The following is a 71,886-nucleotide window of genomic DNA, read 5'->3' as shown; positions in this document are numbered from 1 at the left end:
TTTGGGTATTGTAAAACATACTTTTTGAGTTCTACTTAAAGATTCAACAATTTAGCTAGAAGTCCAGAATCATTTGAATTTTTGAATGTTGAATTAAAGTTATTTAATGGAAAGAATAGGGACTGAGCAAGGAAGCTAAACGTTGTGCTAAGCTATAGCTTGAATTAACATAATGTGTGGTTAGAAGAAAATGGTAGATTAATGACGATATGTTGAACAAAGCAATGCATCATCAAGCATTATTAATATCAGTTACCATCTCATATGATTATAGTAACTTTGGACAATTATATGCACATTAATCAATTCACATTAATGCTCCAAGACAAAATTTAATAAAATAATCCAACAACGGACAATTTATTGCATGAGTGCATATCATATTGTTCCATCCGTCTCTGTTACTGTATGAAAATATTTAGTCACATATATTTTGTAATCTTCTATTTTAGAATAGCATATGTTAGAATCCATTAGTCAAATTAGTTCTTAATTTGTAGCCTACAATTATGTTGTACATGATGTATATTAACCTATGGAATGAATGAGAATAGACACTGCAAATATTCTCTTACATGGTATCAGACTAGGTCTCTCCTAAAACCCTAGCAACCTAAACCCTAGCCGCCGACAATTTTTTTGTCTTCCTTCTCTTCAGCCCTTCCTCCTCCTCTTCTCCATGGCTGACACGTCCAAGTTGCACCATGCGACTACAATCACCAATATCAAATCATGCATTCCTATTGTTCTTGACTATGAAGGAAGCCAATACAACAACTGGGCTACCCTCTTCAAGCTCCATTGCCGAGCAAACTTGATGATCGACCACATACTACCTCCTGCCTCCCCTACCGTGCCACCACCGGCAACGATAGCCGAGAAACTTACTACGAAGGCTCTATGGGAACGGCTAGATGACATTGTTCGTCAATGGATATATGGTACAATATCGAATGATATTCTCAACATGATCATTCATCAAGAGGACACCGCAGCCGAGGCATAGAATCGTCTTGTTTATCTCTTTCAGGACAACAAATCGGTTAGGGCTCTTGCTCTTGATGCAAAATTCACCAACACCAAATTGATGGATTTTCCGAATGTGAAAGCATACTGCACCAGGCTAAAAGTTCTTGCAGACAATCTCGCAAACGTCGGCCACAAAGTTTCCGACGAACGACTTGTGCTTCGTCTTCTGCGAGGATTATCGGAGGAATATAAAACCTTTCGAATGACGGTACAACACCGTACTCCTCTCCCATCTTTTGACGTTGTTCGGTCGATGCTTGAACTTGAGGAAGACAGCCATGGCGAGGACTCCATCCACGACTCCGGGTCGAATGCTGCTCTCGTTTCCCACAATATTAATCCTCATAATTTTTCTAGTAATGGGCAGTCGAACAATTCTGAAAATGGTTTCAATAATCGAGAAAATTCTCACAATCGCGGAAAGAAGAACAACCGCGGTCGCGGCGGCGGAAACCGCAACAGCAACCGCGGTGGTGCAGGAAACGGGCAAAGCAGCGGCGGGGGCAGCCGGCACAACTCCCAGGGCAATCTGCCCGCCGCGTCGCCGAACCAAGGGGCTGCTTCCCAGTCATAGTTTTACCCCCCTTGGGCTGCTTGGGGGCCTCAGTCGTGGGCCACCCCACCGTGCCCCTACCCCACCACTGGCTGGCAGCAGCCTCGCGGGTGGCAGCAGCAGTCACAGCCAGCCCAGTCCCAGCAAGGTATTCTCAGCGCTCGTCCTCCTCAGTCATTCTACTCAGCAGCCCCGTCATTACATGGTGGGTATGCGCCCACGGATATTGATCAAGCTATGCATACAATGTCGTTAAATCCGCCCGATGACAACAATTGGTACATGGACACCGGAGCCACATCTCACATGACCAACTCCCAAGGTACTCTCTCATCTTACTATCAATTGGGCAAAAATAATGGCATTGTTGTTGGTAATGGTAACATGATTCCGATTCGTGGTTATGGTCATACTTCCCTTCAAGTAAATCCCTCCCTAAACCTGAAAAATATTTTACATGCACCTAAACTCATCAAAAACCTTATTTCCGTTCGTAAATTTACTATCGATAATATGGTTTCTGTTGAATTTGATCCTTTTGGCTTTTCTGTGAAGGATTTACGGACGGGGAGCAAACTCATGAGATGTGAGAGTTCGGGTGATCTTTATTCATTCTTCAAAAATTTTCGAGCCATCTCGTCTTCCACACCATCTGCTTTTAGTGTCATCTCTCCTCATATCTGGCACTCCCGTTTAGGTCATCCAGGGGATGTTATTCTTAGTTCTTTACGCAGTAGGAATTTGATTGAATGTAATAAGGCTCGAAACAATGTTTGTCATTCTTGCCCTCTGGGGAAATTAATTAAATTGCCTTTTTATGACTCTCTTTCAACTACTACTATGCCATTTGACATTGTTCAAAGTGATTTATGGACTTCACCTGTTCTTAGCTCTTCTGGTCACATATATTATGTTTTATTTCTTGACAATTACACTAATTTTCTTTGGAATTTTCCCATCAAAACAAAGTCCCAAGTTTATAATTGCTTCTTGTCTTTCCAGATTTTCATTCGCACTCAGTTTGAAAAAGAAATCAAAACTTTTCAATGTGACAACAGGCGTGAATTTGATAATGGTCCTTTTCATAAATTTTGTAAACAAAACGGGATGCTTTTCCGCTTTTCTTGTCCCCACACTTCCCCCCAAAATGGTAAGGCGGAACGGAAAATTAAATCCATCAATAATATTGTTCGTACACTCCTTGCCCATGCATCTATGCCCCTCTCCTATTGGCATCACGCCTTGGCCATGGCAACGTACCTACACAATATTCTCCCTTCTAAACTCTTAGCATATAAGACACCCACTCACATTCTTTATCAAAGGAATCTTTCATACTCTCATCTCTGAGTCTTTGGCTGTCTATGCTTTCCTCTCTTTCCCTCCACACAAATTCATAAGCTGCAATTTAGGTCCACTCCGTGTATTTTCCTAGGATATCCTTCCAATCATCGGGGGTACAAATGCTACGATTTATCGAGCCGAAAATAATCATAGCCCAGCATGTGTGGTTTGATGAAAGTTCCTTTCCATTTTCACAAATAAATACTCCATCTCCTACCTCATATGAGTTTTTGGGTGATGATAATTCCCCATTGAGAATCCATTTGTTGCATGACCAGGCCACTGCTCCGCCAATGCAGCCCCCTCCCTCTCCTGTAACCCACCACCCGAGCTCGCCCACCTCCTTTCCTTCATCGTCGACTGCCCAGCAATGCACCCCCACTGCCCCAGTTGCCCGCCAGCTTCTTCCTCCTCCTGCCACGGCCCAACCGGCAGTCCCTCCACTGCCAGCCCCTCCTTCTCCCTCGCTGCCCCACCACGGCAGCAGCCCCTCCCTGCCAGCCCCCCACCCGTTCATCGCATGACTACACGTAGTCAACATGGGATTTTTAAGCCGAACTTGAAATACCATAATCAAGCCTTAAGTGCCACCAACAATTTCATCTCCCCCATTCCTCGGAATCCCGTTGGTGCCCTTAATGACCCGAATTGGAAAAATGTTATGCAAGATGAATATAATGCTCTTGTTGATAGTTAGACTTGGGAGTTGGTCCCTCGTCCTCCAAATGCTAATATTATTCGGTCTTTATGGATTTTACGGCATAAAAAGAAATCTGATGGTTCTTTTGAGAGGCATAAAGCCCGTCTTGTAGGTGATGGCAGGTCTCAACGGGAAGGTGTTGATTGTGACGAGACTTTCAGTCCGGTGGTCAAGCCGGCAACTATCCGTGTGGTTCTTACTATTGCTTTATCTTACTCGTGGCCCATTCACCAACTTGATGTAAAGAATGCTTTCTTACATGACAATTTGAATGAGACCGTCTATATGTATCAGCCTCTGGGATTCCGGGATACGGCTCGTCCTGATCATGTCTGTCTCTTGCGTAAGTCTCTTTATGGTTTGAAACAGGCACCACGGGCTTGGTATCAGCGTTTTGCTGAATATGTGGCAACCATTGGTTTCTCGCATAGTACATCTGACAACTCTCTCTTCACTTATTGTCGTGGAAAGGATACTGCTTACATTTTGTTATATGTGGATGATATTATTCTAACTGCATCTTCAGACTCTCTCAGACTTGGTATTAAGTCCAAGTTAGCTACGGAATTTGCAATGAAAGACTTGGGTCCATTGAGCTATTTTTTGGGGATTGCTGTCTCCCGGGACAAAAATAGTCTATTTATGTCTCAGAGTTCTTATGCAGAGGATATTCTTGACAGGGCAGGCATGTCACAGTGTAAGCCTTGCCCCACTCCAGTTGACACAAAAGGCAAACTCAGCGCTTCTTCAAGCGCCTCGTATGAGGATCCTACAAAGTATCGTCGTCTAGCAGGTGCTTTGCAATACTTGACATTTACTCGACCAGACATATCATACGCCGTCCAACAGGTTTGCTTGTTTATGCATGATCCCAAAGTCCAGCATATGGAAGCATTAAATAAATGGTACTCACATTGTTCGTGAGAAGGTTAGACGTGGAGAGGTTCGTGTCCTACATGTTCCGTCCCGTTATCAGATTGCCGACATCTTCACCAAAGGTCTTCCGCGCGTACTATTTGATGATTTTCGGGACAGTCTAACCGTTCGTAAACCTACCGCTTCGACTGCGGGAGTGTGTTAGAGTATGTAAATATTTAGTCACATATATTTTGTAGTCTTCTATGTTAGGATAGCATATGTTAGAATCCATTAGTCAAATTAGTTCCTAATTTGTAGCCTACAATTATGTTGTACATGATGTATATTAACCTATGGAATGAATGAGAATAGACACGGCAAATATTTTCTTACAGTCTCAAATTAGAAAAGGATATGACTAAGTTTTGGATTAACTTTGGAATTGAATTTACAGAGGAACTTAGATTAGACTGACCACAACTTCTTGATATTATCAAGAAAAATGGAGGAGCATAATGCATATACACATATGAGTGATAAACCATAATTTTAAACTCGTGAATTATTTCAACTTTGAGTGCAGTAGTGTGTCATTTTGAGATCAGCAATAAGTCATTTCCTGTATATATACATTAAATTTTCACGTTATAATCAATGTGGGGTCTGGGGTTATGTTAAAACGAATTAGGATAAAGATATCTCTGAAATCTTCGTTGTTATCCTGAATAGAGTTTTAAGAATTTTACTCCATGAAATTGATGTTTCTGTTAAGCAATGCATGTTACACTTATTCTCATTCTCTGGCATGAATGATTGGTTCATAGACTTTCTTTTCATTTTGTCTTTTTTATTTGATGAATACATCTTTGAATATTGATCAACTAAAGATATACTGTACTTGTTATTACAATAGTTATTTGACAAAGAAAATTATTTAATCAGACAACAATGTGGTCACGCTTTACGTTTGAATTTCTTCACTCAATGCATATGTCTCATCTGCTTATGTTATTAGAGATGAACTCACTATGACTAAACATCTAACTCGAAAATTTTCTATTAGATACATGACTATATGAATGTAAAGCCTTGTAAAAATTTTACTTGACGTAGTTTCTGTAAATCCCATAAATTGTTAAACCTATTTCGGATTAAGGATGACGAGGTGAGGAAAGTAACAAGATCATGAGAATACTTAAAAAAGATATAGAAATCAAGTTGGAAGTGTCCAAGGAGTTGGAATTCAAGCAAGGGCTTTTTTTCTCAAGCCTCCATTCGACTAAGCTGTCATTATCAATCAAGGTGAGTTTTTCTAGTGTTTGTGAGTTAATTCATCTCATTAACATTCACACTGACAAGATTTCACCTTGGAAATCATAGATTCAAATCGGAATGTGTCATTTTGAAATCAGCAATAAGTCATTTTTTATATATACACATTAAAAAAGATTATCATGACCTCCTGATATTATTTCAACTTTGAGCGGCAGTATGTCATTTTGACATCAACAATAAGTCATTTCCTACATATCCTGAATAGAGAGTTTTAAGGATTGTACTCTATGGAAATTGATGTGTCTGTTAAGCAAAGCAAGTTACACTTCTCATGATCTATAGCATGAGTGGTTCATAACGGATACATCCTTGTATATTGATCAACTAAATATATACTGTATTTGTTTATTGTAATAGTTATAGTATTGACAAGTAATTCTTTTATCATATGACAACGTAATCGTGCTAAATGTTTAAAGTTTTCACTGCTAGAAACAGAGGTTACGTTTTTCCTATTGACATTCAGTGGGAAATTTATGCCATAAAACATGATTTTCTTCATCTCATTCCCACCTAACTAGCTCACTGGAAAATTTATGCTATAAAACATGATTTTCCCCACCATGTTCCCACCGAACCAGCTCACTGAGAAAATGCATGGTGGGAAACACTACTATTTAGATTTTTTCACCGACATTCAGTGAGAAATAGCCACTAAACATTTTTTCAGTGGACAAATCTGTGAAAAAATAGAAATTATTTAATAGTGTTTTCATCCAACACGTGTGTCTCTTTTGCTTATGCCACTTAGTGATGAACTTACTATATTGACTATTCCGTCTAAATCTTAGTCTTTCTATTGTATACTAGTTGCAGGAGATCCGTGCTAAGTCCGGACCCAAACTTAAAATATAAAAATGTTACTTAACTTTTATCAAATAAGTATAATTAGTTTCACATTTTTCTAATATATAACTAGTTTAGTGTAATTGCATGTTAACCATATCTTCTTGATAAGTTCATAATTATTAAAGTTTGTTCGTCATATAATTGCATAGTTTTTACAGAATAACTATTTATGAGGAAGTAAGTTTGGTAGGAAATTTAGCAAATACCAAAAGGACGCAAGTGATTCGATATTCTATAAACTAACATGATAAAGTATGATAACTACTACTTGGGGAAGATCATAAATTAAAAAATATTTTCGTATTTTTATGAATTTGTGAGCCTGCGATTTTATTTATATATAGAAATAGATTTCTTTATATACTTATTAATTTTTCACTCATTATTTTGTGTGTCAAACGCTAGTCAAATGTGATCTAAATAACATTAGCTTTAGATGAAATTCAATAAATAACCTAAATTCGTAAAAAAGAACCGGAGGAATATCTCAATAAGTGGCAAGAAGAGATTCTTAAAAATGGTTGTGCAGCAAACGAACAACAACAACATACCCAGTGAAATCCCACAATGTGGGGTCTGGGGATGGTAAAGTGCACGCAGACCTTACCCCTACCTCACCCAGTTAAATCCCACAATGTGGGGTCGGAGATGGTAAAGTGTACGCAGACCTTACCCCTACCTCGGAAGATAGAGAGGCTGTTTCCGAAAGACCCTCAGCTCAAGAGAAAGCATGGCAAAAAAGGTCAGATAAGGACAAGAAATTCAAAGCAGTATGGAAATAAAATAACGAAAGCGAAAAACCATGATAAAATAGTCTGCAAAAAATTGAGCAGTAGCTACCACAGATAAATAAAATAATCGAAGTACAAGAAACAAAAGATAGTAGCATAAAACAATTAAAAATCCATGTGGAGTGGAATTAAAAAAAATGAAGGAGAGCAAAAAATAGAAAATGAAAATATGGAAGATAAGGTCAATTGGAGAAGTCACATGTAAGCATCTTATTAGTAGAGTTGTGAGGATGTGAGGATGTGAGGACTACAAAGTATGTTTGATTGATTTTAATTATTTAGATAACTTATAATAATTACGGGTACGGTGATATGGTTAAATTCTCATTTTATTCATTGCTCCTTAAGTAGTGTGTCAATTCAAACATGTACAAGTAGCAAATGGACAGAGAACATATAAATTTAACATGGTTTCTTGGTTATACAAAAATTCAGTTATCTAAATGAGGGTAAATTTGAAAAAATAATAATACCATATTGATTATATAAGAAATTATATATATATATATATATATATATATGAAACTAAATATAAAATTTAAAACAACCATATAAGACCAGAGGAATAACTCAATAAGTGGCAAGAAGAGATTCTTAAAAAAGTTGTGCAACAAATCAATTGTAAAAATTCATGTGGAGTGGTATTAAAAAATTGAAGGAGGGCAAAAAAATGAAAAATGAAAATATGCAAGAAAAAGTCAATTGGACGTGTAAGCATCTTATTGGAATTGTGAGGATGTGAGGACTACAAAACTTCACTATCCTCACTTATATATAGTTACTAGTTGCAGGAATCTCGTGCTAAGCCCAGGCCCAAACTCATTATGTAAGAGTAGTAGCTTTAATTTAAAACGTATTATAACTTTTGTCATACTTTTCTGTTGTATAATTAATTTAATGTTGTGGATAAGTCTTTACATTATTAAAACTTCTTACTCACATAATTTCTTATCATTAAAGGTGGTGAAGCGATAATTACTCTTCTATCCTTAACTAGAGGTCTAGGATTCAAGTCTTGGATATAGAATCATCTTTGGTAGGGAGTGCTTTACCCCAAAGTAGAAAACTTCAGGCTCGAATTCAGATTAATCGGGCCCCAGTGCGGGTGTCGGACACCAAATGAGAAACCTAAAAGAATAAAAAATTAAAAGAAACTTTTTTTTGGGAAGCAAGTTTGGTATGGAATTAGCAAATACCAAAGAACACAAGTGATTCAATATTTTATAAACTAACATGATTCTGTTAAAAACATTAACTTGGCGAAGATCATAAATTTGATTTTTTTTTGACATTTTATGAATTCGTGAGCATATAATTTATTTAGTTGTACATAGAAATTAAAATCTTTCGGTATTTATTACTTCCATTCCCTTTTATTTCATTTTTAAGCAGTTTTTATTTGTTTTGAAATAATTTATTTTTTTCAATTAAGAAGGTGTTAATTTTTTCTTTCTAAAGTTACCCTTGCTAATAGATGATTTAAACAACTTTCTACAAAGCATATGCAACTTTCCATGAGTAAACTGAGAAGAGATAAACGTTAATATTGTCATAACATTCTTAATCAATACGCTAAAGTAACTTTCTTAATATGCGTGCAAACAACTTAAAAATCAAATAATAAGAAATGGATTGAGTAATTTTTCACTCAAAATTTCATGTGGCAAAGGGTTTATGCTACTTAAATGTGATGATCTAAACTTAACATAAACGAACTTAGAAAAAATCTAAATTCATTAATCATTAAAATAAAATTCAAGAAACAATTTCTTTGTATATACTCCCTCCGTTGACTTTAACTTGTCACGTTTTGCTTTTCGAGAGTCAATTTGACTAATCTTTGAAGCTTATAAATTGCATTTGATTAATTCAATATTTTAAAATTAAAATTAAGATGTTCAAATTCTATACGAAAAGTATTATAGTAAGTTGTAATTATTCTTATATTAATATGATGAAAAAATGCATCTTAAAATGTTAATCAACGCCATTAATTTGACTCTTGATAAGCGAAACATGACAAGTAAAAATGAGTGAAAGAGAGTACTTTATGATTAAAAACATTACTTCTCGATTAATCAAACAATAGTTTTTAAAGATAATTTAATGTTGACTTATAATGGCTCATCTTTTAACTTCATAAGAAATTGCCCGTTAATGATTTTTACTTCTATGTTTATAATGCATCATATGTATTTCAAAAGAGATTGGTGAAATTATTCGTACAAAATTTCTAAATGACATAACTTATTGTCCGTACAAAATGTATACACAAACAAAGTAAAAGGTACTCCCTCCTTTTCAAATTATTTGTCATTTTTTTTTACACACCACTTAAAAAATATTTATTAGGAGGGGTATTTGACTTACTTTACTCTTATTTATGTCTAAGTTATAATCTCTCTGTATTAAATGTTTACTTCATTTATGTATCATCCCCATTAATAACAAAATTCTACTAATGACAAATGGAAGATATAATTAATTGTGCCTTGGACTTCTAAAAGGAAAATAATTTGAGACAACTTCTTTTAGTAACCACGATAAATAATTTGAGACGGAGGGAGTTAAGGGGCAACCGTAGATTTACAAAAGTTACTCCATACACCAATAAAAAGGGCCCAAGTGGTAGTGGTCTTAATAAATTAACCCAAGGGTAAGAATGGGAATATGTAGGGAAAAACAACTTTAGCAGCAATATGTAGCAACTTCATTGCATCAAAGAGTCAAAACTATGTCCCTGTGAGCACTACAAAAGATCTTCATTCCCCCTTATATATAATAGTAATAATGTGAGTTATAACTACATATATGAAGTTCAAGAATTAATCTGTCAAACTCCAACTCCCTTATTAGTAACCCAATGTTTGTAGTTAAATTATTACTAAATATAGAAAGATGCTATTCATTTTGGAACTGACTAATTAAAAATAAAAGAGTGTCATATAAATTGGTACAAAGGAAATATATTCTTTCTTATTAAGTCAAGATCCTCAGTCATGAAAAAGAAGGCAAATGCACTTAAAGTCTTGAGTCATTATATATATGAAAAAAAGTCAAAAATGTCTCTCTACTTTGGGAAAATGGTTAAAAATATCCTCCAAACTAATTTTGGGTCAAAAATACTCCTCCTGTTATTAAAGTATTCAAATATACCCCTGTCTTAACGGAAATCGGCAACATAACCCAATTTCATTTTAAACCAGCTCCATTTAAAACCAACCCAACTAAATAGAAAATGCATATGGGTTGTCCGCTCCTGTGCCTAGTGGCTCCAGATGTAGGACTCGCGAACAAGTTGATCGCATATGAGTTTTTTATGTAGTTGAGTCGGTTTTAAATGGAGCGGGTTTAAAAATGAAATTGGGATATGTTGCGGATTTCCGTTAAAATATGGGTATATTTTAAAACTTTAATAACGGAAGGGGTATTTTTGACCCAAAAATTAATTCGGAGGATATTTTTAGTCTTTTTTGCAAAGTAGAGGGACATTTTTTATCCTTTTCCGTTATATCTAATACAGTAATATACGGATTGCAAATGCAAGTGTTTCAACTTGGCATTACATTCCAACTTTGAAGGTGTTTCGTATCTTTTCTTCGCTATAATGGAAATGTGTTAGGTATATATAATTTGTTTTAGCTATAAGAATGGTAGTCTCTCTATTGATATCTTTTCTGTATTCTTTATTATTGAAAAGGGTAAAGTTTTAAGAAAAAGACACGCATTACTTTTTTTGGTTCGTCCCATTTGGTGTTCAACACTTGTTTTGGGACCTGACTAATTCAGATTCGTACTAGAAAATCTATTTTGTAAGTAAGTGTTTCCTCTCAAAGATAACTTTATTTTTGGAGTTTAAATTCCAAATGTCTAATTAAGAATTGAGGAGTACTTATCGCTCCATCCCAACTTTTGACGATAAATTAAAGACATGCAATAATACTTGGTGGAAGAAAAAAGGGGAAACTGCTTCCAAAAGAGGAATTAAAGGAAAGAATGATGTGTTACTGCTATTCAATTTTAATACATTTTGAGATCTTTGCCATGGTGGAAACATAACACATCTAGAATCTAATAGCACTTGATTTTGAGACAAACTATATCTACACTATTAGCTGTATTTAGCTATTGTGACTTTGAGAATATCCAATATATATCACAGGAAAAGTAAGAATTAGGGACAGATAACGTTTGTTCCTAAATAATAAAAGGTTGTCATTAGTCTTATTTACGACGGATTAGCGATATATTATTAAAAGATTTTGTTAGCTATGAGTTATTAAGTGATATTAGCGATAAATTTTGTAGCTAATTCCTATTTTTTTCCAGGATATTCATATGTGCCATCCCAATATACTCGTGCCACCTAGTTCTCCCTTTATCATTTATATTAATATTTTCCTTTCATTATGTTATTTTTTTCATTAGATCTACGTAGATTTAAAAAAATAATACTCCCTCAGTCTAAATGCTTTACTTTCTTTTTTGTTTTGTCCCAAAAAGAGTGTCTTTTTCTATATTTAGTAAGTTGACTATTCAAACATCATGTATGACAAGTTCATCAAAGGATATTCTAGTACAACATACACATTTTTAATTAAGGACCACAAAATTCAAAAGTGTCTCTTAATTATTTCTTAACCTCCGTGCCTAGTCAAACTAAGACAATTAAAATGGGACAGAGGAAGTAGTAAATCTTTCGAGAGCCGAAAAGCAATTTGGGGTTTTCACGTCCCTTTTTAACATTTTTATTATTAATAACTATATTTTCACACATATAAATAGGTACATCGATTTGAAGGTCGATATAAGACCAGGGCTGGGCATAAATACTGAAAATTGAAAAATTGGCCCGAACTGAACCGAACTAGTGGTGTCCACCTTCAAAAACCCGAAACCGAAATAGCCGAATCGAAGTTTGATAAAACTGAACCGAAGAACCGAACGCACACCAAAATTTAATACATTACCCAAAAAAATTAAAATAGTCCATGCCCATTAAGTTTAAGCCAAAAAAAAAAACCCAAATATAACAGGCCCGCTTTTGCTTTTGTATCCCTAATTTTTCACTTCAGTTGAGAAAATCAAATATTCTTAACAAATGAAGGTGACTAGGATGTGTCTTTAAGATTAATGTATGTCCTTTATGTGTTTTCTTAATTATTCTTACGGTATATATATAACACCTAGTAATCCTATATCATGGTTATGATTTTCTGTTCTTGTGTATCCTGTTTGTTTGATTTTGATTTCAATTTAACATTTTTATGTTTTATTGCTTTTGAGAATATTATTAGTGTAAATGGAATCGCTTCTAATATTATATCAAAAAAAACCGAATTAAAAAAATCGATACCGAACCGAACCGAACTTCAAAAAACTGAAACCGAAAGAGCCGAACCGAACTAGTTTGGTTCGGCGTTCGGTGTTCGGTGTCCACCTTCAAAAAACTGAAACCGAAAGAGCCGAACCGAACTAGTTTGGTTCGGTGTTCGGTGTCCACCTTCAAAAAACCAAAATCGAAATAGTCGAACCGAAGTTTGATAAAATCAAACCGAAGAACCGAACGCCCACCCCTACATAAGACATATGCTTGAGGAGGGCCCTGTGGGGTCGTGGCAGATAGGAAAGGTTAATAATAACTCCAACATACTGAAGGTTTCCAAAAATCTGGAGGCTATGCATATGATATTGAGGAAACACCGTTGAAATTAACTTTTTTAAGAAAAGAAAGTTCCACATATGGAATACACTTCTTCCGTTGCAATTTATAAGGCAAGCTTTTCTTTTTAGTTTTTTCTAAAAAAAAATGTCACCTTCCTACCGTTAGAAACAATTTAACTTTAAAATTTCCCTTTTTATTCTTAATGGAATGATTAAAAGTCAAAAGTCTAAGGTTTTAAATTTCCCTTTTAAACAATTTTGTTGAGCCGAGAATTTATCGGAAACAATCTCTCTATCCGATAAAGGTAGGAATAAGGTCTGCGTACACCTCATCCTCTCCAGACCTACTTGTGGAATTATTTAAGTTTTATTGTTTTTAATATTGTTGTAAAAGTCTAAGGTCTATTTAACATCACAGATTTTAAAAATCTTTTTTTTTAAAACAACTTTGTACATATATAGTCAAAGATGCCACATAAATTAAAACGGAGTTAGCTATCATGATAACAGGCAACTAATTATTCAAGATGTCATTATAAGCAATCAAGTAGGGGGCATTTCCGTTTGTTCCTTGAGGACAAGTATACACATACCTATCTTTGGGACCCTTTTATCTTCATATCTCCAGTTCTCCACCATAACACATACAAATTTGTGTCCAACCAACCGCAGCCAAAGTTTAGACGAAACAAAAATAAACAATGAACATTCGAGTAAAGTAAAGGCTCAATAATACAAAGAGATGTTACAAGAAATTTACCATCTCCCCTCCAAGATAATTAAGTAAATAAAAGCGTGTTCTCTTTAATAATTTAAGATTTAAATTGAAATATTCATATACTTCAAGATAACATTAGAGCAGGTAGAGGTATAGATTCGAGCTTCACTATCACCCATTATTAATCAATTTTCACATATTTGATCGATGAAAAATAAATAAACTTGCAAGTGATGGTCTTCTTTTCTTGTTCGAACTCAATAGAATTTGACCAATCCTATTTTCTGTTGTTAAAGTGGACAACTGAATCATGAATTCTCTATCTTCATCCTCAATCGGATCTCTGTCGTGATCCAAAATTCTATTTTATCATCAATTAAATCCTTTTTTTCCAAAACAATAATAAAGTACATCTCGTACATGTATGATTTAGATGTCCCGTATTTTCTCAAAAATTGATTCTGATCGATATGAGATAGATGACTTGCTAACCTACTACCTTCCATGTAGTAGGTTAGCAAGACCCTTTTTTATATTTTCATTGTAACCCTAAAAATATACGAAATTTCAAGCTCCTCACGTCAAGTATGTGTTACGATCATGCAGATTTTATTTTATATTTTTGTGAAAATCGAACTTTACAATATAAGATATCAGCTCTACCATCTATGATTTAAAAAAATATATATATAATTCACCTGCTCTACTATTTAGCTAGTAGCTGCACTTTTTAATATTTTAATAAATCTTAGTTCACGCTTTGAATAAAAACTAGTCTCTATGTGTTGCACGAGCATCCCTTGTCGATTATTAATATTTATGTAGAAATTTTAAATGTTTACTTGCATGTGGTGCGATCACCTAATATCTAAATTTAATATAATTAGATATTGTTAGAACCTTAAAATATGAGTTCTCTAGCTTTCTAATTATGGGATCCTATATTACAAAACACTCCTTTTTTTTCTTTTTACTGATAAACTGCTTGAAAAAAAAATACTCCCTCTGTTTCAATTTGTTTGAACTTATTTCCTTTTTAGTCCGTGCCAAAATGAATGACCTCTTTCCTAATTTGAAAACAAATTCACTTTATGAATGATTTACAACCACACAAATTTTCAAAGTTTATTTTGAACCACAAGTTTCAAAAGTCTTCCCTCTTTCTTAAATGTCGTGCCCAGTCAAATGGGTTCATATAAATTGAAATGGAGGGAGTATATATTATGAATCAAATAGTAGTCAAATTAGTGATTAGCTAGCATATTAATTTTTGTTTGTAAATAATGAATTCTTAGAAACTATTGTAGTTATAATTTTATTTAACATGGAATGCATTTACCAAGATAAGCTTACAAATTTATAATTTATCCCTCTTGCATTTCATAATTATTTGTGTTTGACTTTAAAATGTTATCGAATTTGAGTATCTGTCACGGTGTCTTTCAACAATTATAATTCGTGACTCCCTACTAACATTAATGACTATAAATCTACTTTACTCTAAGATATAAATGTTTTTCTTTAGCAAATTTAATTTGTAGTATCTCTTAGGATAAATTGTGTTGTATACATATTCTTTCTCTTGAGCTGGTAAACTTAGCCAGATCAATTTTGCGGTTTGGTCATTACCAATTTATCAGTTTCCTTTACCTCGGCGAGGATTTGGTTGTTGCTTGATGGAGAATTTGTATCTCTTAGAACTTCAAGAGTTATTAGGATACGATATCGGTAAAGTTTGGTTAATATTAGAATTCCATGAAAACGACTTAGAGCATGTTTGGATGGGCTTATGCCTATAAGTTGTTTGGAGCTTTTAAGCTAAAAAAAATAAGTTGGGGTAGTCTAACTTATTTTTTTTTTGCTTATAAGCTGTTTTCAGCTTATAAGCTACTTTAGATAAACTAAATTAAATGGGCCAAATTATTTTTTTGAGCTTATTTTAAGCACAAAATGACTTTAAGCTAGCCAGTCAAACACTCAAAAAAGCTAAAATCAGCTTATAAGCAACTTATAAGCCAATCCAAACGGGCTCTTATTAGGAAAAGCTAGCAATATTATAATTTTATCCAATAATGCATTATTTGTTAAAGGAGTATTTTATGTTTTGAAGGGTATAAAAGTTATTCAATGTTTGAAGGATATTTTTGGTCAACCAACCGTCAAATTCATGCTTTTATAATAACTAATCTCTATAAACGTGCAGTTGCACGTTATTTCCAATCAATTTCAATCATAGTAAAAAATATTAGATAATATCATTTGTAATTATATATATTTATTTTATGAGTAATAAATTTTTTTACTATAGCATAGGATTATATCTACTTAATACTTGTTTGAAATTGATGTTGTAGATATCTATTTTTTTCTTCTTTTTCCTCATATAGAAAACATGTTATGACTAAGATAATTCACTATTAGAGACTAAGTGATCATATATTTGTTCAGTATCATTTACAGATACAAAAGTGTTGAAAATCCATTTTGTTGTGTTGCACGCTATACTATGTAAATTATTATAAAATTGTGAACATGAGAAAATATTTTATTTGTATATGGAAAAGAAATAAATATGTACAAAAGATTACTGCTCGAGAATCATTAAGTCGAATTCTGAATAATCCATCTTATAGAGCGCAGTATCCTCTATTATTTCATTGGGTAGAAATTTGTTAAGATTTACACAGTATAGTTATCCTTTAAAGAAATAAGATCTAATACTATATTCCTAGCTAACGTATGTTTGAGTAACGTTCCTAGTGGTAATAGGATTATGGTGAGAAAATATGGCTTGGTATTGGACTTACAGAGTTATAATTATAATGATAAATTGGTAATCGCATCTAAGAAGACAAAGAAAGAGCGTGTTAATGTCTAATCAAGTGAATATCATCCAAAGAGGACACGCACCTAGGAAGCCAACACCTTTTATATACTCGAAGACCTGTTTTCAAGTAGCAAAATCATTAATGAATTCGAGAATTTGATATGTATAAATTTAAAGGTGTTAAATGCTTTTATACTTTTATGCAACAAAAAAGTGTACTTTAATTTGTTGGGTGTTTAACTAATCTTTTAATAGTCTGACTTGGAGTCCGTTGGCATTAGTTGAGCAGTATTAGAGTTTGATGCAAATTCATATTGGGAAGAGATTTTGAAAATTATGATATTGTCCAACAAATAATTACTTTTAATAATATTTAAGCTTTGGAAGGATATAAAAGTCGTTCAATATTTAAAAGATATTTTGGTCAACTAACATCTATATTCATGTTTTTAAAATAATATAGACAATAATAGATAGACATTCTTCTAGAATTTTGATTTAGTTAGATGAGGTAGAAGAGAAATGAGCCAAAATCTTAGAAGACAAATCCTATCCATATTTGGTGCATTATAATATTTTATTTTTAAAATTTAATGCACGCGTACTTAATAATATCCTATATATAACTTTTTCATATGCCTCATTTTTATTCCTATTTTGTTTCTTTATGAGGGAATAACACCACTGATAGTTTTGTCATAAAAACTGAGATATTCAAGTTATGTTAATTCCCAAATCTCTTCTGCTATGACACCTTCGAAGACATTGTTGCTTAGGTCCAAGAAAGTGAGCATAGAGGCATTGCCAATATTCGATTGATCCACTGAAGTTGTTGCCGTTGAGAATAAAGCTCGTAAGACTCGGAAAGGTACAAGGCTCGCTAGTCCAACAAGATGTGGAGTGATGATGTGGAAAAGGTGATAGTGACACTAGAAAAAATCTATTTATTTAATTAAATTTAAAATTGATCCAAAAATTTTTTGTCTTTCTTTTATGTAAAAATAATTATTAAACTTGTTTTAAATTATTTTTTTCATATAAAATTTATTATAGACAAGTAAAAAAATTATCGTGACATTCTTTTTCTACCGTAGTACATGCTTAATTATTAAATTAAAAATTATGTTTTATATTCACCTAAATTTAGTCCAAAGATTTCAAAAGCGCTTTCGGGGTGAGTCCTGGGGCAGGGAATACCAAAAAGCTCTGGAGCTCAAATGAAAGTCGTAGATTCATAGGCATACGCCCTAAAATTTTAGGGCGTAAGCTTTGGACGCAAAAGTGTAGGTCCAGAACGTAAAAGCGTTCGCCCCGAGTGTTAAATTTAATTTTGTTATTTAAAAAGTATTTTTTCTATAGATCATGTTTATTATTATTGGTGTAATGCTATTAGTACTTTATGCTATCATGTTTTTATGTTGTAGTAATTTTTCCTCAAATATATATATAAAGAAGCAACTCTCATAGAAAATAACACTGTGTAAATAGTTTTTTAGATGATTATGCCTGAAATTGATAGGATAGAGATCCATTATTTTTCATTGCTATTACCTTTTTATCCTTCTCCTTTTCTGAAATATATAAACAAAAATCAGTGCAAATAATGGATTGGGTTAATGAAAGAAGGGCAACGGTTACGAAGTCATCGGCAAAAGAGAGAGATTGCGAAGCTCGACACTAACCATGAGAACACCAAATATGGAAGCCTATGCTGAAAGTGAAACTAAAGAAACCCATGCACAATGCAACTCATTTAGCAAATAGAAAGGAGACAACAACTGAAAGTACTAAAAATGAAAATTTCCTGAGAAATCATCCTATGCTCGCGTCACAAGAAGCAAAGAACGGTCTTAACTATTAACATACAAATGCTTGACTCCTCTTGATTCTAGTCCAGTGAAGCCCGTGCTAAGTCAGGGCCCAAGATCAAATAGAAAAGTACTACACAATAATTTTAGTTAAAAAAGTTATTTATGTCACATTCTTTCTAGGAAAAATTCTTTTAAGATGGCCGTTTCTTAATCGTGTATTGTTTATTATTTAAGTTTTTTATTGCATAGTTGGATAATTTACTAAAAGAATTGTTTATAAGGGAGCAAGTTTACCGGGGAATAAGCAGATATAAAAAGGTTGAGATAACTTAAATTCAACCTTTTTAAACCTTTATAAAAAAGGCTGAGAATTTTATGAATTTATGAGCATATAATTTCTAGTTAGAGATAGAAATATATTCATAAATTTGCCACTCATAATTTATGTGATAACAATTTGTGTTAGAAAATATGGTGATTAAACCCGAGGTTTAGATGAAATTCAAAATAACCTTAATTCAGTAAAATAAAATTCAAGAATTAATTTAGTTTTTCATTGATATTTTATTCAAAAGCTTTTCCGTACCCAACCAAGAAATTTTAAAGCTTATTTGATTTCTCAACAAACTAAGTTATTGATGCAAGCCCATTTGCCTTAAGGCCATTCACAAGGAGCTATGCCCGGCAGCTACAACACTTGCAAGGTCTATTTAAGAAGCGGGAGGCTCTTGAGTATACTTTTGATGAGCATCTTGGATCCCAAGTCCATTTGTTGATGAAGATTGCTTGGGGAGAAGAAGAGGAAATGGAAAGTCATCACAATGGCTAAAAGAGGAAGAGTTGGCTATTCTTGCAAAGGAGATTTCAAGATTTTGAAGAAAGAAGAATAGCCAAACAAGGCCCTTGTTTCATTAAGGGTGTTTATGTCATTTTGCTATCTTTTATTTTGTAGCATTGTATAAATGGTGATTGAGTTGGAATTGGAGATTGAAAGCTATTGGGCTTTGTTCTTCTAGTGAAGGAGGGTAGGAATCCGAAATTTGGAGGTATTTGACTAAGGATTTAAGGATCTACCATTTTTGGTATTTGGAGTTTTAAAGAACTCAAGAACTTGAAAGGTGGGTCTTGTGATTTGTTTGAAATTGAAGGCTAATTTCTAGTAGGCCTGTTCTCCATATCAAAGAGAGCCTACATCCGAAATTTGAGTGAATTTGGAGTTGAATTGAAGGTAGATAAAATTTTGAATTGTTTTTGTGTTCTTGAGATTGTTCATATCTTCAAAGGAAGAAGATACCTAAGAAGGGGGTTTGATCTTCAAAATTTTAGTTAAAGGGTCAAAAAGTGTTTGTGGGCCCAAGTAAGCATTCAAAAAAAAATCAGAAATACTTAAGTCTTTTTTTCTGATTTTTGAAAAAAAAAATTCACTGCACGTGCATGCGCTGCGTGTGCGGCGCACGGCCATCGCACGAGTCCAAAAAAAAAAAATCGAAAATTTCGATTCTCTGTAGAACGTGTGTTGCACAGATTTAGAGAGGGGTATTTTGTGCGATCCTTGGGCGACGCATGGCCATCGCACGACTCTGAAAACTCCGATTTTTTTTCTAAGTGTCAGATTCAGAGAGGGGTGTTTTGTGCGACGGGTGTGCGACACATAGCTAACGCACGACCTGCAGAAGATTGTCTAAGTGCTCGAAAACGGTTTGATCGCTTCTTAACTTCCCTTCTTTGATTCTTACAACTAGTTAACAACTAGTAATCATCTTATTACTTGCTAACTAGTTCTTGCGTCCGCATTCCTTCGTGCCAATTCTTTCAAGCCTTTTCTCATTTAAGTATCGTTGAAACTTTTTTGATTTAGTGCGTTTGTTTTTAGTTGAGTCGTCCGTTCTTCTTGAGTATACAAGAATCTATTCTGACCAAAAGTAGCATTTGAATCCTTTGAGACTAACCGACTAGAACAAGCTTACAACCTTGAGCCGAAGCAATTTGTGAGGCAATCCACAAGGTACGTTTGAGTGATTGTGAGTTGTTTTATACTAACCTAACGCGTTTGCTTGTTTTGTTGAGTGTCATTCATAGGTACTATGTCGTCGGAGGATGGGACATCCGTTCCCACCGGGAAACTTACTCTCATGGATCTCATGAGAGAGTTACAAAGCATAAAAGGCGCAAAGGGAAACTTAGGAAGCCGGGTGGAGGCCTTGGAAAGTGATAGTCGAGAGGTGTCCTACTCACCTCGGGTGATGTACCAAGGAGGTTCAAGTAGGGTTAATCAAATTCCTTCACATACGATCACGCCCAGAACATTTCACCAAATGTACAACTCTACTCCCCAAACCACACCTCAAAATGTACCCATCGACAACCCCATTGTTACCCACCCAAATAACATTCCGATAGGTCCACGAAATGAACCATTACCACAAGAACCGCACCACCAACCAAATGAGCCACATCCAAATGACCCTAACCTTCCACCTCACCAACAATACAACCGGGATGATCGTTTAAATTATGAGGATGAGATAGATGAGGCGATGCATGAGCGGTATAGGAACTAAGGGATGGGCCAACGGGGCCAAGCACAAGGTGGAAACTAAGGTAAAGGCGGAAGACATGGCTATCAACCTCACATGGGTAGGCAATGAGGGTACCAAGGTCGTGAAGGGTACCAAGGGCGAGAGCGCCAAGGTTATGATTTTGATGGTGATTATGAGGAACATCATGGCCATGGGGGAGGACGAGACACGAGTCTCCATTCTATTAAGATGACTCTTCTCCCTTTCAAGAGAGCTTGTGATCCCGATGCCTTTCTTGAATGGGTTAAGCAATGTGATAGGATATTCGAAACAAATGACAAATCCGAAGTGAAAAAGACTACCTATGCCATTGCTCAATTTGAGGGTTATGCTTCAACATGGTGGGAGATTCAATCGAGGGCTCGTAGAATTGTCAATTTTCCAATGCCACCCACTTGGGGTAATATTAAAGAAAGCATGCGGAGTAAGTATGTTGTCATACCCCATTTTTACCGGGATTAAAGTTAGAGTACGACATATTGGTGATTCCTGTTTTTTGGTTTATTTGTTTTAAGGAGTCGCCACCTAATTTATTTATGGTGAATTAGGACACCTAAAGTTTATTAAAGTTATGTTTAAAGTTAACTCTGTTTAAGGTCTGCGAAACTTAAGATTCTAGGTAAGGGTTCAATTAGTCTAAAGGGAAGGTATTAGGCACCCTTTAAGACCCATTAACAATGGTTAACCGACCGGACTTAAAATTAATTAGGCTAAATGTAAATATAGTATTATAGGAAAAAGGAAAGTAATTTTGTAAGTATGGCTAAAGTTATAGATAAATATGTAAGAATGCTATTTAAAATAGAACTTGTAAAATAATAATAATTTGTATAAAAGAGTACTTTTAATGCTATTTTGAAATACGACTTTATAAATGTTGTTAAGATTTTAAACGAAAGTATAATAATGTTGTTTTGAAATAATACTTGTAGAAAACATAATAATTTGTATAATAGAAGATTCTAAATGTTAAATGAACCTTAAAGATATTGCTAAAGCCTAAAATGAAAATATAGTAATATTATCCCAAAAATAAGATTCATAAAAAATAGAGTGGTTTGCTTATGACTAATAGCCTTTTAAAAAAATGATTTGTCAAATGTGACCTTTAGATAAAAATGATGTTATATGAATATTATGGTGTAGAAATGCCTAGACTTATATTCTTAAATAAGATGAAAAGTCTATAAATTTCTTTCTATTCTTTATCACTCTTTATTTAACCAATTTCGGCTAAAAATATGTATAATTGGATAAATCTTGAAAATGTTTATAAAATATAATTGGATTCCTATTTAATGACGTTTTGAAGTTCATCAGATAGTAAGGATGAAAAAATGATTCCTTTAACCGAAATATATAGCCATGCTGTTTTTTTGAAAATCAATTATTCCAATAACATAGACATTGTAGATATTATGAATAATTTAACAAAAAGAGAATGAAATCTTAAGGAATTAACTATTGGTAATCTTTAAATTAGCTACCCGTTATTCCCAAAACTATCTATGCTAATTCTCTTATAATTCATCTAAGCTAAATAGAAACAAGAGTAAGATGAAGTGTTAGTCAAAACAATACAAGTTAGGTCCAATAACAAATTAAAATAGAGGCGCAAAAGGCTCAGCCTGCTTTGGGCTGCTGTGATCTATTTTTGTTATTGGGCTCTGGCCCAGAAAGTGAATCTTTCTTATTTTTTGTTTGTTGTGGGCAGCCTGGACAGGAAAGGAGAAGATCCCGTTGGGCTATGGCCCAACACCGAATGCGGGAGATGACGAGCCCAAGGGATCCATATGCGATGTTCATGCATAAAAATGAAAAGAAAATGATTAGGATATGGTCAACAAATAAGATTAAATAGGTAAAATATAAGTTCGAGAAAAATAGCAAATCAGTAGGCCATATATAATGTGTATATCCAAGCGCATCTCATGCGTATATAAATTCAAACACCATGTGCCATATGTAAACAGGGCAACAACCAAACATAGGTGAATCGAATCGTATGATATTTATTGTGCATTAGACGTGGGAGGGTTCAGACGTATGCAACGACGGATATATACGCAGCATCCAGAGTATATCTAGTGTAACAGAAGGATATACACTGATATACGACCCCTATATACACCAAGTGTATACTAAGGTTCATATCTTCATGTATACTTCGAGGTACGCCATACAACAAACAGAAAATCCGACAGGAAGCATGCAAAGATAAGCCAATGTGAACACTCTAAGGGTAAGTATAAGATAGACAGTCGGCATAATGTGGATTACATAAACAGGATTTGGCAGTTTCCTTTTAGCCTTTTATAACACCCCAAGAAAGAGAAAGAGCACTTAACAAACACAAGAGAGCAGATCCAGATGCATCAAAGAATGAATATTTCGAGATGTAAATCAACATTCTGAGCACTTGATCAATCAATACTGAACCTTACAAACCTACACCAATCTAAGCATATGATTTCAGGATTCTATGCAGATAATCCTTTGCTATTGGCTGCCAGAAAGATATACATACCCGACACACTCGTTAAGTATACAGTACAGGGATCATGCATTTTTATGTATAAATTGCAAGGTGACATGCAGCACACTCATATAAGTTACAGACTTTAAGCACACAGAATCAGAAGAAGGACTGAATTATGCCATGACCAAAATGACAGATTAAGCAGGGCTGTTCATATTAAGAGTGTATATAATCAAACAAAATTACACAGACTCCTAGTTTAGGGATAGTTATATCAAAACTCACATAGTCTAAATCAATACTCAAAAACAGTCATTCTGAGTCAATCGCAGCTAAACAGATTTCCACCTAAGTACAATAGCAGAATAACCAATTTGACCTCCAGTACATGTTAGGGCCAAATCATATCTAAATATGTCGATGCCTAACACAAATCCCTAACAGAACATTCCATATACATAACTAAACAAGAAATGCAAACTACAAACCCAAAGCAGATTACCTTCATGATAGGGTATATTCTTGAAGAGATAGAGTAAAAGAGGGATAGTGCTGGCCTGTTCCAATCATATCCATAATATACTTAAGATATACACACCATGGTGCGTATATCAGATGTATATCGAACGTGTATGTTTTTCTTATCTTAATAATCCACTATATATCATGTGTATATTCGGTTTTAATTGTGTTCTAGATCTTGACAAATTCGATCTTAAGCGTCTGAACCGCAATAGCATCTTTCAGATTCATTTTAGCAATTAATACCCTATCCTAACAGCACCCAAACATCAAAGAAATAATACAACGACCCAGAAAACTACATAACTACTAAATAGCAGAATCAGCTAAAATTTAACTAAAAGCAGAAAATTAAAGACTAGAAGTGATAAATGTATCGAGGTTCACCTGTTTTGTGCGCAATGAACTGAGGCGTCGAAGTCGTCGAATCTACACTCTCGTTATGAATAGACCCGAACACGAGCGAACCTCAACTCGTCTATGCTTGGAATCGAAATTTAGTAGCAGGGGGAGAAAAGGAGCAAAAATGTGGTTTGCTATTTTGAATCGCTAGCCCAAAGTGTTAAGGTTTAAGAATATTAATGTTTTCAGAGGAATCTAAGTGGCTAAAAAAAAAACAGAATTCCCAGCCCAGGAATTCTTAAAATCGTGTTCAATCCCTTTTTTTTTATTTGATTTCCGGGTTCTTCTCGATTTGTTGTGTTTCCTTTTTCTCTGAAAACCTGAGTCCAATCCCCCAACGACAACTGAATATCCCTCCAAATATCCCTCAATTCCCCCCCCCCCCCCCCCTCTAAAAATAAATCATCTCCCCTCCTTTATAGGGTTGTGGTCAAGGTTTTAAGAAAGGAAGAGAAAGAGGAGCGTGGGAGAAATAGGCGTGGGGGACAAGATGGACAGAGGCGTGAGAGGCGCGATGTCGGGTGAAGTGGGGAGAACGTGAGGAGCAGTGATGGTGGAGATGGCAGAACGAAGTGTGGGGGGACAGGGGTAAGTGGAGCAGGTGTGGTGGAAGTGGCAGGTGGCGGAGAAGGTGGGGAACAGAGGAGTATGGAGGTGGTGTGAGGGAGAGAGAGAGAAGGAGAAAGGGAGCGGAGGAAATGAGGGAAAAGAAAGAGGGATTAGGGATTTAAGATTTGGGCCGGACCGGATCCATTTCGTTTGGGCTGGTCCGTTAGGATAGAAAATGGGCTGGTCCGTTTGGGTATTTTAGTTGGGTTGAAGATATGGGTTGGGTATTAAAATGTGGGTTGTTTAATTGGGTAGGGAAATAATATTGCATTGGTATTTTGGGCCATTAATTTGGCTGAAAATTGTTGATCCTTCCTCCGCTATTTAATTATTTTGGGCTTCCAAATTAATAACTGGTATAATATATGTTATGTAAAGACGATAAATAATTAATATGTAAAAAATAAATATTTTGCAAAGTGTTGTCTTGTAATAAATTTAACGAGTCCAAACCCGAAAAAATGAAATGATGACGAATCATCTGAAATTTGTAGGAAAGTGATACTTGTAATGTCAAAAATAAAAGTAATGATATTAGTAGTAGTGGAAATAAAGTATTTGGCTCGTCAATAAATTTAGACGCCCGAGTGAATAAAATTAAATAAAAGAGGGACAAAATTGGGTGTCAACATATGTCATCGAGCGTTACAAGCAAGAACAACTCAAGAAGGTGTACACCTTGAGACAAGATAAAAGAAGTGTGGAAGAATACTTCCATGAATTCCAACTTGTCAAGATGGGGATTTATTTTCAAGAAGAAGTGGTACATGAAATGACTCGGTTCCGGGCCGAGTTGAATAGTGACATCACCTCCCAAATGAGACTTCATAACTATAGGAACATTCAAGAAACGCTTGAAGCGGCTATTGAAGTCGAAAATGGTCTCAAAGATGACAAAACCAACAAATCCAGGGGCTATGTGAGTTCATGGAATACTAACAAAGAAGAAGGAACTTATTCCTCAAATTGGCAAAAGAGTAAGGGCATCATGCAAGAAACCAAGAACCCCTTTGAAAAGGACACTCAAATTGAGAAGCAGTTTGATAAACAACCTCCAAGGTTCGACCCAAAGAAAGGAGGTACGAATATTCCTATCCAATGTTTTAAATGTCATGGCTTTGGTCATAGAGCAAGTAAGTGCCCTAATCGAAGAGCCTTTATTTTGAGAGACACTTGTAGTGATGACAAGGCAGGATGCGAGGAAAGATATGATGAGGGTAATCATGAGAATGATGAACTTGGGAGTAATGAAGAACAAGATGATGGTGATATCACCGTCCCACTTTACTTGGCAAGGAAGATGTTAACATATGTGACCGCGCCTCAAGAAGGGGAGCTTCTCATACCATATTGTGTAGACACTTTTGTAGGTTCCCAAAGAGAAGACTTGCTAAAGGAGTCCTCACGTAAATAACTTCCATACTTGGAGGAAAGAAGTGAGTCCATGGAAGAAGACATTTGTCTTGAACATCAAGGTAAGATTGCTATCCCTAATACTTCAAGTGTTCATGATGCTATTAATGAAAGTGATCATACACTAGTTGATCCTTTTGATCACCGAATTGAATCTTCTCACAAGATTAATTTGTGTCCATCTAGTGTTGACACTTGTGAGGAGAATGGTAATATGGTTGACACCTTGAATGTGAATAGTGGCTTGTTTTTGTGTAATATTGATAATTCGTCTTCTTGCATTATTAACCAAAGTGAATGTAGTTGTCTTGATCCCTTTTCTTATAAAGGCATGAACTCTAGTTGTACAAGTAATTTTGAGTTGAGTTTGAAGAATGCAAATGCAATGTCATGTGTTGGCAAGAGTAGAAAGGGTAGTTTGCTTGAAAGGAAAGATAGCATGACAAAAATTCATTCTTTGTTCTATTTCATGAATGCCATTAAGAACATAGGTTTGGATGAAGGTTGTGCTAACTATCCCCTTGTTGATGTGGACCTTTCTCTCTTGAAAAAAGATGAACCTTTGGTTGAGGAAGAATTTGATTTGCTCGATTATTTGCGAAACCCAACTAAATATTACTCTTACAATGTTGGTATTGATAGTGAGTCCTTGTATGATTCTCCTCCCATTTATGATGATGATATTCATGTTTGGATTTATTCAAGTGATCCATTTCCCGATGAGAATGCTAGTGAGGAAAGTTATCTTCATGCTAAGAGTATAGTATCATCTTTGAGTAGCCCTATGTCAATCGATAAGCTTGACTTTGATGTTGTGAGTCATCTCAATGATAGCTATGTTGATGGTATTGCTTTAGTAGATACTTTTCTTGCTAAATTGTTTTCATGTGAAGTCTCTTATGATGATCAAAAGGCATATGTGTCCAATGGAGATTTTACAATTGAGTTTGAGCTAAGAGACACTTTCCTCTACTACTTGTTTGCTTATGATGATTGTCATTGTGGGATGATCCTTGCGGATCTCGTTAGTACTAATGAATTTTGTAGTGGAGGCATGTTGTCTTCTTGTTGGATGTGTGTAGGTAAGCCCTTAAATTTGAGGACAAATTCTCTTCAAGATGGGGAGAATGATGCAAGCCCATTTGCCTCAAGGCCATTCACAAGGAGCTATGCTCGGGAGCTACAACACTTGCAAGGTCTATTTAGGAAGCGGGAGGCTCTTGAGTATACTTTTGATGAGCATCTTGGATCCCAAGTCCATTTGTTGATGAAGATTGCTTGGGGAGAAGTAGAGGAAATGGAAAGTCATCACAATGGCTAAAAGAGGAAGAGTTGGCTATTCTTGCAAAGGAGATTTCAAGATTTTGAAGAAAGAAGAATAGCCAAACAAGGCACTTGTTTCATTAAGGGTGTTTATGTCATTTTGCTATCTTTTATTTTCTAGCATAGTATAAATAATTATCTTCTTCTTCATGGAAGACTTAGATTATTTTGATGAGATATTGAAAACTTGTAAAACTCTAGAATTGAGTATTTGAGAGCTTACTAAGCTTTTGGTTGTTTGAATGGTTGAGAAGGTGGTTAATTGGGAAATCAATCCCTTTTGGTCTCCTTAAGAGTTTGGTGTTTTTGGATAATCTAATTGAAGGTCCTAATCTTTTATGGTTAGGGTTGTCTTTTAGTCTTATTCAATTGTGTCAATTTATCCTATCTTTATTTCTTGTCTATTTCTTGTTTATTCCTTGTTATTTCTTATCTTTCCTTTTATTTTTGTATCAGTTGTAAACAATGAAACTGCATTTAGTTCGTCGGAAAAAAGAAGCTAATTAATATTGCGAACAATATCACTTGGTTCAACAATAATAATATAGTACACCATCCGTTCATTTTTATTTGTCTTGTATTGACTTGACACACCCCTTAAAAGTACTTGTATTTACATATGCGTGAAAATAACGACCATGTTTTATGAGCTATTACTACTATTTTTTGGAGAAAAGAGAGTGAGTTTGGTTCAACATCAAATTATACATGTTACATTTATTCTTTTGTTGAGAAATTAGCGAACTTACCTATATAAAAAAAAATTATACTTTAAACTAGTGTTAATAGATGCTAAATCTAACTAAATCATACAAAACATACTAAAATATGAAAAGTTTAGCTGCTTTTCTTAATTTACATTTTCCTTTTCCTTTCAAAATGAATGTGAGGAAACAATATTGCTTTTTCCTTTTTCTTACTGTAAGTGGAACCTTTTTTAAAAAAATTATGTTATTATAACATTATAATTATGCTATCAATCCCAAATAAATTAGTATCGGCTAAATTTAAACAATTAAATCATATCCCAGCGCAACAATGTAGCTAATAATTTTGTCCTTTCCCCTTTTATTTTTTTGAAGGATCAATTTTGAAATTTAATTTCTATTGTATAATTGTGTTAAAGAAATCATACCTAAATTTACCAAATGAGTTCTTAAAAGTTATTATCATCGTTTTAGATTATTCTTGTGCATAGTTGTTTATGTTAGATGACATCATTAGCATTCACAACTTTTTAAGCATTTTAATGAGGCTCAAAATTTGTCATATTTACTAAATTGTATGTGACCATTTAAGAAAAAAATGAAAAAGTAGGGCTAAAAATAAGACATAAAAAGGAGTTATAGTACATACTTTACCTACAAAAAGTTGCTCTTACGGGCTATGTAAAAAGGGTTTGGAAGAATTTTTATTTACTGGAATGACACTTTGGTTGCGAGGTAAGAAATAGCAAATGTAAGGGCATATGTGGAAAAAATAAGTCCTTTTGATTGGTAAACTTCACAACCAGATAGTTAGAACGTGACTAAGGACGACAAAATCTTTCCTTTAACAATTATAAATAATAGTAATAATAATGCAATTTATAATTATACGAAGTTCAAGAATTAATCAGCCAAACTCCAATTCCCTTATTAGAGCCCGTTTGGATTAGCTTATAAGTTGCTTATAAGCTGTTTTCAGCTTTTTTAAGTGTTTGACTGACCAGCTTAAAGTCATTTTGTGCTTAAAATAAATTCAAAAAAATAATTGAGCCCGTTTAATTTAGCTTATCTAAAGCAGCTTATAAGCTGAAAATAGCTTATAAGCCAAAAAAAATAAGTTGGGTTATTTTTTTGGCTTATAAGCTGTTTAAAATAAGCCTATCCAAACAGGCTCGTGGTAACCCAATGCCCCTTAACTTTAGCTTTCATATTACAATTGAATTCATCTTTATATAGCTTGTCCATGTGTATAAAGCCATCATATCATTTCGTGCGTCTAGTTCTTATCACCTCTTCTCACACATTCTTTTTATGTCACGTCGATACGAGCTTAATGATGAAAAAAAAAAAAAACGTCGTGATCTTATAGTTCTTAGTGGAATGAGGAAAAATTTGAGTGTCCAAGTCCAAGTTAACGGCTGGAACAGATTTTTTTTTTATGGAAATAATAATAGAAAAGCTGTTCTGAAAGAAGACAAAAAAACATATAACAACTTTTTATTTCCAGAAATTGGTTTTAGAAGGGAGAAAAAACAAAACTCAAAGCGCATAATATGTGGATTTTCCACTACTAGAAAAAGAGGTTTTTTCCACCGACATTTAATGAGAAATTTATGTTATAAAACGTGATTTTTCACCTCATTTCCACCGAAGAATCTCATTGGGAAAATGCATGATGGGAAATAAATTCTCATCGAAATACTGGGAAACTTCATATTTTTTCCATGTGAAATTTTTACTATTTATGTTCTTTTCACCGACATTCAATGGGAAATAGCCCCTATAATTTTTTCAGTGGAAAAATAGTAATTTTTGGTAGCATTCAATATCCAACTTTTAATTCCAAGAGACTTTCCTAAACTAGAATAGTAAATTTGGAGCAATGGAGAGTATTCGAATCCATGACAAACAATTATAGTATTAAAAGAATTAAAAGGCATCACATCATGTCTATAAGAATTAAAAACTTAAAGCTAAGTGGCCAACTATTGTTCTTAGAAATCTATCTATACTATATTAAAAACACGAAAATCCTTAGAAATGTTGATTGAAATTTTTGTCCTTCATTAAAAGACTCTCTAATAGACAAAATCGTCATTCACTATTTTTTCCCAAATTATTATTTAACTATCTTTATAATATTTCACCTTTTTATTTTTTGGAAAAGTAAAAAAAAAAAAACCTTTATTTTTGAAGTCCTTTTTTACTTTGGCAACACTGCCTTAAATATTTTAAACCTTCTTGAAATTAAAAGTGAATAGGAGTACTCTTCAACTTGCCATATTTATAAATAAGTCGTTTTTGTCCATAAAACATTTACGTATCTTTCTATTAGTCACATTCCTTAAATTTAGCGTCTTAGCCAAAATTTCCTTGCTCAAGTTAATTTCAATAAGAATACACATTCTTTCTTATGGAATTGTTATACAATAGTACTCTTCAAGCCTTCCATTTAGCCAAAGCCACCAATGACCTATATTCTCTAAACGAATCAGTCGTACTAGAATTGTTTGCTGTGCATGCTCATAATTCAAAGTTCTATCATATCCTAATTCATCTAGAGTTACTTCAACAACGTATATAGGAGAATGAAGAACGAAACAAACAACGATTAGCGCTAACATCATCACGTTCTTCACTCGGGATTCGAAGAGGTGAACAAAAAATCACTGCGTAAGCTCTAATTAAATTCACTTAGCTTTTCTTATCTTTTAGATTTGGTTATCGAAAAAATCATAATAATTAGGACTTCGACATTTTAAAATTTTAAGTTTTCGTTATTTGAACTGAAATCTTGATAGTTAGAGAGGAGTTTGTTTTGCATTAAGTTATTGCGTCTATATAGTATTTTTTTTTTTTTTTTGGTCATTAAATGAATTTGCATCTGTTTAAGGTTATAATTCGTTCTTCTTGTATATAATATTCTAAATTTAGCACAAAGTTTGTTTATTTGGTTTCAAGAATCACTTAAGGATTAGGATTCCTTCAACAAGTTAATTACGTTCCTTCTCTTTATTTAGGTTAAGACCGTTCTCCACCAAAACTAGCTTCCTTTGACCTTTTAATTTCGTTAGTTGCCTTCTCCTAATTTAGGTTTAGACCATTCTCTACCAAAAATCCCTTAGGGGGGAAATTAGGTTTATGTTTAGAATCCTTTTATCAAATAATGTTACTTAAGTTTTCTATTATAGTTCGATTCTTTTGAGAGACTGTTTTTCTGTAAATATATTGTTGTCTTTGTATTATTGTGATATTTGATTGCTTTCATAAGATGAAGTGAGTAAGAAAAATTTGTCTTATCCGGCAAAGCTCTTATATTTGTTTTTGTTCCATATTCTTTAACATGAAATCTTTATAGTGTCTATGTTTGCAAAAATAAATTTGCTTGTGATTTGAGATAAGTTTTCTAAAATTTTAGTCAGTTTTTGAAGTTAACAATTTGTTTTATCTGGCAAAGCTCTTATATTTGCTTCTTCCTTCCATATCCTTTAGCATGAAATCTTTATAGTGTCTATGATTGCAGAAATAAATTTGCTTGTGATTTGAGGTGAGTTTTCAAAATTTTATTGATTTCTGAAGTTAACAAATCTGTTTTATCCGGCAAAGCTCCTATATTTGCTTCTTCCTTCCATATCCTTTAACATGAAATCTTTACAGTGTCTATGAATGTAGAAATAAATTTGCTTGTGATTTGAGGTAAGTATTCTAAAATTTTAGTCGGTTTTTGAAGTTATTCAATAATAAATTATTTTGTATTCTTGATAGATAATTGCTAATTTAGAAGTTTCAGTTATGATTTTTATTTTTATAATGTCTCATATACGATTAATAATTTTAAATTGACTTATTTACAATTTTGTACATATTATTTTGATCGTTGCATTCCGTCACCGTAAATTGGTTAGACATTCTAATTCATTACTATTGATGATCTTATTTATTTAAGATTATTTTTGCCTATGTGTTATAATTATTAATTGCTATGTGGTATGCCAGGTTAAGTTGCTCATATTTCGTACGGAAAGAAAATCTATTACCTCTTTTTATGTATTATGTATATTACATGATTAAAAAAATGTGTTATTAACCATAGATATTTGCAGTTGGCACTTTTTCGTACGGTTGAAATTTTGATAGTTTCATCCATTCAAGTAAATAATTCTCCTCATCGCATAAAAATAACTATTGTAAAATTATTTTGGTACTATTTCACATTCTTCATCATAAATATTTCAAGAAGTATTAGTTTTAAAGTATGGTACTTACTTTTTCGATCCCATTTGCTATTTAGAATTTTACTAAATATTATTTTGTGTGCGTATTATATCAATTTTATACATCATCAATTACAAGAAGCAAAAGATCATCTTCAATAAAGGTAGCATCTCTTTTCTAGGCTTTTATATTCTTGGTTTATTTTTCCTGATTCTAGGATTTTTTTGGGTCTTATCACTATCATTTGTGTTGGGTTTCTTCTAAAGCAATTTTGTCTGTTTATTGTGTTGGACCTAAACATTTTGGGAATACTCATTACTTTGGATTGCCCAAAACTTAGAGATAAATTTATTCATTTTGTGCTTCAATTCTTTTAATATTCTATCTCGAGAATGCATTGAATGATATGTTGAGGACACGATTCTTTTTCCTTGGAATAAATATAAAATAAGAGTTTAGTTTGTCAAGATTCCAATTTTTTTATGTAGAAAAAAAAAAGTTAAGCTAATTAAATTTTCAAGAAGAAATGATGGGCCAATATGCCTAAAGCATGTTTATCCCCAAAATTTGTTCTTTATCTCCAAAAATGAAGGAATTCGTTCGAACTAATGTTTAATGTGTTTGTGATTTGCGATGATAATAAATAAAACATATTCAATATTGCATTGTATATGTTATAACATAATTTTTACACGGACCACTATATGTTACACCTTCATAAGTGTAAAACAATATAAGGGAAAGTAACATATGCTAAGAACGTCGTTATAAAGAGACATTATGTGAGATACAACAACATACTATATTTGTCTCTCGTATACTAAAGTATCTATAGTTACAAATAATATATAACTAACTTAGTTAAATCACGCTGTTTAAATGTTATGTAAATATTGAATTCAATTAATATGACGAGTAACAGAGGGCATTTTCATCATTTAGACAATTGCATTTATTTTATAGAAAGATGTATTGTTCTAATATAAATTATTTATTGATTCATGCGATACGCTTTTTTTTTTATGTAATTATGTAATCTATCTATACTATATTAAAAGCACGAAGAGCCTTAGAAATGTTGATTGAACTTTTTGCCCTACATTAAAAGACTCTACAATAAACAAAATTGTCATTTACTATTTTCTTACTATTAGGAGTTTGAAATTAAATAAAACTCTCTTATTAAATATCTCCTAATTTGAACTGCTTAGGAAATTAAAAATTCTAATATTTAGGAATTCTAGATCTAGATTGAGTAAGATTTTACTCTTATACTATTTATTAGGATTCTACTCTTATATTTATTAGGACTTTAAAGTCTAAAAAAATTTGGTTAATGCACACATTGTTAGTTGCTATTGCCCAATCAATGATGCAGGCTGTCACCAAGAATATACCTTCCTGCAATTAAGAAAGTTATTATATATACTTATAAGCTACAATTACTTACATTTGGGAAGGAACAAAATAAGATATTTTTGTTATATTGTACGCATTAGCCTTTTAATAAGCTTTAAAAGTTTAAGCGAGTTTCAATCCAGGATGATGTGTATATATAACTAAATAAGATGTTATGTTTTATAGATTAATTCAACTACCTAATAGACGCTTGAGAACATACTCAAATGCTTTATTGTGTATTCAAGTGTTTAAGTAGAACAATTCCCTAGTTAGTTTTAATCTACCATAAAGAACTTTCAACTACCAGTAATTAAAGTTATTGTTAGTGAAGTATAAAAGTATTACCCCGATAACCGTAAGTATCTAAATAAAATTTTCTGGCAATTTTAAAAGGGCGTCAATGTATATTAAATATAAAATTTAATATATTTAAATAAAAAGGATTTGATGTGATCTAGCACCTCCGGCCTCAGGAGACGGCAGACTCTTGACTACATTTGTATATAATATAAACAATTTGAGTCCACTCGAATAAGCCATTGTTCTTTGAGCTAATCATTTAAACAACTTCACCCCTATAAAATTATGCCCTACGCTTAATTTGAGAAGGAGACAGTGGCTGCGTGTTACTTTCTTGATCTCTATAAAAAAAAAAAAAAAACAATTATGTCTTCTTGTACTACTACAACTACCTTTCCAACCAAAGTACCACATATCCATTCTAGGCAACATGATGTTTTCCCCAAAAACCAAGTACTAGGAACTCTTTCCTTCTCTTCCAAGAAAAATTCCCACTTGGGTTTCACTGCTCAAACTAGTAGTCAAACTAATTTTCTGTCTGCAATGGATGAAAATTGTAAATTGGAAGTTAGTTCAACTGATATACCAGATGGGTATTCTAAAGAATTGGAAATTGCTGTAAGGGCTGTACATATGGCTTGCTTGCTCTGCCAGAGAGTTCAAGAAAATTTATTATCTGAAAGCTCTAAGCATGTCCATTCTAAGGAAGACGACTCTCCTGTCACTATTGCAGGTAAAATTCTGTTTTGGTCGTTTTATCTTGTGTTGTTATGTTTTTTTCACTTGTGGGGATGTTTCTTGAAATGGGTGTTTGGAAATTCTAGGACTGTGCTTGGGAAAAGGGTAAAGATTGTGTCTTTTTGACTAATCATTTTGGATACTGTTGATTTGGATTCTTGATACATAGTGGAAAATGAATTTTAAGTGTGATATGGGGATGTTTCTTGAAATGGGTGTTTGGAAATTCTAGGACTGTGCTTGGGAAAAGGGTAAAGATTGTGTATTTTTGACTAATCATTTTGGATACTGTTGATTTGGATTCTTGATACATAGTGGAAAATGAATTTTAAGTGTGATAATAGTTCAATTTCGAAGGGGGTAACTTTCTGTCGGGACTTTTTTGGCAATGGCTAAAAGGTACATCCTTTTTGGGTAAAGTGCTTAAAGAGGATAATATTATATCCTTTATCCAAAAAGATTATCATCATTTCCTTTTTAGTCTGTCCTAAAAAGATTATCAGCATTTTATATTTAGAAATAATTTAACTTTATGAGTTAATTTACAGTCACACAAATATCTAAGGCTTGTTTTGGACCACACATTTCAAAAGTCCTCCTTTATTTGTTAAACTTTGTGCCAAGTCAAAGGAGGACAATATTTATGGAACGGAGTGAGTAGTACTTATGGTTAATTTAAAATAGGAAGAAAAACTTGTCAATACCGAACATAGGGGAAGGTAGATATTCTTGTGTCAAATTTGTGGTAAAATTATGTAAACGGAATGACTATTACTTTGGCATGGTTATACTTTGATGGTTTGTTAAATGAAAACTATTGCTACTCATATTTCATGGTAAAAATGGACTTTTCAGTATCATGCTTTTTCAATTAATGGACAGAGACATATCCATAATCCATTAGTGACTCTTTATAGCTCAGTTCACGATCATACTTGAATTGCTATTGGATTGTATTTGTTATTATTTGGAGCTCTAGCCAACCCATGTTTAGTCCTGTGAAATGAAACATAATTCTTTGGTTTTTTGTACTGCTATAGAAGTTGTCTGGAAGTTAAAAAGAGGCGAAGCCTTTTGTTCGCCTAACCAATTCAATCTAATCTTCATGCATATTATTAGAACTTGCAATGTATCAAGATAAAATAGTGCCTTCGGTTAGGTCCTCTGTGTCAATCTATCTTTTTCAATTGGTTTTAATAAAGCATTAAACAGTCATCAAGCAAAATATAATAACTTCGCGTCACAAGTTCATTGATTTTTGCTCTATGGTGACTGGTGAGTGGCTGATTCGTCCAAATTTGTATGTTGACAAGTAACAGTAGAGCCAAAAAGGGCCAAGAAAAAAATGTGCGCCATACTCATAGATGATCATTTAGTCAGTAAATCCATGAATAAATGCCTGTGATCGATTTTCTCCAAGGTTGCTTTACCAAGTTTCAAGGAAAGCAGCATAAATCATAAAGTCACGAGACAATATTGAGGTAACCGCGATTTTCTCCAAGGTTGGTATTCCTCATGAAGGGAACAGTTTGATAATCTTAGCTGCATATTGAGTTCCATCTATTTTTCCACTCAATAAATCCATTAAATGCAACCTTCTGTCTCCCCAAAAAGTAATAAATTGTTTTAAGAAAAAATTTAAGAGAGTAATAAACTCAAGTATGAATATTATTAGTAATTATCTTCTTATGATTAATATTAGGAAACTTTGCTGCTGATGATAGACAGAACATTATTCCATCAAAGTTAAAATTAAGGGAAAAGGGTCAAAAATACCCCTCTACTTTCATAAATTGGCTACTTTTACCCTCCATTACAAGTTGGGGCCAAATCTACCCCTCCCGTTACAACTTAGAGCCAATTATACCCCTACCGTTAGCAAAGTTTCAAAAATACCCCTCATTTTTAACATATTCCCACATAAACAAACCTAGTCATTGGAATTGGGTGACATGGACGCCACATGGCATTTAACTTATTTTATGTGGTGCCCACGTGGCAAACTTTTTAAAAATAATTTGGAAAATTGATTTTTCAAAAAACAAATCTGGGAAAAATGGCTTTTATTAAAAATCTGATTTTTTTTTAATTAAAAATCTGGAAAATGATTTTTTTTTTTAAATCAGTTAGTTCAGATTTTTTAAAAATTAATCCAGATTAAAAAAAAAAATTTAGGACACTTTTTTAATAACCAAAAAATACTTTAAAGTTTTCCAGATTAAAAAAATCATTTTCCATATTTTTTAATTAAAAAATCCAATTTTCGAGAATATATTTTAAAAAAACAGGTTTTATAAAATAAAAAAGTTTCAGATTTTTAATAACAGCCATTTTTCCAGATTTGTTTTAAAAAAATCAATTTTGTAGATTGTTTTTAAAATAATTACCACGTAGGCACCACATAGAATAAGTTAAATGCCGTGTGGCGTCCATGTCACCAAATTCCAATGACTAGGCTTGCTTACGTGGGAATATGTTAGAAATGAGGGGTATTTTTGAAACTTTAAACTTTGCTAACGGTAGGAGTATATTTGGCCCCAACTTGAAACGGAGAGTAAAAGTAGCCAATTTATAAAAGTAAAGGGGTATTTTTGACCCTTTTCCCTAAAATTAATGGCAATGCAAGATCTTTGACTAACAAGGGTTAAACTATCTTGAATTATTGATAGGAGAGTTTTAGAATGAGAATTATTAAGAATATCCTAGACTCAAACAGCAAATAATTTAATGTTTGAGCATCAGCTACTTTGTTTCTAAGATATCTGTCTCCTTCTGCAACCTATGTTCGATGGAATCATTTATGGTACGACTCTAATAACAGTGGGTATACAGAAGTATTCAGTATTAGTACGTCCACTTTATGTCAATTTTTTATTGTAGTTTGAAAACTTTGCACGAAGTATCTCTACCCATGTCACACCCATTCAACTTGGTATGTCAAAAGAAATTAAGGATCCATGTAACATAAGCTGCAGTTGTGGTCCATGGCATGCTCTGGTTTGTGCCATAAGTTATTTGACACTTCAGGGGGTGCATTAATGTTTCCTTGATTGAAACTGCAATATCTTCTTTTTGTTCTCAAAATGCTAAGATCAGCTATCTTGATATTGTTAGACTGGAGTGTTCAAGCAATTGTCAGCTGGGTACTGTCCGAGGCTTATGGCAGTGAGAATGTCTGTATTGTTGCTGAAGAAGATGTGGAAGCGCTTTCAAAGGCTGGCGCAGTTGGCCTGTTAGAAGCAGTAGTAAAAACTGTGAACGAATGTCTAGCCGATGCACCCCGTTTCGGACTAAAAGGTCCAGCTACTGATCTTGATGCTAAAGCTGTTCTTGAGGCCATAAGTCGGTGCAGCTTGGCAGGTGCCAGAGGTAGCAAGTTTTGGGTACTGGATCCTGTTGATGGCACATTGGGTTTTGTGCATGGAGATCAATATGCCATTGCTTTGGCATTGATAGAAGATGGAGAACCTGTGCTTGGGGTTCTTGGGTGTCCAAATTACCCTATGAAGAAGGAATGGCTTAGTTATCAAAATGGTTATAGGAGAATCTTATCTAGGTTGACCGCCCCTACATCTGAATCTTCAGATAAAGGTTCTGTACTTTATGCAAGGAAAGGTGGCGGCAGGGCTTGGATGCAACCGTTACTGTGTGGAGAAAATAACTTTGTGTGGCCAAACTCTGCAAGGGAAATCAGAGTATCCTCCATCGATAACCCAGCACTAGCTACCTTTTGTGAACCAGTTGAGAAGGCAAATTCAAGCCATTCATTCACAGCAGGACTAGCTCATAGTGTTGGACTTAGGTAAATATCTCTCCCAGTTCCCTCTAGTATCCAAAACTAATCTCCGTCTCATACACAACGCATGAAACTTTCAAGATGCTATATTTACTATTGCTTTCTGGTTCTCTGTGTTTTTAGAGTCTATGCTCTGTTACTCTTTGCCCATACTGAATATTCCTTTGCATATTCAAATAATATGTTGTGCATTAAGATGTCTTTTAAAGCTAGGCTGACAGCATATCAACTGCAGGAACCAGCCATTACGTGTATATAGCATGGTAAAGTATGCAGCCGTAGCTCGAGGAGATGCTGAGATATTCATGAAATTTGCGAGGGCTGGTTACAAGGAGAAAATATGGGATCATGCAGCTGGTGTTCTTATCATTGAAGAAGCCGGTGGAGTGGTGACCGATGCAGGAGGGCGTCCATTGGACTTCTCAAAAGGCGAATACTTAGAGGGACTTGATCGAGGTATAATTGCTTGCGCTGGAGCCAAACTACACGAAAAGATCATTCAGGCTGTAGATGCTAGCTGGAACTCCTCTAGCCTTTAAACCTATTGTATGTTACTCAATGTTCAGCCTAAATGTGGTCAAATGGTGTGCATAAGGCCATATGTTGCAAATATAAATAAATGATACTAGCATTATACTGCAACTGTGGGCACTGACTACTGAACCATGAACTGATTCTGTACAGTAAAACCAACTTTAGGCAGATTGATTTCTCGGAAGGAAAACCCCAATTGGAGGACATTATGCTAAACTTTTGAACAATGTGAATGGATCTCTTATTTGATATGGAACAAAAAGCAAGAATAAGAAAGGGAGCAGGGCGGTTGGGGGAGTCAAAATTGAATAAAAGGTCTACATCAGCGTGTGGGAATTTAATTCATTAAAAGAATGCATTAATTGAACTCTGAAAATATCACCTTAGTAGACATAGGGAGAATTGGTAGCATCTGAAAAAGCGAGTGAAATTCAATATGGTGGGCATTGTAGGTCCTTTTCTTTTAATGTCTCTGCCTGCTGCTTTTCTTGTCACCACTTTCTTTAGCTTCTTACTCTCTCTACTTGTCTGCAACCAAGTCTCATGCCCACTTCTAGTCTATGACCTCTCTACATCATACCAGTGTTGGCTTATACTTAATCGCAAACATCACAACTTTATGTGTTTGTGGTAGATTTTCTTGTAGTGTGGAAACCTAGTATCCTTGTAGATTTGGGAAATCCGTTGTTATTGTAGGTATGGGAATCCGTTTCTTGTAAGATTAAGATATATATAAAAGAGTTATAATTGGATATTTTTTATATTGTACATTCCCTCTCATCCATAGTGAAAAATTTCTTTGCTTTTGCCCCGAGGACTAGCTTGACCAAACCTTGTTAAATCCCTATGATATTTTTCTTTTCTATTTGCTTTGTGTTTGATTGTGTGCTAGTTAATCTACGATCTTCGCGATAATGTATCAGAGCAGTGCTTAGGGTTTTCTACACATAATCCAGGGTTGAGATGATTTCTTCATCTTCAATGAAGTACAAAGAAATTCTATAGACATCTAGTTTGAGTCTATGGAAGATTATGATGAGATTGTCCCTAGGGTTACAAGGGTTATGGAAGAAAATTGATGGGGATTTGACCAGAAGGAGAGGGCTTTGAGTACGATCTTCATGAGGGTACAAATAGCATTTTCGCGAGATTGCTGCAGAAAATTTTGCAACAAAGACATGGAAGAAGCTAGATGATGTGTATTCTAGAAAATCACTGACAAACTGCCTCATTTTATTAGAAAAACACGTATTGAGCACGCAGTTAGACACACTTGAGGAAATGTTTGGCGTGTAAAAAAATCCGTCAAAGGAGGGTTGTGTGAAAGGTATTTAACTACCAATTCAAAGGCAAAGTATGTATTAAGCCTATGTCATTTGTAGGATTCAATTCTCATTCAAATTCAAGCTGTACATAAAGGTAGCAAGCAGTAAAACAACAAAGAATAAAGCCAAAGGATAGATGGGAAAAGGATTTTGATTTCTTCTGTTGACTTGTGTGTATAGATGCATTATTTTTGGGGGCTCATACTATAAAGCCTATATTATTGTTGTGTGGTACCAATGGTTTTGGCGCATTAATTTCCTGACCAAATTGTTGTTTCTTCCAAACAAAGGTCCTCCCTTGGTGTATTTTTTTTTTTCCTTTCAGTTTGCCTAAAAAAGTAAAAACCAAAAAATAGAACTGCACTAGTTATAATGGTTTTGAAGTGGGAATTTAATAATAAATACATCAATCCACTAAGTAACTATTTAGTTTTCTAAGTTTTCTTAGGTGTTGGATTGTCTTAATTATTAAGCTTTTCTTTTTATATTAAAGTGTGTGAAACCAAATAAAAGAAAACAAAATAATCCCTTATAGGTTCAAATCTCTTTTGATATACGTTTTATGTCTGTTAAAGTATTGTTGCTAGGAAGTTTGCTTTGTTAAGAACTGCCTTTTAATTGGTCTAATTTTAGATAAAGAGTAAAAGCTTAACCATATTTATAACACAAATCAATGAGGATAAATTTCAGAGATGATCATTTAACAATCACTTTTTTTCATAAAAGTCACTTAACTATCGTATCTAATTCAAAAGTCACTTAACTTGAGTATACTAACACAAAAGTCACTAAACCACTTTCTGGTGTCACTAAACCACTTCACGGTGAATAACTCAATTTTTACTCTCTTTTTTTCTAAAAAAATCTAATAAATAAAAAATTAATTAAAAAGGTTCAACCGACCCAAAAAAATCTATTGCGTCCATCCCAATTTATGTGGCACCTTTCAGATTTCGAGATTCAAACAAGTGTTTCTTTGACCGTAATTTTTTCATATATATTTTAAATATTTTGAATTTTCTATTATCGTGACTTATTGTATTTTTTACGTGGTTTCCAAACATATAAATTTTATTTCAAAAAACTTAAAGATTACATGCCCAAATTCACGATCAAAATTAAACTGTTTTGACTCTCAGAATTCGAACCTTGTCAAGTAAATTGGGACAGAGGAGTAATAATTAATTTTGGGTTGGGTCGGTTGAACCTTTTTATTAATTTATTATTTATTTATTTTTTTTTTAAAAAAAAAAGTAAAAGATGAGCTATTCACCGTAAAGTGGTTTAGTGAGACCGGAAAGTGGTTCAATGACTTTTGTGCCAGTATACTCATAGTTAAGTAATTTTTGTATTAGAAACGATAGTTAAGTGACTTTTGTGGAAAAAAAATGATAGTTAAATGACAATCTGTGAAATTTACCCCAATGTATGACTAGTATTTTTACATCAGATTAAGTTTGAAGTACTGAAGTTTCATTCAAAGGACAATTTCATGTGGTTTCCCTGGCCAGTATAAATTCAAGGGAGTTCCAATTTTTGTATATACAGTACTCTAACGTGTTCCCAAATTCTAAATTTAAAAGGAGATTAAAATTTTACCACCAAAAAATGTTTAACTACTCTTTGAACAGAACAGTTCATATAACAGTTTTTTTTTTTGGTGAAAATAAAAGTTATAATAGAGAATTACAGCGGATATTTTTCTAAATCAATCTTTATTTTGATTCACTTACCCATCGCTAGTATAGTCTTCCATATTTATCAGGATTTATTAGACTATTGAAGAGCTTTCTCATTGAGGCATGCATCAGCCATCTCGATCTTCCATGACCAACGTAACATGCCTAATTTAAGTCCACTCTATTCTTCACTTCTCATTCCTGACGTCTAGCATGGTCCTACATTCATGTTCCCCTCATACCAAATCTTATATTTTTTTTGGGTTTAACTATTTGATAGCTGAAACAGTTCGATTAATTTAGATTCGGGTTGAGTAAATTCACTATGAGGAAAAACTTTTTCTATTTTTAAAATTCAAATTCGAGATCTTAAATTAAATATTGAGAAATCTCGTTGTATATACTCCATCCGTTCACTTTGGACTTTACACATCCTTAATTTAAGAAATAATAATTGATATGTGTACACCAGAATACCCAAATTATTTGACGTTTGGTCTTAGGTCTTGGAAAATGATTTAGGGAATAATTAATATGCTAAGTGTAAAACATGAATATATATATATATATATATATATATATATATATATATATATATATATATGTTTCTCTTGATATTTAAAAAGTGACAAGTAAAAGTGAAATGTATTTTTAATAACGCGGACAAGTAAAAGTTAACGGGGGGTGTAGTACATACAAGATTTAAATTTTCTACTATATATAAGATCAATTCTTATTTATATAACTTCATTAATGAAAATTTAGCCTCTCACAATGTATATGTTGACACTTCATAACACACATTAACAACACATTAAAACGGTGGGACTAGATATCCATAATATAATCTTGTGCACAGTATAGTGCAATAAATTGCACCCACCCTACTCTTATTATATAAAGTCTTCATGCAAGTATTCCCAACTGCCATCCACTTATAACTATCTTCTTTCTCACTCCCTTTCTTCAATGCTTTTCCACCTTCCTTTCCCATAAATACTCTCATTCTTCTCCTCTCTCCTCTCCTAAGCCAAAAAAAATGAAGAAAATCTCCATAACTACCCTCACTCTCTTAGCTGTCTTGCTCATCATCACAGTCACTTCCACCTTTGCTACCAGACACATCAACCCAAAAAACCACGGTGTCGAGAAAACGAAAAAAGCAGGCAGTGGCGGAGCCAGGAATAATGGAAACGACAACGGTGAGGGACCGTTTGGTGGCATTTTTGGGCCTGGAGGAGTGTTTAACATTCCTGGGCTTGGTGGAGCATATGGTAGTGGATTTGGAGGCCCAAAAGGTGGATATGCAAAAGGTGGGGTCACAAGATCTAGTGTTGTGTGCAAAGAAAAAGGCCCATGTTTAGGGAAGAAGCTTAGGTGTCCAGCAAAGTGTTTTAGATCATTTTCTAGTGCTGGAAAAGGGTATGGTTATGGTGGTGGATCTGGTGGATGTACTATGGATTGCAAGAAGAAATGTGTTGCTTATTGTTAAAAGAAAATGTTACAATAAAATGGGCATGACCCTTAGCTAGTAAAGTGCTAAGAGTATTACTACTACTTTTTATTATACTAATATTTGATGACAGGCTCCTTTTTTAGCTTGTGTGTTTGTTTTTATTTTGTGATGACACATGTCATGTGGAAGACTTTGTTATGCAGCTAAGTTCTGCAGTTATAATAGTAATACTAGAATTAATGATGAGAACTTAATGTTTGGGATTGGGATGTTACGTTAATTTATCCTTCATCTTAGCCTTGGAATTATGATTCATGAGAAAATTCTTGAAAAGTATTAGTGAAATGACTTCTTGTTTTTCTAAAACGTAACATTAAATATTTTAAAATAAACACAGTTTGCTAAAACGATTAATATTTGGGACCACATGTGCTGTTTGAAGGACATATATTACTCACAAGTCTCAAGATATCAGAGGGGGTTAAATTTAGTTTAATGCATTTTCGAATGTCATGTCGTACTTGTATGTCTAAATTCTTAAGTGTGATAAATTGGTAGATTTGGCTCAATTAAGATGTTTCTACTCCTAAATACTGCTTCTCGCCCTATTAATGTGTAATTAGTTGGCTACATTTAATCATATTGACTAATAACATGAAGAGGGGGTGGGGATATGATGATTAGATTAATGCTTCATTAATATATGGCAGCTCCCTCATTAATTGTAACTTATCTTATATCTATAGACTAAGAAAAAGAAAGAAAGATTGTGAAGCAGTTCACTACAGATTGGTCTTTATCAAATGAGCGTTTTGTTTTTTTATAAAAACTTGTTTTCTAGTCAAACGGATGAACTTGCACACGAGTCGACCATTTCACTAAGTATCTAATATCTCTCACCAATACAAATATCGAGTAATTCTTAAATGAATGAGAAAAAATCAACTAACAATTTGTCAAAATTTAAACTCGGTTCTCTCATAATTTGATGCAATCACCCTACGTCAACCACAATAGTACATATATGTAGTTAGACAAAATTTTCGCCTCTTTGTCTTCCACTGCTTTTTCAATTGCGAAACGTGCTTCTCTATTATAATTAAAGTCACTACAAAGACAAACTTAGCCAATTCTCTGCAAGAAGTACTTTCAAATCAATTTGTCACAAGAAGTATGTTCAATAATGTCTTCCTCAGGATCTAGAGAAAATGCATCTTTGGTACATCAATTAGCAGGTATGAGAGGATTAATGTCACACTTAAAAAAAATTCTTGATATAAGATGAAACACAACAAGAAATGAGTATACCAAAACAGTAATTTAATACAAGGGATTCTATCTTATGTCTAACAGCACTTGGGTCAGAGTAGTCATAAATAAAAGAAACGATGGTCAAAAACACACATGATCTATCACTTTTTCGCAAATTTCACACCCCAACTATCAGTTATACCATTTTCCTACCTTAGCTATCACCATCTATATATTAAAACACACTTAGTTGATAGTTCAGGTAAAAAAGAGAACAACTGATAGTTGGCCTAGCCAGCTTCGAGGTGTGTTTTATCGCTCATGTATAAAATTCTGAGTGATTGCTCATTTAAATAAGCTCTTTCTGCCTTAGCTGGCTATATTCTGTGTCAAAATGAATTTCTGTGACATTCTGTCATTTGGTATAGTTGGACCTTTTGTTATATTGCAGCCTATAAGAAAATGCTTTTTGGATTAGTGTGGCGAATGAGACTGGACATTTGGTTCCGCTGACAAGGATCACTATGTATGCAATGCTTGAAGATGATCGATTTTTCATGTATCGGCATCTCATCAATAGAGCACTGTATCCAGAGAAGGATGATGGACTTTTTTTTCAATGTTATCCAGCTTAAGCTATTACTTTCCAATTAGTCTGTCAATTTGTGTTATGAGGTAGACAATCTTGAACAAGCATCACTTAGTTTTACCTAAAAATAGTAGAGAAGTGCTTATCAGCAATGTAGTTCACATTTCAACCAGATGGCCATAAGCCTTATTACAACAACAACAAGATACCCAGTGTAATCCCACAAGTGGGGTCTAGGGAGGATAGAATGTACGCAAACCTTACCCCTACCTTTGTGGGGTAGAGAGGCAGGCCATAAGCCTTATTACACAGCAGAATTAAATGAGAAATTTTAGCACTAGTACAAACAAACACAGTAGGAAGAAAAGAGAACACAGAAGCTCACTGAGATTGAGCATTAGTGATTCTTTGTTTGAAAAATCGAACAAATGATACCACCGTCTCATGAGGGGGAACAGTTTCGTTTACTAGGGGAAGTTCAAGTAGAGTGTTCACCCATGAGTGTATCAGGGGAGTCTTTTCTGGATCCAAAAGCTTCACTCCAAACACTTCCTCTTGTGCTTTATATGCGCCAAATGCTACGAGGATTAAGATGTCTAGGAGCCCTATGTTCCCACCTTCAATGCCCCCTGGAAACATATCCTTCATTCCATCTTCAAGCACGCCTAGTTTCTCATAAAATTCCTCACATGCTTTTTCTTGTTCTTCCGCTGTGAATATCTTCACCGTGCACTCCATCACCTGAAATGCATACGCGGATAGTCTGAATTATTGTATTACATGAAACTTAAAATGGATTTTTGTGATGTTACCTGTTGAATATAAGCAGACCAGAATCGGACTTTAGATCTTTCATAAGGATCTTCTGGCAAGAGTCGAGGTCCATTCTTCCATGTTTCATCAATGTATTCAAGAATGACAAGCGACTCAATTACTGGTTTCCCATTGTGAACAAGAACAGGAACTTTCTTATGAACTGGGTTGTGTTTGAGGAGCAATGGACTTTTGTTATTCAGATCTTCTTCTACATACTCAAAAAGTATGCCTTTTACTTTGAGAGCCAGTTCTACTCTCTTCACATAAGGGCTAAACAACTGTCCATGTAGAGTTACCTTGTTTTCTTCTCCCATTTTTCCACTATGATATTCTTTGTGAGTTAATATGCATGGTTTTGCTTATGTATATATTTAAACATGCTTTCATCAGCCTTCCATTTGTTCAACGTTGAAAAAGGCTAATATATTTTTAAGATTCTTGCAATGTGTATATAAAATTGTGTGTTTTTTGACTTGGCATGTGGGTTCAATCAAACGGCAGGAGAAAAAGAGTAAATAAAGCTATAACTACCAAAATAACATGCAATACTCCCAGTTTGTCTCCCTAACAAACTCCAAAGTTTAAGTTAACGAATCATACGAGGTCTAGACAAAATTTATTATTAAGTCAATCCATTACAAGATTAGCTTCAAAGTTCAGTACCAAACCATGGGTCCTCCTTTCTTTCCCAAAAATCATAGCGAAACAGATCATTTACAATCTGGTTTTTATCATATCAACGTTGTGGGTAGAGAGTTTCTTTCCTCATAAACGCGCTGCCAGGTTTACATTCTTCCATGTTATAAAACTTGTTTTCTAGTCACACGAATGAGTGTAGGCAGACTCAATTATTTCACTAAATACCTGATTTCTTTCCTCAATAAGGATATCGAATAATTCTGTTCATCAAACCTTAAATAAATGAGAAGCAATTAATTTAGCTATTTTTGGCTTTGTTAGAATTTGAACTCCACTCTCATAATTTGACGCAATCACCTTATGCAAATGATAATATAGCTAGTTAAGAAAGAAAAAAAAAATCCCCTTTTTTCACAATGTTTCATTGTTTCCACTGCTTTTTCAATTGAGAAATGTGCTTCAGTTATAATTACAATTCAAGTAACTAAAAAGGACAAACTATATCAATGCTCTGCAATAAGTAACCCAAATCAAGTCATCACCAGTATGTGTTTCATTTATATTTTCAATCGCACATGAAAAAATGCTCGATTTAAGATGAAACATTACAAGAAATGAGTACACAAAAAAGGCAATTTAAACATGTAAAGATTGTGTCTTCAATAATACAAGGCATTCTATCTTTTTCTAACAGCACTTTGGTCAAAGTAGTTATAAATAAAACATACATCATAAGAGAATGATCACTACAAACATATGAAACAAACATATCTGCCTAACTGAAGTAACCAAAACATCTGAAAACAATACTATCAGCCACAACTGAAATAGCCAACTTCTGTATCCAATATCCTCCTCATAGGCAAAGGGGACGCAAACGACATCCTTCTCCAAAACCATTCTTCATTATATTGCAGCTCTCATGGCCCCTCTAGTAGCTTCTTGCTTCATCTGTGCAGCTTTACCACTTCCTCGGAAATACATGTATACTTGCTGCATTATGACAGTAAAGTAAAACAAAAGGTTAGACTCCGGGTTCGAGTAAAAAGAAATTCTGGAACGTGCAGAAATAGAAAATGAGTCGGACCTGGATAACCCAAATGCTCAGCAATGACTCGAGACAAAATAGCCCAAAACCAATGAAGTAGAAAATCTGGGCAACAGATACATGTTAATAGCAGAACTTTCATAGCTTAGAGTTAAAACTTCATTAGAAAGAAGTTTTGAATAGGTTCTGTTCTTCCATATTTCTTCTTCAAACTAATGAAAAGGTCAGTCCATCTTACAAAAAGGCGTAAGAAGTATGATAGAGATACTATGGGATTGTGCCTAATATAGTCATAACTCACCCCAACAAGTACATTTTTGCCGATGAGATCTACCGCAGGCAGGATGCCACTGTTTCAACAAATAACAAAACATCAGATCGTTCTAACAGTTAGCTACTATGCAGATGAAACCCACACAAAAATTGAAAGCAAAAAAGCTTTAAGAGGGCATTTAGTCTTTGATTGAAAGAGAATTATGGAACTAGTACGCTAGAAACAGTGAATTTGTTTGAATCTATACTTTCTTTATCTTTTTTGAATAAGGTGACAGTGTTTTCTAGTGTTTGTAATGATGACCATGGTCCCTTCTACCGTAGCTTATAAAAGATTAACTTTAAGAAGGCTAATATCCCTCTGGGATGCATGTTCAAAGTGAGAAAAAATGGAATTAGGAAACTGAGCTTAAGCAATTTTAAAAGGATATGGTTTTGCAACTTTTTTTAAGAAGTCAAATGCAGTATGGAACTTACGTAAGGGATTTTCCTCTGAAGACTACTGGAGGAGCAACAGCAGCAAAGATGCAGAATACAATGTGAACCTGCAAACAGAGAAAAATCTATTACAGCTAGCACAATCAAGTCAGATATCAAGAAAACCTTTGTAACATGGACTCAAGTACAGGTATGTACCCGGGTATGGTACTACCTTTACCTTTTTGCAAGTTTCTAGTGTATTTGGAAGGATCCTTATGAAGTACTCATTCCGATTTCATTCACGTTCAGCTTATTACAAAGCCACAAAAAGTCTATATAACATAAGACTGCATAAAGAACTTACCAAGTAAAACAAGAAAAACCACGCAAACTTCATGGCACCCTCAGTTCTGTGAACAAATACCTTGATTAGTAGGGGAGGTAAAAAGGGAGCAAAAACAGGGGGAGAAAAAGGCGTAGGCGAAATAGTAAAGAATCAGTTTTCTACCACATTGACAAATTTTTCGAATATAACACTTCAGCAATAACAATCAACAAAAAAATTGGTTCTCGCATTCAAAAACTGTTTGATGATTTCTGAAGTAAATCAGTTCAATTCTCCAAAAGACAGGAAAATTTACCTAAAAGCACGATACAGAGGACGATACCACATGAAGTAGGCTCCAGGAACACCCGCTATGAAGTAAATGATAGAAAGGAACCAGATCTTTACATCTAAAACCAAAAAACTAAAGTTAGTACTCCGACTTCATCAGATAAGTAATGACATGTAGAGACATTGAACAAGCCAGTTCGATGTACCTCCTTCTTTAATCCATGCTGTAGTGGTAGCTACAATGTTCCATAAAAGGCATGCAAAAAGTCCTGCTCACAATCAGCATATATCTCATCAGCAAGAGATAAACAAGAAACTCACATACAGTACAAAATGACAAGACGTAATCAAAAAGATCATTAGAAAAATTTATTCCAGGAAGACAGATATGCCAAGTTATAACATGCAAAGAATTTTCATTGAACGACCGGAACAACAGCAAAAGCTTGTTCTAGTTGCAATTTTCATGATAAGATACAGAGGGAGCCATACCATATGATCCCTCAACTGTCTGCCGGATACAATCAAGTGCGACATAGAGATATTCACAGTTAGGGGATGATTATTCAGAAAACACCAAAAATTAGCAAAAAAGAAAAGTCCCCCACCTTTACCGGACACTTACATCTTACGGGACATGTACACTTTTTTTTTGGTCCATGTAACATGCAGATCGTGGTGAGAAATGTGAAGGGTTACCAAATCTCAGTTTTTCTTACTATGCAGACTAAACTAGGGTCTTTTAAGTTTCTAAAATATTGTATTTATTTCCTTGAAGGCCTGCAAAAAAGCATTAATGAGGATCTGACTTTTTTGGCCCTCATTTTCTCATTATTTTTTATATTCTTTTGATGAATGGGGGATACACTTCAATGATGGATAAAAAAGGAAATATGAGGTGTTTTACTTTCGGAGAAGAGTATCAATAAAAAAGGGAAACAAATGTAACAAAACAAAGGCTTTATGTCCCAAGTGTACAAATCGTGAGAAAAGAAAAGCATGCCACATGTTATATTGTTGATTGGCATGGTAAAAGTCCAAGGAACTACTGTTGGATGCAACGAATTAAGTCAAAAGAACTATAGCGATATTCCCATTTGATTGGCACTTTACTATTTGAGTCCAACTATTTTTCTGACAATTCTATCCGAACTTCTCTAAATATTTTCTACTCAAGAAGTTGTGATTTAGTACTTATTTGTTGTTTTTAAATACGTAAATTTTATTTAACCGAATCAAGGAGTTGATGTTAGAAGTAGATGTGTTGACACTCGCTCCGAACCCCACAATTTTTTGGATGGAGGGAGCACTATATAGGAGCAAAAAACAAAATAAAGCACGCACCATACACAGTGTTGCAAAGTAGAACAACCAAACACATCGTAAACAGTAACTGACATACCCAAGAATGTTGTAAATGCAACATATTGTAGCTTTTGAAGATGAATTGGTATTTCATTTGCAATATCATGATGGATAATCGGGAAGAATGGAGGCCAATTTTTCTGCTCGATAACAATACCGGCTGCAACTCAAAGAGAAATTAAACTTGTAAGATATACTGCACGAATCACAGGATAGAAATTCCATCTGAAATACAATACTCTACAAAACCTTGCAAGTTACTCGGGGAAATCAGAGAATTGAAAGTTGCATTTTCTACTTCAAAAATGGAAAGAATGGTGGACACTTTATGAGAAGTATAAGAAGATAAAATCAAAATAGTAGCCCTGGACAAAAATCACAAGGCTCAATCAGGAACATAGAGGAAGGTCCCATTATGTTTTTTCCTTCAGATTTAATTAGAAATTATAGATGGTTTCCCCCCTCTATATTAGTAGTTTAAATGTCTACAAATATAGCAGAAGCATAAACGACAAAAAAATTGAAGCAAAATAAAAAAAGCACCTCTTGCTACAGCATCTTCTCTCCTTTTTAGTTCCTGCAAAACAAAGAGAAACCAGATGAGTGAAAAATGACTTTGATACACCAGCAATGAAGAACAGAGGTGCAAATGGAGGAAAATGGCATTTTCAGCTCAAATACATCAATAACACTATAACGAGAGAGGAGGAACGAGAGCTGTAGTCACCAAAAGACATCATAGAAAGCAACTCATTCCAAATAAGACAAAGTAGACAGCTGTGACAAGATCACAAACGAATTAACCCAAAACCTCTGGCTCAAAAACAAGTTGAGGCCTGAATGAGTTCTTAACTTGATTATCAGAGTGAGGACCCTCAGCGAAAACAGGGAAGTAATTGGAAGCACTCTACTGACCTCCTATCCCCCTCATGTAAATTTTCATTAAGTGGGTTGAAGCATCTTCCACATTTATCTTTAGATATCAGAACTAACGCTTCCAACCAATCTCTCCATTACACCACTGCAATGAGAGAAGGAAGGCAGAAAGAAGCCCCTAGGATGCAAGCATAACTATACCACAAGCAGTAAACCCACAATTTCTACGGCAGATGCTCCCATTTATTTTCAAGAATATACTACGGAACAAGTCTGCAATTCGGCCATGTTCATCAGGGGTATAAGAAAGCGCAATTCTGAGAAAGAATAATAAACCACAATAACTCCCCAAAAGGAAATCCAGAAAATACAATATTCGGAAGGAAAAAGAAGAGGAAAACAAGAAAAATCTGTTGGATTACCGAGGGAAACTAACAAATCTCGCTGTCTTATACAAAGCAAGAAACATACATCACCAAGAACATTGGTGTGATTATTATACACTAGTTCAAATTCCATACCTGTTCCCTCCGCCGCAATTCATTCTCCTTAGACTGTAATACTTTTTCTTTCTTTTTCAGGTCCTGTAATTCAAACCAAAGAAATCATCAAGATATTGATGTCAAATAAGATAAAGATGACATATAAGCATGTGCACTCAAAGATTCAGAAAGTTCAAACTACCGAAGCACTATCAAGAGGAATATCGATTGACGCATTGCCATCATAGAAATCAGCTGGTTCTGGCGGAAGGGGTGAAAGCCTGGAGTTTGTTGCTGGAGGCACACTCCCAGACTGAAACGTTGATAAAAGGAAAAAGATTTAAGAAAACAATCAACAAAAGAAATGTAACTCCAAAACTAATTAAGCCTAAAACTTTGATTGGAAAAATAGCATTGAATTCTAGAAGAAATTTGTAGTGAACGGACACAAAACTAAAGAATACTCATGTAAAGCAAATGCCTTGTTCAGATACAACTGCAGTTTGTAAAGGTAGAAATATTGATCTCTTTACCAAAATAAGGAAAATTGGTTTCATGACCTGATGTAAACACACTGAGATAGACACAGAGGTAGAGAAAATTATATCCAACTTACTGTGGTGTAAAATGCACCTCCACTAAATTTTGATTGCCCTGAAGATTTCCCTCTGCCTCCACCATCCTGAAGCAAATTTCAGAAGATAACTGAGACCATTATATGAGAAGAATTACGTTATCTGACAGTAGCACACAATGATGCCATAATTTATGTTCAAGCACAGGAAATCAGTGCAAACATAATTAAAATCCTGTAATGTGTAATCTAACGTGACTCTGTGACATCATTCATTGTACTTTAGGAAAAAATGGACAGAAGATCCTATGTTAAAAACACATCAACAATAGAGGGTTCTCACATTCAAATATGAAGGAATTTGTTTCTCCAGAATGCCTCCAGCGTTTACAGTACTAAAGCCAAAAGAAATTAATTTATCACTTTTACTACTACAATTTTTATACCAATCATTCTCATCAAAAAAAAAAAAAAATTATACCAATCATTCCTTATCCAACGCCTCTGGAAACATTATTACCAATTGCATAATGGAACACTTTTCAAAATGAAAACTACAAACCATTTTCCTTTACATACCAACTCCTAAACTGTTCAGACAAGATTAAAAGCCACATTACAGATAAAAGCATTTGACTCGGTGAAACGAAAAATCTTTCCCTCATATCTCGGAATACCAAAAATAAACAACTTTCCAACTGTCCCTAATCATAGTATATAACAATTCCATAATCATATATTTCAATATCTCCCAAAGAAAATGTCAAATTACACAAAAAATCAATCACACAAACTAAGATGGTTCAAAATCAATCAATCCAACAAAACATGGAAAATAGGAAGCTCCAGCTACACTTCTCATTTTTTGGATTTATAAGCTCCAACTACACTTCTACAATAAAAACGATCAACTCCAAAATATATATAAAACCCGAAACACCAAATTCAACTTAAGTCAACTTCAAGCTATACCCTTTTCAAGTACACATTACACATACATACTTATCACCCAAAACTTAAACAAAATTGAAATATTGACTTGCAAACCAATAAAGAAAAGAAAACCCCACAAAGGAAAAAAGAGCATAATTTCACAATTAAACCACATAGTACAGGTTAGACCAGTAAAATCACTTACCCCATCACTCAAACTTGACCAAGTGAAGAATGATGAAATTTTCACTTGCATAGCAGCAAAACAGGAAACCCCATAACATAAAAAGAGAGACTTTCCATAATTAGACCACAAAACAAGAAAGAAAGGAACTTACAGCAAAAGGATTAACTTCTTCTTCTTCATCAAAAGGATTTCGATCATAACGGCCAGCCATGTCAACAAAACTTTACTAGTCTCTCAATTCTGCTTCAACACAGTAAATTTACAGGAAAAAGGTGAAGTAGAGATGATTGAGATCTGAATAGTAAAAATAGGTGAAAAAACTTAGCAGAGAAGGAAGTCTTGAAAAAAACAAGAACTACTATTCTAATTTTTTATGAGGAAAACAAGAAGAAAGGAATGATACAATTCTAGTCTAGAGATAGAAAGAGAAGAGAAGAAAACAGAGAAAAAGATGAAATATGGGGGCGGTTTTCGTCAGTTTTTAATTTTTAATTAGTACCACTGCTTAGACTATTCACTATTGTTAGAAAACCAAAATGTATTATCTCGTTTGTGCGCTAAATTAGTAGTTAAAAGTTAATCTATATATATAATTGCTGGACATAGGTCAGCATCTTTATTTATTTTTATTTTCAAATTTTTGCATTCATCTTATATTTTAATTATATTAATTAATTAGTAAAAAAGGATCTGATATATCTGTTTCGAATAGTTGTGTCCAATTTTTAGAACGTTGCGTCTACTACGTAGTACATAGTTGTCAAAATTTGCCTGTCTTTCTCCTAAGTAGTTACTGAATTAATCCCTGATGAAAAAAAAAAAAAAACGTTACTGAATTAATCCCCAACAATTCTTATTCCCACGTTCCTTTTCCATTCTATGAGCATGTTTGGATGAGCTTATGTCTATAAGTTGTTTGCAGCTTATAAACTAAAAAAATAAGTTGGGGTAGTCTAACTTATTTTTTTTGGCTTATAAGTTGTTTTCAGCTTATAAGCTGCTTTAGATAAGCTAAGTCAAATGGACCCAATTATTTTTTTGAGCTTATTTTAAGCACAAAATGACTTTAAGCTGGTCAGCCAAACACTCAAAAAAACTGAAAACAGCTTATAAGCTATAAGCAAATCCAAACTGGCTCTATGTCATTATTTGGTTACTTTCTATTCTTCCATTTCAATTGTCCATTACTTCCAAAATTGAAGACTTCATTTGCCTTTTACGTTGCCATCCTATATTTCAATATAAAGTTTCTTTCTCTTTCTTTAACCTTATTATTAGTATTTTTATTATTATTATTAGTTTATGCTATTATTTTAATACTTTACCTTCCATTCCAGTATTTCTTTTTCTCTTCGTTACTTTTAATTATATATAGGAATAATAAGAGGAATTAATCGAGAAAATGAAAGTGCTTTTTATAATTTCTTGATTTTGCAAAAGCATGAGAATTTTGCTAAAAAAATTAGAAGAGAAAAACTAGGGATTGAATTTTTTTAAGTTGAAACGCGTTTTTTTTTTTTTTTTACTCTAAATGGATAGAATACTGTATTATTAGGCATATGTCTATGATCTTCAGTTATTTTTGTTATTGTCACGTTGTTTCCTAGAAAGTATTATTCATTTTTTAGTTCATGAAAGTATATAGCCGTTTCAATAATCATCTTTTTGGCAAGTCGTTAAGTGTAACTTTCTTGATAAATAATGTACTTATATAGCCTGTATTGAGAATGTGACTTATGTGCTTTTGACCGCATGAATTGACATGGTTAAATTTAAGGCTCAGGTAATAGAGTGATAATGGTGGTTCCTCTACCGAACTAGAAGTTAATGAAGAAAATACCGAAAAAGCACAGCCAAGGTATTATTATATTATTATTTAGTAACTGATTTTCTTTATATGGAAGCTTTGATTAAATATGTTTGTTTAGTAATCTTAAAAGTTCATGAAAATAAAGTTGACTTTTGAGACGCAATAAAATCTCCATGAAAGAATTATTTTGATATTGTAAACAATCTTTTTAAAACTGTAATCTTGGTCTGAATTTTATTATTCAGTAATAACACAAAATTTTAATTTTTATGTGTAGAATTAGGATAAAGTTGGTTTAACTTTCTATTTGTTATTACTATTCACTAGATTTTTTTTGTATATGAATATAGGAAAGGGAAAAAATGATAATTATTGTCTTCCAGAGACATACTTTTTATGTACACAAAATATATGTGAAGGATAAATTTTACAATCAGAGAATATATAGAAGATAAAACAAATTAATCAAAGAAAAATACTTTTATATAATTTATTAGAGGTACCTGAGTATGTGACTATGCTAAATATTTCAAAATTAAATTAAAATGTTAACATTTTTAATTTTAAGAGACTACCTTGTATTTTTTTTAATATTAATTTTATGTTGGAACATTCTCAACATTTCTAATTTTTATAAGAATCTTGAATATAAAAAGGATTAGTCACAAGTTCAATGAGGTAATTCACGACCGCGCGAAGCGCAGACATATTTCCTAGTTACATATGTTTACAGGAAACCTGTATCCATTAATTGTGGCCCGTGGGAGGGGAAAAAAAAAGGATAATTAACCCGTCATAAAGTATCAAATTAACTATACTGTTAGGGATCATTTGGTGTATGGTATAAGCTCGATATATCTAACTTCAATTTACGAAGAAGAAGGGTGAGAAATTCTAGTATTTCTTGTGAATTCCAGTTCAAGTATGTATTTTTATCTTTACCGTGACCCTTTCTTCTTATCTTTCTTTGTTTTTCCAACTTATTTTTGTCAATCCCAGCTACTCAATTTTTTTCGTTTACTATAGACTATAGTGAACCTTCTTAGAGATTGGTCACAGCATTTTAAAAAAAATATTTTCTATGATAAATTCAAAGCAAAATAAAAGATGAAGAGAGCGAAGATTGCAACATTCGTTATCAAGTGTACATTTTGTCCATGATAAAATAAAACAAATGACAATTCAAAGATTGACATCCTGATGAAAGAAAAAGAAAGAAACACCCCCTCTATTGTTTTTCTTTTAAACTTATCAAGGGTATCAGCACAGGAAATACGCCAAAGATCATATTATGAACTGGTAAAAAACAGTAGCAAAGTAGATACTTTCATTACCGAATTTCCAGCAAGGTCAAATAAAAAGCAAAAAGAGGCAAGTTTCCCCATGGGAATGTATGAAAATTCAAACCACCATAATTTATAAGACAAAACCACGTTGTTATTTGTTCGTAATTATTCTGACCATTCACATGGCCTCGAAAAGATTACCAAATTATCGAAACGTACCAATTATTCCACGATAGACGCCACTAAATCCAAACCAAAAAAATTAGGCACCCTCTTGGTGCAATCTGCAAGGAGTAATTATTTTAATAACTTCAAAGAATTTTGTAACCCTTATATAATCTGCAAAGAAAGAGTACACTTGCAATTTGAGCAGAGAAGGAATATCTCATGTGCTTTGTTTATAAGATCTTATATTTTTCTTACTAGTCTTTTAAAAGAAAGGTCATATAATAAAAATAACATTTATAATGGACTACAAAATCAAGTCTCCTAAAATTGCACTTGCACATTCACAACAAATCTGGTGCAACTCAGGAGGATCCTCTGGATTAGGCTTAATAGTACATAACTACATACATTCTACCAAAAGACAATCATTCCTGTTCAACTTCTCTGTGATGTCCTCCGTGATGGAGTATGAATTATAAAGGAAAGATATTACTTGAGAGGATGAACAAACTTGAAAGCATATTCAAATTTTAAAGAAAATAGATAATTAAACATTGTTGTTAGAGACTCCAAACTTCTAAAATCTATTTCAATGCGTGGCTCGTATTATTCAAGAGTGAATAGAATTTGCAAAACAATATTCATGTTGACGTTCTAAAACATACTTGGATTCTTTTTAATAATCAAAGAAAAAATACTATAGATTTGACCGTCAAACCTAGGATGCTGATTTGATATCTTCCAAAGTAGGCTTTACCCTTCTAGATTACAGCTGCTGTCTCTTTTTCTGTTCGTTTTGTTATTTTCTTTTTCCTTGTCCACTTTTGAATGGAACGGAAAACATATTCCCCTCAACTTTGTCGGAAAATTCACCTTTTTAACTGTAGATCATAAACATCGTCATAAACCATTCATCGACTGGTAAGTAATTAAATAATGGAGTATATACATTTTAATACCTTGGCTACTTGTTCTTTAGTCGATGCTATTCTTTATGACAAAATCATACTTTATACTCAATGTCAAAACCGCTTATAAAATAATTATGACTAACTCATTAATAAATTGAACGATGGAAGCATTTTGAACCAAAAAAAAAAATGAGAAAATCAATTCTAATCAATAATTTTATTAACAATCAAAGTTCGATGCTCTATGCAGAAAAATTGAATTCAACATGAGAAGACTCAAATACTATATAAACATAGTCCTACAAAATAGCAACTGTCTACATAACAGAGACCCTGCATCCGATTCTTTATAAAAGAACTTCTCTCTAATATTGGGAGTGACTTTAAATCAAGTGAGACGATCAAGGATATGGAATTTCTTTTCCTAGTATATTTAAGTCATGTCTCTTATGAAAGAGTTTAAAACTTTTGTAAGTCTTTTCCAGTGACAGAAAATTTCCCAAGACCAGAAGAAAAAGGAAACCAAAATCAAAAGATAAAAACCAAGGCTTGTTACAAAAAAAAATGATGTACATGAAAGAGAATAGGGGAAAGGTGTCGAAAATAAAGTTAAAGAAGACGTAAATAAATACATTCAACACAAAATTAAGGAGAAACAAAACCTATATAAATAATGAACTAATCATGAGATCCAGGGGGGCCTAAGAAGCACAACAAATTACAAGGTATATGAATCTGATTGGAACTGCAACGAGACAATGACCTCAACAAAGTCTAAACCACTGACTTCTTGTCTTGGATTTGAGATGACCTATGAACCTTATCTGAGTTTAAACCTTTGATTTTCGCCTTTGTTTATACCATTGTCTACGTCTCTGGCTAGCTTTAAACGGATCCGCCCAGTTCTTGTCCTGCTTCACAGCTCGTTCCCACCGATCCTTGAATGTTTGCAGCTCGTATGTTGATTGTCTCCGAATCTGTAGAATGGGATGATACCAGAAAATAAGCTAAAAGGAAGAGCAGATTGTAATGCACACAAGATAAACACACATTACACAACCATGCAAGGCTTTGTAATGTCATCAAACGAAGAAGAAAATTGAATGAAAGAAAATGTGATTGTGTATATAGAGCAAGACTCTCACCTCAGATCGCACGTCAACAATGTGTCTCTGGAGGTCAAGGAAAAGAAAATGATCAGGGGCAAGCAAAAACATCAGCAGCAGATATACAACAACAACAACATGCCCAGTAGAATCCCACAATATGAGGTCTGGGGAGGGTAGAGTGTACGCAGACCTTACCCCCACCTTGAAAGGTAGGGAGGTTGTTTCCGAAAGACCCTCGGCTCAAGAGAGAAAACAAAACAAAAAATCAGATAGGGACAAGCATATCAAAAACAATATGAAAACGAGGAATAACAAAAGCGAGAAAGTCATGATAGAACAGTCTGGAAAGAAAGGAACATCAGCAGCAGATACATATATTAGAAAAATCAAACTGTTGAAGCACAAAGTAGAATTTTGCTTATATACCTTCACAGACTCTTCATAATTTGAATCCTGCAGATAGACAAAAGCATGGTCAATGGAGGTACATAAAAGGAAGCAGCAAAATTATACCATAGCCTCTATATGTAGATTAATGAGAGAAGCAAAAATGAGCCTTGGATAATTGATATAGAAAGTTACCTTTTTCAAAGATTGCCCACCCAAAGTTTGGATGCTCTGGTGCACTACATATTCACTGTCAACTACTCCCACCTTTTTGGACCGATCTCCCTACAATAATAAAAATTCAAACCGGTACTGTTAACGAGCTCATCACTTCAACAGAAATGATACCAATAGAACTCTTCTACTACAACATTAGCATAACTAAAACCCAAGTTGCTTATTGTTAAACAGCAATGATACATATATTAAACCACCCCACGGTACCTGAAAGTGATGAACAATAAGCATTATCTAAATATCAAGAATCCAATCCTATATTTGCTAGCCTAATGGCATCTAAGCATAGAGGAAGTGATCATGACGAAAAAGTCTACATTTTCAGGTAATATCAGAACGAACATACAGTTTTAAAGAAAAAAGAGAAATGTATAGCAATTTAAATTCCAGAATTTCTATAGAGAAGACTGGCATGAAAACTAGTCTACTACGAAACGAGCATAAAAGCATTCACGGTCCATCTTGTAAATTAACAAGTCGAAAAGAAGTAAACCAAAATTTAGCAGCGTAAACTCACCTGTGCACAATAACCAAGTTTCATGTCCACTCCCCACCCATGAACAAGATCATTCTGACAGGAAAGAGCAACCATTAGAAGCTCATTTATACAGGATGAATCAGTACGAGAGCAGTTAGGACTGTGAATAAGCAGATTCTGTCCACACGACATGTAAAAAGTGAAAAGTAATCCAAGCACCTACTTGAGCTTTGATTATTTAACTAAAAGCACATACAGTATATGAACACTTCAACCCAAAAGTGAAAACAAACATGATCATAGATGAGCAAATGCAACAATTTATATAAAAAAAAAATGTTTAAGTTCCAACACAAACAAGAAAAATGTAACATTAGCACAGGCACAGCGAGTTGAATTTTAATGTTTAGTTGCCACAATCCTTAAAAGGTACCACTGATCAACTAAAGAACATGACGAAACTCAGGGACGCAATCCTAACACTTCTAGAATACTTTGCCTGCCTCTTCCAAATCTGAAAATCAAAATATCAAATCCAACACCCTTCTCAAATGTACGTTCCTATTCCCTATTATGTTATCATTAAGTGTATAGGTTGCTTTAAAAGGGTCTGAAAATTATCTGACCTCAGATGAGAGAGAAGCCAAGTTCTACCTGTATAAGATGCCAGGCACAAAGCCATGCAGATCTTGAAAAGACAGGAGCCATTCCCTCCACAAATCTGTAAAAGGAGAGTGAATCAACCCATTCTGCTAATGCATGATAAAGAAAATCCGGAAGAACTTTCATCTAACTCAAGACACTTGAGAAGCTAAATATTCTCAAAATCTATTTTGTAGAACAAATTGTAAGGAAGAGAAAGTATACAACAAGGTGAACTTGCCAACCACTGGTCAACTTGAACATCAAGAACTGAATGCAAAAGCCTATTGACCAACCGATGCCCAAAGGCTAATAACAATCCAATCCAAAAATTGCATTATGCTTACCCGCTGCATGGCGGACCTTCGCTTTTGTCTGAACATTTTGTACTACCTCTAATATCGTAGACCCTTCTGCAAAAAGGAATTGTCCATTAGTATTCACACAAAGGAGATGGGGTCTAAAAGGTTGAATTTGAACGGTTTATGGACTTACTTGTGGAACCTCTTTGTTCTGCTTCGTATTGTGATTCTATGGTGGATACCCGTTGAATTTGGGTCTAAAGCTGGCTGAGAAATCTCCAGTCCCTCGGATTTTACAATTTCAAGATACCTAAACAACAAAAAGATGCAATTGAAAGAAAATTATAATTAGCAAAGAAGCATGTACGAATTGTTGCTATTATGAGACTTGACAAACCATCCTTCTAGGGGAAGAAGCCCCCCAAAAAAAGGAAGCATGGTTAACAGCGTAGGCAATAGAAATCATCAATTGACTTGATAATGTAAATACAATAAGATGTAGATACTACATGAAGCAACTGCAAATATTTTATCTCCTTGAAGTTCGGAATGCCAGGGAAACATGTCATAACTTTTGACACCAAATGCTTGAAATAAAATAGGAGGGAAAATATTCAGGATCATAGAAACAAATTCATACTGATTTATGTTTAAAATGGTTACATCTGCTTATTTCTAAAAAACGAGTTCATAGATTCATTATTCACAATACTCAGCAGGAGTAAACTACTTGTATCAAATGTATCTATTGGTGGATTAAAAATATAAGATAAACAAAAAGCCATCATCAAACTTGTGAAATCATCCTACCTTCCAGGGTCGAAATTCTCCACACCCAAATCTTCATCCCAGAGGAAAATGTAATCGTAGATTGAAACAACTGCAGGATGTAAGAATCTCTTTGCAAACCACCTGCATCAGATTAATTCACATCAACGGTGAGATACTATTTAGCATAAACCATCTAAGCTAGATGCAGAGTTCCACAGGAAGAAAAGTTTGCATAAAAAGCATATTAGGACCTTAAACAACTTGAATAACACTTCATATCCGGCCAAAGTATGAGACCAACTTAGAATATCCTATCGAGGAGTTCATTATGTCAAAGATACGTGAAGAACAAATGTCAATCTTTTGTTCAGCAAAGGTTTGCAGGGTATCATGGATGGTTATTATGAAGCAAAGACTAATTTCCAGCAACTTTTTATTGGATCAGTAGACAATAACTTTTAAAATTAATGAACAGCACAGATAAATATCCAGCAACTTGCGGCCTAAGGATTACTCTGCTCTAAATCACGGAAATATTGCAAGTCAAGGTAGTTAAATTTTCCCTTTATTGTCCTCTAAACCTGCCCATGTTAATCCCATATAGAGTGTGCTTCTTACCATTTTGTCTGATTGTGAGCAACAATATGAATGGCATCTTTACTCCATTCGAGGTCCTCCCACCCATCAACATTGCCATCATAGTGGAATAGAATGACAGTAAAATTTGCTGAAAGAAACTGAATATCACAAGATTAGGCCACACATACATATAAGGTAGCAACGTCAGAAAGTACTAAAACATAAGTGTGCTGTCCATAACAAACATAAATAAGATGTTATACCTTTCGGACGAGAGCATCAACGTTGCTCTTCTGCTTAATTCCAACTGGAACTGCCAACAAGTTATGACAGCTAGAATTACGAGCCTGAAATGGAGACACAAATTAGATGCACGCATCCTGGAGGACAGAGTGATAGACAGCCCAGCAAGGGGAAGAGATGCTGTAATTATGATCTTGAAGAAGTGCGGTAACTGATAAGATATCAGTATCTCACTCTATTTTTTGAGAGTTAAGTACTGGAGAGAATAAGACCTTTGCCTTTGACTTCGAACTAGTTGTTGACCACAGAGGCTTTAACTCGAGATCCGATCTTGCTTGGATAATACCACGAGGCAAACTGTTCAAACTTCTCATATCCAAACTTGAGTCCTGGTTCAAAGAATAAAAAGCATCAACATTGGTATGAGGATTTTTTAGGGGTACGTTAGTTCACCTAAAAACCAGAAATTCTTTGTAGGTGCTGAATTTAAGCGGAGGTCACTCCAAGCACATCTTTCTTTAGATTACAAGAACTATCAATGATGAATTATAGAACTTCTTGGCTTTCAATAAATCAATCCTATTGCTTCTACCCTGTGCTGTGAGGTACAAAAAACTAGAAATATTTTGAGAAAGAAAACAAGGAACATAACTACCTTTGAAGAATAAAATGGATCCAACCTTGACTCCATCTGAAAAGGCAAACAGGGAAAGGAAAATGTTCATCAGCAACATTATATCAAGGTTCTCAGGAAAAGCAGAATTAGAAAATCAACATATAAACTTATATGCCACCAGTGTATCAGCCAGCCTCTCTTGGTTTCATTAAAGAAAGTTCTCTCTCATCCTTTCACAATCAACCGTCTAAATGTCAAAATAATAAATAGCAACTATGAGCAAATCAAAGCAGTACAATGCAATCATACCTCCGTTTGTTGATACTGATAATTAGTGGTCCTATATACAATAAACAACATAACTATACAGATGATCCACATAAACGGTAGCTGTCTCATCTTTACTCCACATGTTCCCTGCAATTTCATTTCACTAGTTAATATATAATAAACATATGCATTGTTAGCCAGATAATCAGGTCATTAGCAAGCCCTAACCACAATGCATTAACATACCCCATCAAGGAGCACACTCCTTTTCTTCAGCAGAAACACCGCCATAATTTAAATGCCTGTTGCAGGCGAATATGAAATAGAAAAAGCTCTCATCGATCACTGCAACAAATGCACACATATCAACGACTATTATTAACAGAGGATCTTTTTTTTTAAATGGAATTTTAACAGAGAATCTAAGCAAAATGGACATGAAAGAGGTTACATATTTATTTCTTTTCTTCAATTCATCAACTGATAAACATTATTTCTAGTATAGGATCTCCAACGGATTTCCAAATCTAGCAAACAACGCATAGAAGGAAAAGAATGTTGTGCTGCTATTAGTTTGACCACAAATGGATGAAACTAAAATGTGCATAACATTGCCTAGTAACTCTTCTCGCTCAGCCGATTTAACAGGTTATCAACGCACACAAATATCCCTAAACAGATTTTTTTTTTTTAAGGATACCTTTTATGGACAGAAACCAAAAGGGCTCTAGTGACTGATATTCTAAAACCTGAATAGGTAACAAAATGACAAGTTATCCACACAAGTACACAGTCAAGCCACGATATATGCTGTGAAATGAAGGTCATTCTGCATTCTAGGGTCACTACCGGTTGCCTCGATGTGCCCTAGAGGTAATGAAGTATGTGAAAATTTTGGGAGACTAGTAATTAGGTTTCTGAAGTGGGTTAGAGCTATGGTGGACTGGCTAGGATAAGAAACACTAAGTGACTTCTTTCCATCGGTCAAAGCCTTGGCAGACAAATTTACCTAGTGGAAGATAGCAAGTGATATAGCCGAGGTGTGCTGTACACCACCGATATCAACAAAAAGAAGGCAGATGCAAGTTCAGCCAGCTATTACCAGCCAAATCATTCACTGCCCTCCTTCCACCTCCCACCCACAAACCGACTGAAATAAATAATCTTCGTTGGAAGAGGTTCTGTTTTCAATTGGTAAGATGTCTATTCTGCATACAGTGACATAGAATATGGCAATATAGTGACACGCAGGCCTTTGGCAAAGTTGACAAAATCTACTAGCAGTTGCCACCTTGTTTGATTTTCATATATGCCAAAAAAGTTCACCAACAACAATTGTAACTCACACGGCATCAAGACTTCTAGAAAAATGTCCAACCCACACTCTACGTTGATGGTTCTATATTTATCTATTATTGAACCCAAAACCTTGTAAAACTAGATAAATGAATGTGGAAATTGACATTAGTGGTTAAACAAAATCTATCAGTCTTTCTACAAAAAAAACAAAATTGGAACCGAGAGTTTTTTAATTCCAAATAAAGTAACAAACAAACAAATGAAATTCCAAACATCAGCTCTCTTTTTTTCCCACATTTTACAAAAACCAATGCGTTCAACAGGATCCAGAAAACTAGAAGAAATTCAAAAACAAGATGGAGAAAAATTAAATGAAGAGAAGACGTTACTTGAAACAATGAACCATTAAATGCACACTTAAGTAACAATTAATTACACAAACACTAGCATCAATACAACTAAAAAATAAATCTGATCAGCTCAAGCAACCTAATTTTAACTCTAAAAACTTGATCTTTTTTCAAGAACACTCACACCCAACTCCACCATGGGCTTAATTGTCATTTTACAAGAAATATTCAAAACATACCTCAAGAACTGAAAACCCAACAAAGGGTATGTACTAAAAAAGCAGCTAAACAACTTCAGATTCTTGAACAGTGAAAAAAAAAAAAAAAAGTGAACCTTGAAGAACAAAGTTCAAGTCTTTATCACAATAACAGAACAGAAAGATGTACAAATCTATATATATGTATAGGTAACCATATAGATAGATACAGCGTATAGATATTGAGAGAAGTGAACAAAGGTGGCAATGGGGGTTTAGGGGTATGGGGTGGTAGGGGGGGGGGGGTTAAAGAAGGAGAGAGCTAGGCAAGAAAGGAAAGAAAGAGTCTTGGAGAGAGACGATATTGTCGGAAAGTACCTCGTTTTAAGGAGGGTCTTTCCTTTATGTATTTTACTACTACTACTGGAATAATGCACCTGTAATCACCTCATTTTTCCTTTTATTTCTTTAATTCATACTTTCTTTTCCTGTTATATTTTAATCTTTTGAAGTTAAAATACACAAAAATTGATGTTGTACTTAATAATATTAAATTACGTAAATAATAAAATATTGTTTGGTATGATGTTTGTTAAAGTGATTTGTGTGTATGTGTCCTAGGAATATTGACGTATGCACGTTGTACATTGTAGATCTCAATTCTCATCATGATACATATGCGCACTCTGATTTTGGTTTTTATTAGGAGTGAGATATTTTCTCTTTTTTTAAAGGATTGGTGTCACTATGGTATTAGGAGTCATTTGATTTATAGACCAATTATACACAAATTATAGAGTTTAACTTCGGCTTAATAATTGTGTAAAGAAAAAATATATATTATCAAGTCATTTAAAATATTTATGTGTAACCATTCCTAATATAAAAGTAATAAGGCAGATTAATAGTACGATCAAAATATACGTAGTATAAAAATTGGTTATTCCTTGTTGTATTAGCTACCAAGTATAAGATACTACCTAAATCGACACATCTAGTTAAAGCGAAATAATCTCATTTATCTCATATATTTATTGGTGATAAAAAAATCTATACAAGTAATTACTCAAAGAAGTCATTGGAAAAAAAAAATGATTTCACCACTAATAAACTTTGACCAGAAGCTAAAATATAACCATGCACGAGATAAACAATATTACCAAATTTCTAATATTGATTTTTTTTTTAATTTAATCCTTCCAACCAAACGATTCCTTAGCATTACATAAATTTCACTATTTCATTTTTATTTATTTTTTTTGCCCTTTTTGTAAGTGATATTGTTGCATAGACCAACATCACCTTTTCTTTTTGGGGACACAAGCATTCCCCGTCCATACATTGCATATCTAGTCAATGTGATGATATAATCTACCAAAATTGTGGCAGGCCAAAGATTTTTATAGTTAGTGTGTTGCAAACAGCTTGTTCTATATTTGTTGGATGAGGTGACAAATTATGTTCGTATCAAATTTATAATACCAAATCATTACCACAAATGTTATAAGTAGCAATTATAGTCCTCTTAAAATGTCAGCAACTGGTTTGGGATGTAATCTAGTATTTTTGCAAATTGAGCTTAAATACAAAATCTAGGGTTTATTTGTGGAGAATTATTTTAACTTCTTTTTGAAAAGTTCCGTTACATAACTTTCCATAAAATAAACATCCCGGACTTGTGATTTTCTATTAGGATCGATTATGTTACCACATTTCCCTAGTTAAGTTGTTACTCGGAAAAATAAATGTTTTATGGTTGAGAAGTCCTCTTGTGAGAAAACATTTTGAAAACACTCACATAACTTTATAAAAACAATTATAAATATTCAAGTATGTATTGTCTGCCAACTTTTACCACATAAATATTTCTAAAGAATTGTGTGGGTCACATTAGTGCGTGTCGGTGTGCTCTTTCTTGATCTAAAATGGGGGCCAACAGATTAGTGCGGTTTTAGGTCATCAATTTAGTAGTATTAGGTAATATAATATTAATTTTAATAATATCATATTTTAAAGCCCAAAACAAAAAAAGTAGCTGGGTAAGGTTTGTTTTGTATCATCAAATTATGATCATATATAAATAAATCATCTTCATGTAATGTTGACTATGTGAGTGGAAATTTTTGTTTATCCTCTAAAGTTGTGGCTGCTAAGATTGATAGTGAAAAGAGATAAATTGTAGTGTTAGCGACCTCATTAGAAAAGTACTCCATGCAAAGGAAAACAAGAAGTTGATGGTAAAACATTAATTCACCAAGTTAAAACACACAAGTGATACCTTTTCTTTTTGTTGACAATATTAAGGAAAGATATTTCCCAAAGAGGAAGTAGTTTTAATGATCGTAACGAATTGTTGGCTGGAATTAGACCTACCAAGTTCGTTTTAAATTTTATATACACATCTCTTCCATCTACTAGCTAATTACCCTCTTGCCAAACGTCTAGTCTAGAGCAACATTTTCCTCCACCTTGAGTGTAGAACAACAATTAGAAATTATTTGGAGTTATAATTGTCTTAGACATCCCTATTTAATACATGCGCTAAAAGAAGGTGTGCTCTTTATAAGGAGAGTAATTTCAATAGAACAAGACAATTTAAACCATAAATTATAGTAAAATTACACAAATAACTACCTTTTAACAGCTTCTAACAAGTTATAGCTATAAGTTGAAGATTTACAATTCGTAGCTGCTTTTGGCTGTATTTCAGTTGTATCTCGCGTTTTTGAAATACTATGAAATATAGCGAAATACAGTGTGGCTGTTGAATTAAAAAAAGGCTATATTTATGGCAATAAAAATCTTTTTCAAATATATATGGTAATTTGGATTAATGGTTCCATGATTCACGCAAACCTCATGAGGTTCCATTACAGCTAACATCTCTCTATCAAAATCAGTCCATTCAATTTTATTTTATTTTTGCTGGTTTTGTTGTATTCGATTGTATTTCGCGTTTTTGAAATACACGAAAATACAAAATTTGGCAGAGTAAAAATAGGCTGTATTTATGGAACATATTCTCTTCTTTCATTTTAAATGGTAAATCAAATTAAATCAATCATGTATCACGCAAACGGCTCAAGTTCCATAACAACCCATGTTTCTCTCTCGAAATTACTCCATTCCAAACTTTTAGAAATACTTCCAAATACATAAAAATATACACTGGAATACAATGAAATATGGTTGATTGTTTAAGAAATATAAAATTGTAGTATGCATATATACAATTGAATACAATGAAATGTATCAGCAATTGTTTCGCAAATTAGAAATACATTGAAATATAGCGAAATATACTGAAACAGTACACTGAAATATATAGAAATATACTGAAACAGTACATTGAAATATAACGAAATATACTGAAAATATACAGAAATATACTGAAACACCACAACCATAAACCCTGCAGAACCACCACAACAACTGGAAAAACCCTCCTCCTTCCTCCGCCTCCTTTCTTTCGATCCACCATCCTGCTTTTCGAGATCTGAGAAAAAGTAAACATAGTTCTACACAGAAAATCATTTGTTACATAGTTTGAAATCGGATTTATAGCAACATTAACAGTGAGGAAGTGTTGTTGCCTCTAGAACTAAATCGAGAATTGATGCCGAAATCGGTTTTCGTTTTTCCAGCGAATTTCACCTTTAGGAAGACCTTTAAGAAATATTTAAATACACATTTCTTTGATATCAAACAATCACCAGGGCATTAGACTCCAATTATAGATCCAGAAACTTCTAGAAGCTTCGCAGTGCCAATGGAAGAAAAGTTGATACAGCGATTGGAATCGGCTATGACGCGGCTGGAGGCTCTACCAACCGCCGTCTTCCATTCCGGTGGTTCAGCTGGAATAACTCCATTGCTGGTCTTTTTGTTAATGGACTCTATTCAAACAAAAAGACCCCACAATAAAGAACTTCAATAAAAGGCCCCACAATTACCCCCAACTTAATCCAACTGGGGATTTCGAGTTTTTTTTTTTCTTTTTCAAAGGAGCAATTTCACAAACAATTGGTGTGCGTTTTGGGAAAATGGGGTAATCAGACAAGTCCAATGTTGGTTTTCTTCAGATCTAATGGGTGATTAATGGGTAATCAAATGCCCCACAATTACTCTAACTGGGGGTTTTAAGTTCAAATGATTCTATGAGTACCGTATTTTCTTTCAAAGGAGCAATTTCACAAACACCTGGTGTGCGTTTCTTAGGAAAATGGGGAAATCAAATAGTATTGAAAGTGAGTTTTTTTCGGATCTAATGGGTAATGAAGGAGAGAGAGGAGAGAGATTTTTTTTTTAGGGTTTGGAGAAGGTGATAAATCTTAAATGTGTAGTAAGAGAGAATAGAGAGGTACATGCATTTCAAAAATTACTGGACCAGTTATGAAATGTAATTTTGAAAAAATAAAGCTACAAAAATTAAATAAAAAATAAGGTAGTTATTATTCATAAATAAGTCTTAGAGGTAGTTATAGCAAGTAAATTTTACTAAATTATATTGTCCCAACTTAACCTTTTTTTTCTTTCTTTCGGTATTGTCTTTTTTTTTTTAAACCCCTCTCAGGAAGCCCCTTTTTGCTCCTTCGGTGACTCGAACCCACAACACGTGGAGTGTGCTTGCTATTTGCGCAACCCCTCTTGTATTTGCTATTGTCCTCAATTCATGCATTTAAGTGCAATTTTTTCCTTGTACAACCAGCTTCTATTGTACATTCACCATCCCAAATCAACTTTATGAAATACTATTATTTTTAAAGAAAATAAATTATACACATAAACATAAATAATCTTAATTATTTTATACTTAAAGATAATATATACTTACTCCGTCTCATTTTAATTGTCGGTTTAGCTCAAAAAATTATCCCAAAATAATTGTCACTATAGAAATTCAAGACTAAATTTGGTTATGGTTTCCAACTATACCCTAATATTAAAGAATAATGCAAGATATTTAAGAAAAAATAATCAATCTACTTTCTGTTGTATTATCAATTATTTTCATAATGAGCATGAAATATTTAAAACGACAGTTAAATGGAATGGACTAATGGAGGGAGTAATAATTTGATATCTTTATCCTGAAAAATCAACCGAGAATGAATTTATAAGTATAGACAGCATCCAAATAAAAATTAATTACCGTATTAATCGACCTTTATGTCCCGCAATAGAGACAGACGCAGGGGATACTAGTGGTTAGGTAGAGCTGTTGTACTACGTAACAGTTTTGGCTTCTTAATTGCTCAGCAGCCCTATGCACATTTCATCAATTTTTACTAATAAAAACAAATTTAGCAAATTATTAATGACAGTGTGATTTATAACTATATTATATAGTCTAGATCATCAACCAAAAGAAAACAAAAGTCCTATATTTGATCCCCACAAAAAAAAAAAAAACGAGTAAAAATTAAAGCACAGAGGGTCAAGTCAATCCTCGAGGCCATTATTTTTGTGAAATATTTCAACAATTTGGTTGAGTGGTAAAATATGTCTTCGTTTTGAAGAAATAAGCCAAGTAGGAATTAGGCATTTTTGCACCTAATAACTAATAGAACCGACATTCAACTTTAAATGATTGCCAATTAAATTATATACTTTTTCCTTTTTTAATTTTATGTTGGTCAAGATTAAAGATTGATAACGAAGTGAGAGGGGTGAAAGGTCGATTACTCAAATTAATATTGTACATATAAGATTATAACGTATTTTCTCCTTAATATTGTGGACATAACATTAAGCAGTTTGTATAGATTGTGAAAGCATCACTTGTTACCGCTTGTTACCACCAAAGGATGTGATGCAGAGGATGGGGCTGCTCCATCTTTAATCAGAAGTCTCGGGTTCGAGCTCGGGAATGGAAAAATCCTTGGTAGGGAGCTCTTCCCCCGAAATGGGGCCCTTCGGAGCACGAATCCGGATATCGTCGAGCTCCAATGCGGGTACCAGACACCGGGTGGAATTTATTTATTTTTTTTAGAAAAAGCATCACTTGTTCATTGATGCTCCTTCACTCGAAAGAATATGCATTTTTTTTCACTATGTTTGATCTTGTGTTTTGTTTTTTTAATTAATAATGTTACCTTTTAACTTATTACTATTTGTCTTCATTTAAGATTGGTATTTACTGAATGAGAATTTATATTAATAATAATAAGAAGAAAAAACGCGGTGAAGAAAGAGTACTCCAATT

At 33.8% G+C, this 71,886-nt stretch overlaps 6 protein-coding genes across 10 annotated transcripts; 3 read left to right on the top strand and 3 right to left on the bottom strand.

Moving 5' to 3' along the window:
• Positions 1-679: 679 nt before the first annotated feature.
• On the top strand, positions 680-1,603 carry LOC132624586 (5'-3' exoribonuclease 2-like). Its single transcript, XM_060339343.1, has 2 exons — positions 680-922; positions 1,031-1,603. Exons 1-2 carry the CDS (start codon positions 680-682, stop codon positions 1,601-1,603), a joined length of 816 nt encoding a protein of 271 aa, XP_060195326.1.
• Positions 1,604-34,258: 32,655 nt separating this feature from the next.
• Positions 34,259-39,730, top strand: LOC132623166 (PAP-specific phosphatase HAL2-like). The gene is made up of 3 exons (XM_060337879.1): positions 34,259-35,162; positions 38,282-38,969; positions 39,199-39,730. The coding sequence occupies exons 1-3, from the start codon at positions 34,796-34,798 to the stop codon at positions 39,500-39,502; spliced, it is 1,359 nt and encodes a 452-aa protein (XP_060193862.1). The 5' UTR covers positions 34,259-34,795; the 3' UTR covers positions 39,503-39,730.
• Positions 39,731-43,423: 3,693 nt separating this feature from the next.
• On the top strand, positions 43,424-44,206 carry LOC132623594 (glycine-rich cell wall structural protein 1.8-like). The gene has a single exon (XM_060338370.1). It carries the CDS (start codon positions 43,541-43,543, stop codon positions 43,991-43,993), a length of 453 nt encoding a protein of 150 aa, XP_060194353.1. The 5' UTR covers positions 43,424-43,540; the 3' UTR covers positions 43,994-44,206.
• A 1,707-nt stretch (positions 44,207-45,913) lies between these two features.
• On the bottom strand, positions 45,914-47,026 carry LOC132623135 (glutathione S-transferase U9-like). The gene is made up of 2 exons (XM_060337843.1): positions 46,610-47,026; positions 45,914-46,538 (listed from the first exon to the last, which is right to left on the bottom strand). The coding sequence occupies exons 1-2, from the start codon at positions 46,925-46,927 to the stop codon at positions 46,179-46,181; spliced, it is 678 nt and encodes a 225-aa protein (XP_060193826.1). The 5' UTR covers positions 46,928-47,026; the 3' UTR covers positions 45,914-46,178.
• Positions 47,027-47,887: 861 nt separating this feature from the next.
• Positions 47,888-54,491, bottom strand: LOC132624844 (secretory carrier-associated membrane protein 2-like). The gene is made up of 13 exons (XM_060339575.1): positions 54,178-54,491; positions 52,949-53,014; positions 52,535-52,645; positions 52,372-52,434; positions 51,518-51,551; positions 51,012-51,134; positions 49,816-49,878; positions 49,635-49,728; positions 49,358-49,403; positions 49,051-49,118; positions 48,602-48,650; positions 48,340-48,405; positions 47,888-48,245 (listed from the first exon to the last, which is right to left on the bottom strand). The coding sequence occupies exons 1-13, from the start codon at positions 54,235-54,237 to the stop codon at positions 48,159-48,161; spliced, it is 930 nt and encodes a 309-aa protein (XP_060195558.1). The 5' UTR covers positions 54,238-54,491; the 3' UTR covers positions 47,888-48,158.
• Positions 54,492-58,785: 4,294 nt separating this feature from the next.
• On the bottom strand, positions 58,786-66,097 carry LOC132624842 (uncharacterized). Of its 5 annotated transcripts, none has more exons than XM_060339572.1 (16): positions 66,060-66,097; positions 64,082-64,180; positions 63,875-63,982; positions 63,605-63,640; positions 63,222-63,338; positions 62,970-63,053; positions 62,746-62,864; positions 62,167-62,268; positions 61,550-61,666; positions 61,402-61,467; positions 61,067-61,133; positions 60,452-60,505; positions 59,893-59,982; positions 59,737-59,763; positions 59,347-59,373; positions 58,786-59,178 (listed from the first exon to the last, which is right to left on the bottom strand). In XM_060339572.1, exons 2-16 carry the CDS (start codon positions 64,124-64,126, stop codon positions 59,032-59,034), a joined length of 1,206 nt encoding a protein of 401 aa, XP_060195555.1. In that variant the 5' UTR covers positions 64,127-64,180; positions 66,060-66,097; the 3' UTR covers positions 58,786-59,031. The 5 variants fall into 5 exon arrangements, with proteins under 5 accessions (XP_060195555.1, XP_060195553.1, XP_060195556.1 ...); XM_060339570.1 differs by lacking the exon at positions 66,060-66,097 and adding an exon at positions 65,724-65,982; XM_060339573.1 differs by lacking the exon at positions 66,060-66,097 and adding an exon at positions 65,819-65,981.
• Positions 66,098-71,886: the final 5,789 nt, after the last annotated feature.

The sequence above is a fragment of the Lycium barbarum genome, chromosome 12, assembly GCF_019175385.1.
Source record: "Lycium barbarum isolate Lr01 chromosome 12, ASM1917538v2, whole genome shotgun sequence".
Classification (NCBI taxonomy): domain Eukaryota; kingdom Viridiplantae; phylum Streptophyta; class Magnoliopsida; order Solanales; family Solanaceae; genus Lycium; species Lycium barbarum.
Note: the sequence above shows the minus strand (reverse complement) of the source record. Positions and strands in the feature narration are given on the sequence as shown.

Excerpts from the sequence above, each read along its gene's own strand:
- LOC132624586 (XM_060339343.1), top strand. The coding sequence starts at position 680 with ATGGCTGACACGTCCAAGTTGCACCATGCGACTACAATCACCAATATC. Across the intron at positions 923-1,030 it reads GGGAACGGCTAGATGACATT|GACAACAAATCGGTTAGGGC; the intron begins GTTCGTCAATGG and ends TATCTCTTTCAG.
- LOC132623166 (XM_060337879.1), top strand. The coding sequence starts at position 34,796 with ATGTCTTCTTGTACTACTACAACTACCTTTCCAACCAAAGTACCACAT. Across the intron at positions 35,163-38,281 it reads CTCTCCTGTCACTATTGCAG|ACTGGAGTGTTCAAGCAATT; the intron begins GTAAAATTCTGT and ends TGATATTGTTAG. Across the intron at positions 38,970-39,198 it reads GCTCATAGTGTTGGACTTAG|GAACCAGCCATTACGTGTAT; the intron begins GTAAATATCTCT and ends TATCAACTGCAG.
- LOC132623594 (XM_060338370.1), top strand. The coding sequence starts at position 43,541 with ATGAAGAAAATCTCCATAACTACCCTCACTCTCTTAGCTGTCTTGCTC.
- LOC132623135 (XM_060337843.1), bottom strand. The coding sequence starts at position 46,927 with ATGGGAGAAGAAAACAAGGTAACTCTACATGGACAGTTGTTTAGCCCT. Across the intron at positions 46,539-46,609 it reads GGTCTGCTTATATTCAACAG|GTGATGGAGTGCACGGTGAA; the intron begins GTAACATCACAA and ends TATGCATTTCAG.
- LOC132624844 (XM_060339575.1), bottom strand. The coding sequence starts at position 54,237 with ATGGCTGGCCGTTATGATCGAAATCCTTTTGATGAAGAAGAAGAAGTT. Across the intron at positions 52,435-52,534 it reads TTCCTCTTGATAGTGCTTCG|GACCTGAAAAAGAAAGAAAA; the intron begins GTAGTTTGAACT and ends TTTGAATTACAG. Across the intron at positions 49,404-49,634 it reads CCTCTGTATCGTGCTTTTAG|AACTGAGGGTGCCATGAAGT; the intron begins GTAAATTTTCCT and ends ATTTGTTCACAG.
- LOC132624842 (XM_060339572.1), bottom strand. The coding sequence starts at position 64,126 with ATGGCGGTGTTTCTGCTGAAGAAAAGGAGTGTGCTCCTTGATGGG. Across the intron at positions 62,269-62,745 it reads GCTCACAATCAGACAAAATG|GTGGTTTGCAAAGAGATTCT; the intron begins GTAAGAAGCACA and ends AATCTGATGCAG. Across the intron at positions 61,667-62,166 it reads GAGAATTTCGACCCTGGAAG|GTATCTTGAAATTGTAAAAT; the intron begins GTAGGATGATTT and ends TTTGTTGTTTAG.